The sequence below is a fragment of the Corythoichthys intestinalis genome, chromosome 13 (genome assembly GCF_030265065.1).
Source record: "Corythoichthys intestinalis isolate RoL2023-P3 chromosome 13, ASM3026506v1, whole genome shotgun sequence".
Classification (NCBI taxonomy): Eukaryota; Metazoa; Chordata; class Actinopteri; order Syngnathiformes; family Syngnathidae; genus Corythoichthys; species Corythoichthys intestinalis.
This window is the reverse complement of record NC_080407.1, coordinates 16062230-16134318: the sequence shown is the minus strand read 5'-3', so window position 1 is coordinate 16134318 and position 72089 is coordinate 16062230. Positions and strand designations below refer to the sequence as shown.

Below are 72089 nucleotides of genomic sequence, written 5' to 3'. Positions count from 1 at the left end.
GATAAATAAACTTTTGCGAATCGAAATTTGAATGCCTCAGCCATGAATCACGCAATTTCTCGCTTCGCCTCGACACTTTTCTCTCAGCAGGATTTCATGATGGCTTTGTCTCCTCGTAAGGTGCCTCGCCTGCCAGTAATCTCGGTGATAAATTCTCGTCTGTCACAACAATAAACCGGCGGTCCTCGTCGGAGAGATAAAAACGCCGGCGATCGTCTCAATCAGGAAGGGGATTGTATTCGATGCGAGAACGGTCGTCACATCTCCTGGCTGTCTGGCTGTGTTGTTATGTGTGAGATGACTAATTCATATCTCGGTTAGAACAACATATTCTGTTTAATCCCTGACAAGTTGTTTTAGAATTTTTAAAGCAGCCAGCGAGGGACTGATCTTATTTTGTTCTTGTCAAGTGTCCTTCATTTCCTTGACATTTAAGCATTCTGTATTTTCTGAGTCACATTGAATCTGACTTTTGAGTGGGTGATCTAGAGAAATGCAAATGACCTCTGATATAGTAAAAGGATTTTGACTGATTTACATTTCTGTAGAAACTGGTTAAAAAATGTGATGTGAATAAACTCAGATCAGAAACTTTCACTTCAAATTTTGCATCTTAAAACTGTGATTGTTTTTTATAAGCAGATCAAATTGCCAGACCTAAGTTGCTCATTTTTGATAAGCTTGATGATCATAATTGAATTTTCTGTTTTACCAGCAGCATCCAAAGCTTAAAACCGCAAGCTATTTTGGCCGTGATCACGTAGTAAAACACACACAGACATATTTCTCCGCACTTTTAGTTTACTCTCCATTCCTAGTGACAGATACTGAGCCACAAAGGGAAATGAAACATGTATAGCAGCTCATATCTGCATACGGGAAAATAAGGCCAGTGGTTCGTTACACAGCTCATTAGGCTGCGATGATACACGCGGAAACTCACTGGAGCTTTTAAAGACTAACAAGCAGCAGTGTCTGTAACAACAACATAACACATTCCTACATTGCAAAATGATGAGAGCATGACTTCTTGTCAAAACATAAAGAAACTAAAGAAAACGTGCTGTAATAGTCTATAAGTAGAACCTTTGCTGACCCTGCTGTACTGCTGCTGTTACCATGGTAACTGTGCTGCTAAGCTGACGGACATAACTGCTCTGAATGTGCAGGAGAGATGATAAACAACACTTCTCATTAGAGTTACAGTGACGGAACAAGAACAGCGGCATTGCTTTATCACATAAGGAAGTACTCTCTTACTTTGCAGTATAGTTATGTTTTATTTAGGGCTTTAAAAATGATCGGGTTAACGGGCGGTAATTAATTTTTTAAATTAATCACGTTAAAATATTTGACGCAATTACTGCACATGCCCCGCTCAAACAGATTAAAATGACAGCACAGTGCAATGTCCACTTGTTACTTGTGTTTTTTGGAGTTTTTTCGCCCTCTGCTGGCGCTTGGGTGCGACTGATTTTATAGGCTTAAGCACCCATGAGCATTGTGTAATTATTGACATCAGGAATGGTGGGCTACTCGTTTATTTTTTGATTGAAAATTTTACAAATTAAAACGAAAGGATTAAGAGGGGTTTTAATATAAAATTTCTATAACTTGTACTAACATTTATCTTTTAAGAACTACAAGTCATTCTATCCATGGATCGCTTTAACAGAATCTTAATAATGTTAATGCCATCTTGTTGATTTATTGTTAAAATAAACAAATACAGTACTTATGTACCGTATGTTGAATGTATATATCCATCTTGTGTCTTATCTTTCCATTCCAACCATAATTTACAGAAAAATATGGCATATTTTATAGATGGTTTGAATTGCGATCAATTACGATTAATTACGATTAATTAATTTTTAAGCTGTATTTAACTCAATTAAAAATTTTAATCGTTTGACAGCCCTAGTTTTATTATGCGAATACGTTAGCCGAAAGCTGAGCGTTAAAATAAGATGAGTAGATGACGCATCCAATTTTACTGATGCAATGTGGTCTTCTTATCTTTATTCTTTTTAAGTAGTTTCTAAATGATGAATGAATAAACTCACCTCAGAAACTTTCACTTTAAGGTTTGCATCTTGTTCATGACCATCCGTGGAATTATGACATTGTAAATTTGACTAAAAAAGAAGAGTGAAAACAATAATTACGTGCTGTTAAGTGGAACCAGAAACTATTGTACAGCCTAAAACTAAAAATACCGTAATTTTTGCACTATAAGGCACACCTGACTATAGGCCGCCACCCAACAAATTTGACAAGAAAACAGCATTTGTCTATAATCAAGCAGCACTGGACTATAAGACGCAACTGTCCTTACTGTATTATGGGATATTTACACCAAAAGATATTAACCGGTAACACTTTATTAGACAGCGGCATCATATGACATTCATAAGACCAAATGAACCACCATTGGTTCCTTCATTGCTTCAAGAAGGTTCATTTGGTCATCACTGCTCACTGGGGGGAGACAGTCAACTTCTGCTGCCACCTGCTGTCAACAATGTTGTTGTCCAAAATGCCCCCTAGCATGCATTGCAGTGCTACAGATGTGAATAACAATCAAAATTCGTGTTCTGTGCTAATTATTTCTTCACTTACTCTTCCAGTGCTTTCATTAATTGCTAGTTATGGTATTTGGTAACACTTTATTTCACAGCAGCGGCAAAAGACTGTCATTAGACAATCATAATTATGACATTACACTGTCATGAGCATTAATAAATGGCTATCACTGATGTCATATGCCTTACAGAGTAAATATTGAAGTGAAAAACACAAAATGATGCTTTCTAACATCCTGACTCATCAGACATTGATGTTTCTTCAGTGACAGAGCACAACTGAGCTTCTGCTTCAAGTCTCTATGACAACAGCTCTTGACAAATCAGCATGCATAAAAGCCCGATGAGACGCCTCTCACCGGTAGCGACCCGCCACAGAAAGGTGGCGGTGATCGGGAGCTATTATAAATAACAAGCTCATTGCACATCCCTTTACAATGGGTGTCAGTGTCAATGGGATGCACTGTCACTTCCCTTCATCTATTAACCTCTGGACAGGTGGTCTACAACCTGAGCCCCCACTCCCTGAGTTTTGATGCTCTCTAATTAGTCTTTAGCTTCACTTTGATCCCCCATCTTGTTATTCACCGCTTTGACTTCTTTGCCCTTTGCAAATAGCAAAATCATTCCTTCCCATGCTGTGATTTACAGTTATTGCCGGCAAAGTAATTCACAGATGAAAATGAGCAGGGACAGGAAAGAGAGTTCTGGTCTGTAACTCATTTCACCTCCCACACATGAAAGTCATAACTCAGTTCTTTGTGTCCACAGCTGACGATGTATGAGAGCCTTAAATACGGCGTCGAACTAGAAATTTGATCCCCCGAATGGATGGATGGTTGTTGGATAACAGTTAAAAGTCTTGACCAAGATGAATGAACACATGAAAACTAACTTTTACGTCATTATATCATTGTATGTCTCGATAAAACGAAATTACCGTTCAGTTTGTAATCTTATTTTGTACGTGATGGACCTTTAAATTGTTTCGGGTTTGCTCTTGCTTGCTTTTAACTGTGCACATCACTCCTAGGTACCGCCATGTAATTTTAAAGTAATGTTTCTAATATGAAACAGAAGAGATCAAATTTTAGGGGTCATGAGGTCAAAGGTCACCGTGGTCAGAAAATGTTTTGCAATACCTTGACAACAACTTAGCTTATTTAACTCAAATTTGCAACGATAAGAAGAGAAAGAGTCAAAGGTCACAGAGGTCATCAGATTTTAGGGGTCATGAGGTCAAAGGTCAACGAGGTCAGAAAATAGATTTTGCAATAGCTTGACAACAGATTAGCCTATTTAACTCAAATTTGCAACGGTGAGAAGAGAAAGGGTCAAAGGTCACAGAGTTCATTAATATGCCAATGCTTTGAATTTGGCTGCTGAATTTTTCAAACACTAGCTTGCTGGTGCCTCATCAAATTATTTTATCGAAAAGCCCCTCTGTATTTGTTCATTGATTTTCCTTTTAAGTACATGTTTTAAGAGCTTCAATAAATTTTTGCACCCTGACTATTGAGATTCTGTGTGTATCCACAAAAGTGATTAAGCGCTGATGTTCAGGGGCGCTCTGGCTCCAGGTGCGGGCGTATCGCCAGCTCTCATCCACACACAAAATCTAATACAGATGACTTCATCATTTTTTCCTCGTGACCTTTCTGCGTTCCTGTTTCCGCTCCTGCAGAACCCCCCCCCTCCCCAAGGGCGTTGCCGGTACAAGCGATCAAGGTTAAGTGGCGCGTGCAGTGCAAAACTCTGCTGAGTCGCGTCCGGGTTCGCTGTGATCGCATCTCATCCCCAAACCGGTAGGCCGCCCCCCGCCAACCTGCGTCGGTAGGCGATCAATAAGATCCAATATGGCTCTGCTTGTGACTGTCAGCCAAACTCAATTTTATTTTGCAAGATGTGTGCATTTATTAGATGAACACATATTGATGGCTGTATTGGCAAGCTGCTCGTCTGGATCACACACACGCGAGGATTTCATTCAACAGAATAGGCTGTAATTCAACTATAGTGACTGTTAAAAGGATATTAGCACGCTACTTGATTGAGGTTTTTTCAGTTTGTTAGGTTTTATTGTCATGAAGGCATTAGCTTCTGTAAAAATATGACTCGGTTCTTTGAGCACTTTTTTAAAATTTACCAACCAACACTCAGACATACTGTATTTTCAGACGATAAGTCACATCACTACACCAAAAGAATTATGATTTCTATATAACAACAACTATTTCGGCCATGATCATGTCTTGTGGTCAACATGTCTTGGTCAGACAGAGCTTCTTTGCGTTTAAAAAAAGCCGGTAATCGTTGGCACAAAGTGCTGAGTCTGACGCTTCCTCGAGGGCTTTGCATCCACTAAAGCACTGATGCAACAAATAGGCAATGTACTCCCCGACGGCTCTTGGACATCTCTAGCAGTCTCTACAGGGATGCACTTTTTAGAAGCAAAATGTAAGACAAGTATGCAGCACTCATCAGAACATCAATAGCAAGAGTGGTGCAAAAACGTAAGGCACTCGAGTGGATTCTTCTACAGTTTAAGCGTTTTAACAATAGATTGGCAATATTTAAGACCTCTACACACACCCGGGACGATTCCACGGATGAACAAGCTTTTACAAAAAGCTCAGTTGCAGTGCTGTTAATCACATCTTTACAACCCCATTGATGACTGGTAAGGTGGCTCGGAGCGTGAGCATAGCCTTCGCGTTCTCGTTAGTATTAGCATTTAGCGTGGTGAGAGTCATCTTAAACTCTTTTACACACAGTTCGTGGCGTCCAGGTGAGTACAATTCATTGAAAATAAACGCTTTTCCTGCTGAGTGTGCATTATCATCACCAAGTTGAGGTTGTCCTTGTAGACGCTATAATATCATAACATTTTTTTTTTTTTTAATTACCAAAAATAGTCAATTGCCCTAACCTTTTCTTGAATGACATATCCATGAACCTTATAATTTTTTAAAAATCAAAACAATGAAGGCAAATACAGGAGAGCCAGGAGATTAAGAGCCTTACCTGCATATTGAAAAATATATGTATATACACTCGCTGGCCACTTTATTAGGTACACCTGTCCAACTGCTCGTTAACACTTAATTTCTAATCAGCCAATCACATGGCGGCAACTCAGTGCATTTAGGCATGTAGACATGGTTTAAGACAATCTCCTGCAGTTCAAACTGAGCATCAGTATGGGAAAGAAAGGTGATTTGAGTGACTTTGAACGTGGCATGGTTGTTGGTGCCAGATGGGCTGGTCTGAGTATTTCAGAAACTGCTGATCTACTGGGATTTTCACGCACAACCTTCTCTAGGGTTTACAGAGAATGGTCCGAAAACCGAAAAATATCCAGTGAGCAGCAGTTCTGTGGGCGGAAATGCCTTGTTGATGCCAGAGGTCAGAGGAGAATAGCCAGACTGGTTTGAGCTGATAGAAAGGCAACAGTGACTCAAATAAACACCCGTTACAACCAAGGTAGGCAGAAGAGCATCTCTGAACACACAATACGTCGAACTTTGAGGCAGATGGGCTACAGCAGCAGAAGACCACTCGGGGTGCCACTCCTTTCAGCTAAGAACAGGAAACTGAGGCTACAATTTGCACAAGCTCATCGAAATTGAACAATAGAAGATTGGAAGAACTTTGCCTGGTCTGATGAGTCTCGATTTCTGCTGCGACATTTGGATGGTAGGGTCAGATTTTGGCGTCAACAACATGAAAGCATGGATCCATCCTGCCTTGTATCAACGGTTCAGGCTGCTGGTGGTGGTGTAATGGTGTGGGGAATATTTTCTTGGCACTCTTTGGGCCCCTTGATACCAATTGGGCATCACTGGAATGCCACAGCCTACCTGAGTATTGTTGCTGACCAATGTACCCAACTTCTGATGGCTACTTTCAGCAGGATAATGCGCCATGTCATAAAGCTATATTGTATGTATGTTTTATTAATTTCTCAACAATGTTGAGTGGTCTTAAGACAAATGTTTATTTTTTGCATTCCTGGATCATTAAGAGATGATTAACAAGTTTGTATTTATTGTGTATTTTAACATAATTTGAGTTATGTTCAAATATTGAATTATAAATTTGATAATTAAATCCCGATATTTATTCTGGAAGTGATTCTTTTGCAGTTTTTGAAAACAAAGGTTTGAATGGAACAGTGTATCACCTGAACCAATACATATGAAAGTTAGTATAACTCAATAAAGATGAATTTTGCATTGTTTATTTAGCCTATCAATTAATTAGGTTTATATTCGTGAGAAATGTAGCCCTGACCCCATTCACCCGATCTGTTTGGTTTTATCAATGTCCCTTTCCCCAGCAAAGGGTGTACATGCAGGTTATGCTGTTATATCGTCCCTACCAATGATGAGACCAAACCTACGCCCTTGCGTCATAAGACTGTCATAATGATGACATGAGACCATCATGGGCATTAACGAATGCTTATGACGGATGTCATTAAATGTCATCTGGAAAATTAACTAACTCCATTCATGGCCAGGTTGGATCTTTCACATCCATTCAAAAGTGAGATAATTTGCATTCATTAATGCTCATGACAGTGTAATTTCATAATTATGACTGTCTAATGGCAGTCTTAAGGCGCCACTGTCAAATAAAGTGTTACTAAATACCATAACTAGCAATTAATGAAATAACTGGAACAGTAACTGAATAAATAATTAGCACAGAACATGAATTTTGATTGTTATTTACATCTGTAGCGCTGCAATGCATGCTCAGAGGCATGTTGGACAACAACTGTGTTGACAGCGGGTGGGAGAAGAGGTTGACTGTCTCCCCTAAGGGAGCAGTGATGGCCAAATGAAGCTTCTTGAAGCAATCATGCTTTGAAGCCAATTGGTTCAAAGCTACATGGTGGTTCATTTGGTCTTATAACTGAGTTACGAACTTAATTACATTTTGGGAGGAGTAATTTGTAACTGTAAATAATTAGTTTTTTAAAGCAAGATTAACAACAATGCTCAGTTCACAAGCAAGGGTGAGGCAAGGTTCACTATTTTGTGAACAACTGTGTGAGCAAATGAAGTTGAATGGTTTAAAGACTTTCCCGAGATCGTTCTTGTTCTGCTGTTTTGCCTAAAAGAACAGATTTTGTTCAAATATCTGAAATATTTCAGCAACAAATTGTCAATAACATCAACATTGCTTTGATATTTCAATCCTTTATGTTAAATGAGCGTACATTGGATCGTTCAAAGCCGTCAAATAAGTATGCAGCAATTTGGAAGTAACATTTAGTGATTAACTAATCGAACCTAAGAAAAAATAATTAGCGGTTCTCTTTGGGAATGTAAGCTTGGTCTCATGGCAACAAGAAGTGAGTTTAAAAAAAAAACTCAAACGAGAAGCAACTCGGTCATGCTGTCATAAGCATCCATTACAAGGACCGCCTGGCACGTCCACACATATAAATCACCTGGCTAATATGGAAGAATGGTGGTTGACCACAGGGTCTCTTACATAGAAACACCTTCCGCCGTCCTGTGGTCCAGTTGACCGCAAAGCAATTTCAGCCCCCGCATTTGTGAGTACTAGCATTATTCCAAGGCGTGTTGGAAATGAACGTGTGATGGGGTAATACTTCACTTTGCTACAACTATTTTCTGGGTCAGGTGTTTGCCAGTCTCCCAGTGCTCGGATGTAATACACGCATGCCAGTTTGTTTTAAACGTCTTCCAAGCGCATAAATACGACTATTATTGTTTCGCTCAAAATTTTTTAACGTGTGCGACTTATACTCCAGAGTGACTAACAAGTCTGGAAAATGCAACACTGCTCCATACACATGATACTAATTACATTCTCCGTCATCATTGTAGATCTATACTTCCTTTTATTCATGTAAACATACAGTGGGGCAAATAAGTATTTAGTCAAACACAAATTTTGCAAGTTCTCCCACTTGAAAATATTAGAAAGGCCTGTAATTGTCAACATGGGTAAACCGCAACCATGAGAGACAGAATGTGGAAAAAAAAAAACAGAAAATCACTTTGATTGATTTTTAAAGAATTTATTTTCAAATCATGGTGGAAAATAAGTATTTGGTCAATACCAAAAGTTCATCTCAGTACTTTGTTATGTACCCTTTGTTGGCAATAACGGAGGCCAAACGTTTTCTGTAACTATTCACACACTGTTGCTGGTATTTTGGCCCATTGCTCCATGCAGATCTCCTCTAGAGCAGTGATTTTTTGGGGGCTGTCGTTGGGCAACACAGAGTTACAATTCCCTTCACAGATTTTCTATGGGGTTGAGATCTGGAGACTGGTTAGGCCACTCCAGGACCTTGAAATGCTTCTTAGAAAGCCACTCCTTTGTTGCCCTGGCTGTGTGTTTGGGATCAATGTCATGCTGAAAGACCCAGCCACGTCTCATCTTCAATGCCCTTGCTGATGGAAGGAGATTTTCACTCAAAATCTCTCGATACATGGCCCCATTCATTCTTTCCTGTACACAGATCAGTCGTCCTGGTCCCTTTGCAGAAAAACAACCCCAAAGCCTGATTTTTCCACCACCATGCGTCACAGTGGGTATGGTGTTCTTCGGATGCAATTCAGTGTTCTTTCTCCTCCAAACACGAGAACCTGTGTTTCTACTAAAAAGTTCAATTTTGGTTTCATCTGACCATAACACATTCTCCCAGTCCTCTTCTGGATCATCCAAATGCTCTCGAGCGAACCGCAGACGGGCCTGGACGTGTACTTTCTTCTGCAGGGGGACACGTCTGGCAGTGCAGGATTGGAGTCCCTGGCGGCGCATTGTGTTAATCATATTAACCTTGCGTTCTGTGCTCCCAGCTCTCTGTAGGTCATTCACTAGGTCCCCCCGTGTGGTTCTGGGATTTTTGCTCACCGTTCTTGTTATCATTTTGACGCCACAGGGTGAGATCTTGCATGGAGCCCCAGATCGAGGGAGATTATCAGTGGTCTTGTATGTCTTCCATTTTCTAATCATTGCTCCCACAGTGGATTTCTTTACACCAAGCGTTTTACCTATTGCTGATTCAGTCTTCCCAGCCTGGTGCAGGTCTACAATTTTGTCTCTGGTGTCCTTCAATAGCTCTTTGGTTGTGGCCATAGTGGAGTGGACAGGTGTCTTTTATACCGATAATGAGTTAAAACAGGTGCCATTAATACAGGTATTGAGGGGAGCCTCGTTAGACCTCATTAGAAAAAGTTAGGCCTCTTTGAAAGACAGAAATGTTGCTGGTTTGTAGGTGACCAAATACTTATTTTCCACTCTAATTTGAAAATAAATTCTTTAAAAATCTAACAATGTGATTTTCTGTTTTTTTCCCCCCATATTCTGTCTCTCATAGTTTAGGTTTACCCATGTTGACAATTACAGGCCTCTCTAATCTTTTCAAGTAGGAGAACAATTGGTGGTTGACTAAATACTTATTTGCCCCACTGTATGTTCATTTCACATAGTCACATCACCATCTCACATGATCATTCATTGTTCTCATAATAGTGTGTTTATTTCCTTTATGAACATCTGGGAACGTAACTGCTTTGTGTACCAGGACTTTTTTTCCACTGTTTTTATCTCGAGGCTGGCGCTCGGCTGCCGCTTGATAGGACAAATATAAACTGGATGAACTTGAAGGTCGGGGCAGATCTTCTGGGGAGCGCCTCGAAGGTTCTCTGGGACATTTGTCCTGGCCGGCCAGCTTTTAATTACTCTTTTTCATAAATGCATATGGTGGAAAACACCGACAAGACTGAAAAAACAGTTTCTGCTCTTGCACTCCTCTTAAAAAGAAACTGCTGTATTCAAAGCCAAAAGAATTGTTGTGTTTGATAGAACAATATGTCTATATGTTGCCATTGCAGATTCGTGGCGCATTAAGCCCCCGAACTATTTTTAATTAGTCCGTTTTACCCTGGAAACCCCCGTTTACAGACGTCGCACAACCGCTTTTGTTTCAACCCAGCCATAAAACAAAGGTAATTAATTATTTTTAGGTAAAATGTCATTTTTAGCTTTTGATCATTAATTGATGTCTGATATTTCGTTGAAAAAAAAAAACACTTTAAAAAATTATTCACTCTCATAGTTTAAACTTTTAAACAATTAACGTCACATTGAAAAAAAATGGTGTCTGTAAAAAAGCCACGCACATCTACCTCATAACTATTGCTGAATTGTATTTTTTTTTTTTTTTTGGTTTCTGTCGCATTTTTTCCGATATATTAGTTGATAAATAATCGATCTAAACAAAGAAAAACTAAAAAGAAAAAAAAAAAAGTTTAAAAGGGTAGATATATGAAAAAGAAAATCTCGACCACTCAAGTTACTTGAGTGTTTTCTGCCATATATGTAGGCATAGGCAGAGTTAAAATTTTGTAGCAGAGGAGGCAAAACATGTTGATAACACCGAAATGCAGTGTCAGCAATGAATTTAACTTACAAGATATATGCTCAGTTAGTAGCTTAGCTCGTTCGTAAATACAGGCACCACAGTTATGTGCGTGTGTGAGCTCTTGCATTTTTCTGTGGAGAAATAAATGCCGATTTTTGCGTTCCGCGGAGACATCCATTTTATTGCTAAGTTTTTCCAGTCACTCACACCCTTGAATATGGTCCCCCAGTTGTGGCTCTGTTGTACAATTAGCGTCTTTAGTGAACAAACTTAAACTCCGCTCACCATTTTGGTAGTGCGCTCCAGTGTTTCATGGTCTTCAATCCCTGGTTCTCGCTCAGTAGTTGTTGTCGCTTTTGAAAGCTTAGGTTAGAAAAAAACTATGTATATGGCAGAAAACACTCAGGTGACTTGAAGTTCCGCGCTGAGACCCTCAATTTGGCCAACTTTCAAAATTGTCCGAAATGCATGTGTGATACATCATTGGAAAGCTTAAAATCTCAATTTTCTGGGGAAACAAAAATTTTGAACAGGAAGGCATTTTTGGGGGAAAAAATTTTAAACAGCAAAACCCTAATTGGAGGCGAGAGCATGCGAGAGCAGAATTAAAGACGCCATGATTTTAACGAGATATTATCGCGTACTTACCTTGTTTCGATCCAAAAATTCCATGTAGCATGTATCAATGAGTGTCAAGACACAGCTGTGAATGGCCACAGCAGGATTTTTTTTTTTTTTTTTTTATGGGTGAAACATGGTGACATAACAGGGGTCGCGATGCAGAAATCGCAGACAACAAGGAGTGGTTGAGATTTTCTTTTTCTTATAGTTACCCTTTTAAACATTATTTTTCAGTTTTTTTTGTTTGGATCGATTATTTATCATCTAACATATCAGGGAAAATGCGACAGTAAAAAAATTTTACAATTAAGCGATAGTTATGAGGTAGATATACGTGACTTTTTTTTACAGACGCCAAATTTTTCATTGTGATGTAATTCATTTAAAAGTTTAAAATATGCAAGTAAATAATTTTTTTTTTTTTTTTAACTAAAATTTAGACATCAATTAATGATTCTAAGCTAAAAATGACCGACATTTTGAATAACAAATATAATTACTTACCTTCTTTTTTTGGCTAGGTTGAAACAAAATTGGTTGCGCGACGTCTGGAAACGGGGGTTTTCAGAGTAAAACGGACAAATTAAAAATAGTTTGGAGGCTTAGTGTGCCATGAATCTGCTATGGCAGCATATAGACATATTGTTCTATCAAACACAGCAATTATTTTGGCTTAAAATACAGCAGTTTATTTTAAAGAGGGGTGCAAGAGCAGAAACTGCTTTTTCAGTTTTGTCTGTGTTTTCCGCCATATCCATCTTGTTTGCTCTGTCCTCAGGTGGTTTTGGCTCAGCAAAGCAAATGACCGTCTTTAAGGTGCTAGTCACATGAGCTGTTCGAAAAAAAAAAAAATTGTTCAATTCATTCATTTTTGTTGTTATATTGCTTAACAACTTTTATAGATAATATTTTACCCGCAAAGTCTTAATTTTAAATTCGTGCATTGGAAAGTCAATTCCATGTAATGACAATTTCATCACTTTTGTTTTGTGATGCGTGCTTTGATTTTGGCGCAGGAAGCGTAGAACAGGTAGCGAACGCATGGACAGACGCGCCTTCCCACCGCGCACAAGCACACAAACAGCAGCCGAATGGCAGCGGTGACAGCCTGCGCTCACATTTGTTGCTTCAGAAGCGTCCACCGAGGCAACACCTGTATATAACACCTTTTGTACTGTTTATTGTGCGTTTTCAATTGTGGTCCAATACTTGGGGCGAGTTATATGATTGTTTTTAATGACGTGCGGATGCTAACTGATGCATGCTAATCGTTTGTTATTGCTGTATCAGCAGATAGTTATGAACACAGATTTGAATTGCTGTTATTATCTGGTCTTTGCCTTTTTGGCAAAGCCAGATAATGTTGTTCTGCGACTTTATTATTAGCGCCGCGCAGCCCGTACTGCTGCACCGATCGGCACCGTTCAGGTATCGACACGTCCGGAATTTTCGTGTGACTGTGGCTTTTTGTCAAACGGCCCCGAAAAATTTTCCGTTTTCACATAAACGCCGATTTTCCGATTTAAAAACTTTTTTCAAAGCGCTACTTGTCCTACAATTTTTGACCAAATCACATAATTTGGACATCACAAATTCTGGGACGGTGAGGGGCATAAAGATTGTACACAGAATTTGGAAAAAAACTTACGGTTCCCCGGGAATTTGCCAAAAACTTTCCCATTCATTTTTAATGGAAAATGTCCCATTCACTTTCCATGGGATTTCCAATAGAATCTACATTGCATTGTTGCCATTGACGGCCATGTATGTCAAATCTATTGATGCTAATGGAATTGAATTCTATCAACGCCTATGTAACTCAATGACATTGACGGCCATGGACGTCCAAAATTTTTCCCATTCATTTTCAAAAACAAAAAATTCCCCAAATCAACAGGAAATGACCAGATATCAATAGGACGTGTCCCCCAAAACTTCGCAGATTCCATTGACGCTTTTGAAGGGTGCTGCCATTGACGGCCATAGACGCCCAAATTCCCCATTCATTTGTAATTGTATTTACTTTGTTTAATGCCATTGACGGGCATGTTTGTCCATTCTATTGATAGCCCTGGGCAGGGGTAAGATCTGTATCCCCACACGGCAAAGACCAGATGTAATTTCTCCAGAAATTGCAGTTTCTAGTTGAAGATGAAACTGATTTAATTTCATTTTTATTTTAGTTTCATTCTGCAAGTGTTGATGTCATGAGCAACTGAATAGATCAGCAAACCACTCGGACGTCTGACATCGTCATTTCGAAGCTTAGCTCGCTGTCTAGCTAGGACTTAGCTCCAGTGTCTCCAATGTATACGACATGTTTTTGGATATTTATGTTTTTTATAGAGGGTGTTTTGAGGTTTTAAAGGGTTAATTCCGACTTACGTGGAAATCCGGGTTACATCACCAGCGCAGGAACGGAGCTCTTTCGTAAACCGGGGACTACCTGTATTCCAACGTGGAATAATCGCTGGTGAACAAATCCTACAGGTACAGCACATGCATGGGCGACCCGGATGGGTTGAATTGTCTCCATTCATTATCGACTGTTAATGGGGTTCCTGGCAGTGATGCCGTGCTGGCAACTGTCATGCATGGGAATATGACGCAAGTTTTGGATGAGGCAACCGCACATGGCGGGGCGGGGAAGTGAGGTTGAATCAGGGAAAACTGTCAGTGACCAGCAGAGGAGAACGATAAACACTTTGCCTGTGGTGGTATTGACAGGGCAATGTGATAATTTAGGCGTAGTTCTATGTTAATTAATCACAGCGTTTTAAGACTGGAACCTTAGGCAACATGGGCTCTTTTGACATGGGCAGTGTACGCGTGCAAAATAGGCAAATTAATTACAGTCCAGAAGTGGTGGGGGCTATGTCTGTGAGTGCAAGCTGTTTTAATTAGCACAGAGAGGGTTGCTCGGTCACTGTGTGCGTTTGTGTGTGCGTGTGTACATTCGGGAAAGGCCAGAGCTACACACTGCCGCAATGAATAAACAAGAATGGCAACATAAAATGTCGTTTTTAAGTCATTTCGCCACTGATGCACTCTGCAGAGAATGCAATCACTGCTACGTCTAACTCTGCTCGGAAACAATCAATAAAAAGCTTTTATTTCACATCGCGACTAGCCGCAAGCGCAAAGTAGTAGGGAACCACCCTCCCTTCCGCCTCCACCAAGGGGTGATAAAAGTCAGTCCCTGATGTCGCACTTCCCAGTTTCTAGGCTTAAACATCATTGATGAGTGAATAAAGAAAACATGAAGGATGGAGGACCCGGCGGACAAACACTTGTCTCGCCGGGTTCAAATTCCAATTTCATTCATCTTGGGCTGATTAGAAAATAAATAACAATAAAAAGATGTCAGCCAGGGTGACATTGAATGGAGGTCGTGTCTTACAATTTTGTGGCCGTGCCAAAGTGGCAAAAAATTGCCTCGATATTAGAAACATAAACTGTCTATTTGTGTCATGTGCAGGAGGCTTTTATTGTCTTTTCGAAATAAAAAAAAAAAAAAAGCAATATTTCGCTCGCATACACTAAGGGTGCATATTACAAAAGAATATTAGGGCCTAAAATTGTGAAAAGTTGCAATATCATATGGAACAAATCATACATTTGAAAATATCGGCTTCGATGAAACTCGGCCTGTTCAGACTGTCATGAATCTCACTGGAGTCGGATAAAGCCAGAAGATAACAGTCTGTTTCTATACTATGACTCATATCACTAGAAAATTGTAGCAAGGGTCACTTGCTGAAAATGGCATTGACATATATTCGCGTCAATGGCATAGAATTACATGGGCATCATCATTGGTATTGATGTATTTAACCATTATTTGCGTGGCCTAACCCGAACACAATTCATTTCTGTAATCTTAACCCCGAACGCAACCAGCTCCAATTAGAAGATACCATGGACAGCTCTGAATCCGAAGTGGCAATGTGAAACTAATCTCAGTGTATTGATTGTATTAACTCAGCGTACCATGGACAGCTCCCTTATCCAGAGAAACAGGATTAATTAGAAAGTCCTAAAAAGACACTAAGGATGGTGTCATTCAGCTGCAACTAACTAAATTTAAAAGAGAGCCACCATGGACAACTCTCAATTAACATAGCTCCCAACTGGTCGATACCCTGGACAGCTCAGAACCTGAAGGGGCAACGTGAAACTAATCTCAGGGTATTGTTTGATTGCTGGGTATAATCTTTTTTTTTTTTTCAAATTTACTTATACTGTACAGTACAGTACAGTACAGGCCAAAGGTTTGGACACACCTTCTCATTTGTGTGTGTGTTCTTTATTTTCATGACTATTTACATTGTGGACTCTGATTCAAGGTATCACAACTATGAACAGGTGGAATTATGAATTTAGAAACAGGTGAAATAACTGAAAACATGTTTTATACACAGACACATACAGTGGGGCATATAAGTATTTAGTCAACCACCAATTGAGCAAGTTCTCCTACTTGAAAAGATTAGAGAGGCCTGTAATTGTCAACATGGGTGTACCTCAACCATGAGGGACAGAATGTGGAAAAAAACAAAAACAAAACAGAAAATCACATTGTTTGATTTTTAAAGAATTTATTTCCAAATTAGAGTGGAAAAATCAGTATTTGGTCACCTACAAACAAGCAAGATTTCTCGCTGTCAAAGAGGTCTAACTTCTTCTAACGAGGCTCCACTCGTTACCTGTATTAATGGCCTCTGTTTTAACTCATTATCGGTATAAAAGACACCTGTCCACAATCTCAGTCAGTCACACTCCAAACTCCACTATGGCCAAGACCAAAGAGCTGTCGAAGGACACCAGAGACAAAATTGTAGACCTGCACCAGGCTGGGAAGACTGAATCTGCAATAGGTAAAACGCTTGGTGTAAAGAAATCAACTGTGGGAGCAATGATTAGAAAATGGAAGACATACAAGACCACTGATAATCTCCCTCGATCTGGGGCTCCATGCAAGATCACACCCCGTGGCGTACAAATGATAACAAGAACGGTGAGCAAAAATCCCAGAACCACATGGGGGGACCTAGTGAATGACCTACAGAGAGCTGGGACCACAGTAAGCAAGGCTACTATCAGTAACACAATGCGCCGCCAGGGACTCAAATCATGCACTGCCAGACGTGTCCCCCTGCTGAACCCAGTACACGTCCAGGCCCCTCTACAGTTTGCTAGAGCGCATTTGGATGACCCAGAAGAGGACTGGGAGAATGTGTTATGGTCAGATGAAACCAAAATAGAACTTTTTGGTAGAAACACAGGTTCTCGTGTTTGGAGGAGAAAGAATACTGAATTGCATCCGAAGAACACCATACCCTGTGAAGCATGGGGGTGGAAACATCATGCTTTGGGGCTGTTTTTCTGCAAAGGGACCAGGACGACTGATCTGTGTAAAGGAAAGAATGAATGGGACCATGTATCGAGAGACTTTGAGTGAACATTTCCTTCCATCAGCAAGGGCATTGAAGATGAGATGTGGCTGGGTCTTTCAGCATGACAATGATCCCAAACACACAGCAAGGGCAACAAAGGAGTGGCTTCATGAGAAGCATTTCAAGGTACTGGAGTGGCCTAGCCAGTCTCCAGATCTCAAACCCATAGACAATCTGAGGCGGAGTTGAAAGTCCGTGTTGCCCAACGACAGCCCCAAAACATCACTGCTCTAGAGGACATCTGCATGGAGGAATGGGCCAAAATACCAGCAACAGTGTGTGAAAAGCTTGTGAAGAGTTACAGAAAACGTTTGTCCTCTGTTATTGCCAACAAAGGGTACATAACAAAGTATTGAGATGACCTTTTGGTATTGACAAAATACTTATTTTCCACCATGATTTGCAAATAAATTCTTTAAAGATCAAACAATGTTATTTTCTGTTGTTGTTTTTTCCTTATTTTGTCTCTCGTGGTTGAGGTTTACCCATGTTGACAATTACAGGCTTCTCTAACATTTTCAAGGGGAGAACTTGCACAATTAGTGGTTGACTAAATACTTATTTGCCCCACTGTATGTCCTATATGCATGTGTGATACATAATTAGAAAGCTTAAAACCTCAATTTGAACAGGAGGGCATTTTTAACAAATTTTTTTTTTTTTTTTTTTTTAACCACGAAACCCTAACTCGAGGTGAGAGCATGAGAGAGCATAATTAAAGACACCATGATTTTAACGAGATATTATCGCGCATTTACCTTGTTTCGATCTGAGGTTGTGGACAGGTGTCTTTTATACCGATAATGAGTTAAAACAGGTGCCATTAATACAAGTAACTAGTGGAGCCTTGTTAGGCCTCTTTGACAGGCAGAAATATTGCTTGTTTGTCGTTGACTAAATACTTATTTTCCACTCTAATTTGGAAATAAATTCTTTAAAAATCAAACAATGTGATTTTCTGGTTTTTTTTCCACATTGTTTCTCACGGTTGAGGTTTACCCATGTTGACAATTACAGGCCTCTCTAATCTTTTTAAGTAGGAGAACTTGCACAATTGGTGGTTGACTAAATACTTAGTTGCTCCACTGTATAGGACATACATACACTCACACTCATACATACATATACTGTATATTATAACCGACAAACCAAAACAGACGAAGAAGTTATCATTGATCATTATTACTAACACTTTTTGAAGTGTATTTATTCTATATTTTCAAATCAGGAAATGTTTCTTTTATTTTTAGTCATTGAAACACTGAGTTAGTATTTATTTGTGCACTGTTTCAAGAGATGCTTTTTCAATCGTCTCACTATTTTCACATTTTATTTTAGCCAAAATATATATATAATGTAATGGGAGTGTATGTTCAATGGTATTGGTTTACAGTTAACTGTGTGTAATGCAACATTGAAAATGGTAGTATCTGAGACTGGCGAGCGCTCCCTGACTTTAACTGTGACCACTGTCGATCCCCATAAAAAAGGTTGTTTTGTCTATTTTTGCACATAAAATTGTGAATTAAACAATGTCGAACAATAAAAATACAAATTGACAAGTTCGATGTTTTCTTCTTTTCCCGTACTGAACCGTGACTTGTGTGTATCGCCCCACTCCTACTATATATACTGTTCTATTGCATGGCCTAATTTAAACCCAACTCCAAATGAGTCATCCTCACTTGGTGTGGAATTCACATGTTTTTAATTCCATTTCATTCCTCTAAATTCTGCCGTGTTTGCGCCTTTTCCCTAGTCGGAGCCAGCTTCAAGGCTGCAATCAAACAAGCTCCTGATGGACCCCCGGGGTCCTTCTGACAGAGAAACGAGAGGAATATGAACTACACATACGGCTGAAATCAGGCGGAATAAATCAAATCACAGCATACGTTTGGTCCCTGTCAAGTCAACCTCTCTTAATACTGAAGCTTGCTTGTTTTCCAGGAAGTAAACATATAAAAGTCCCTGCTAGTCGCTGCCTGAGTGCTTTGTTGTGTCACGGTTGAGAAGACACCCCCGTTTCTACTGTGTAGCTGTCTGACAGGCTACAGATAGGTCGGGTAGTGCTGGTATATATGTGAGTCATGCATAGCGTTGCGTTAGATGCAAGGAGCGCTTGGAGACTGTGAGAGCTGACAGGCTCATGGATTCACGTGGGGAAAAAAAACGACTGAAATGCTGTTTTTTGATTGTGCTGTGGCTAAACATTGTTGGACATGTATAAGAAAGGTTTCGGTGAAAATGCATTTTCTAGAAAAATTCCCCATGGTTCCGAGTTGCTTTTAGGGTGTTTTCGGCAGCCAATGCGTGAGTTTTAAAGACTAAAATAAAACTAAAATAGCATTTTTATCATTTTTGGGGGGTATTTTTTTTGGTGTTTTTCAGATTTTGGTAGGATTTTTTGTTTATTTTTTGGTGGGGTTTTTGCAGCTTATCGCGGTTTTTGTTTGTCGAGGGATTTTCCATCTGTTTTTTTTTTAGCTGTCGAGATTTTTTGTGGCTTTGAATTTGCTTTGTGATTTCTTTTCTGGTTTTGGTGGGGAGTTTTGTGTGTTTTTGTATTTGTTTTTGAGCACAACAAACTTTTCGATATACAAAAAATATGGCAAGAAAAAGACGTAATGCTATGCTAATTCTCAGGAAAGAATAGTAGCACTCGAAGCCTTTATTTTCCCCGTTAATCTGCGTCAATCTATTGATTGACCTCTAGCGCCCCCCGCTGATGGAAGAGGACTTTAACCCTTGCCGACTATGAGGTCGTTTGCCAGTTTAATTTGACAAATTCATTTGTTGCACATTGAATGCATTTTAATTTTTTCTGCCATTGCCTTCACGTGACTTAGTCGGTCCTGGACCATGGTCTTCAACTTTTACAATGAAAAAAAAAAATCTTACCACACCATCTTGAGGCTTACAGAATAGCAAAGCAAGCCAGATTTCTTTCTAACTCATCTTCAACTCCAGATGCAGAAACACACTGGGAATCTCGCCTCAACCCGACTGTGACGCCGCCGCTAATTGCCAAGCACTCGGATCCCGCCGAGCGCCATGTCTTGTTAGTTTTCCATTTACACTTTTAATACCATCAGGCAAGCTCTTTCCTTGTCTGCCTTCATCCAAAGCGTACTTACAATATCTTTGATTAAGGACGACTAATCTATTGGTTGACACCTGGAAGACGACATTTACAGCACTTATTAACGAGATAACGCGTCCCCTTTCGGAACGAATTCCAACTTAATTGAATAGTGTCCGTGTTCTTTCCACTTCTTTAAGAGGACTCAGATTTAATGGTTGAAGAGACCCAATAATTCCGTTATCTTTCAGTAAGTTTGACCTTCACTTGGCTTGATCTGTGACATGGTGTGTGCGACCCTGAACACGGACAACTAAAAGCCAAATAGTCAGATGTCTGAGGAGATCAGAAAGAAAATTACAACCCTTCATGTTAAAGGTCAAGGCTATTTCCAAGCAGCCGGGTGAGGATTCGACTAAAGGTAAACAATGAAGGGAATAGCATTTTTTCTCGTACTAACAGTTTGACTGTTTGTATTACGCTAACACACCCAATATAAAATAAATAGCATTTATATCATAGTTTAAGAAAAACAAGCAGACTATATTTGATATGATAAACAGTTGGACTTGAAATGATTAGAATTTACAGTGCCAAGACAACGGGTAGATAAGGGCAGAACAGATACAGGACGCCTTACGACCACAGAGGCCAAACGCGGGCGTCATGCAGCTGACTGAGCAAGATTGATGCTGACAAGCAGGTGAAAGAGGAGTTCCGAATAATCGATTATTACATGCATCGCATCTGACACGTGAAAATTCGATTACAATAATGGTTCAAAAACGATGATTTTCACTCATAACTTTATGACAGCCGCTCGTAGCGGAACGAAATTCAAGACATGTCTGCTGCCCGGACAACGTTATGATGGATGTTCCCAATTACTGGGACGGAGACTTACTCCTTTTTAAAAGACAGGAAAATAAATTTGTGTATAAGACAGGCAGATCCAGAAGCGGTCGCACTTTTGTGCGCAAGTTATTTTTTAGAGCGAGAAGTCAAGAGAGATAGTTCGTTGGTCCTTGTCTTTCAGATGTTCAGCAGTAGTTTTAAGGCATTTCAATTGAAAAATGTCCTGAGTGTGTTGCTAAGACCTGTGTGCGTCTATAAGAGGTGAGTACACGCACCCTCTTGAACTGTTTAGCCTTTATGGTTGCTGTTTTTGAGATGTTAATCGTTAGCACCGAGCGCTAAGCTAATTAGCTAATTCGCTAACGTGTATTTCATATGCAGAACGTGTAAAACCATGATTAAGTACAGCGGCAACTAGCGGTGGGAATCTTTTGGCACCTAACGTTTCGATTACGATTACCATTCAGAGGCTCCGAGTCGATTACAAATCGATTATTGATGTACGTTCTACCGGCGCCGTCGTCTGTCATTTTGCATCTAGTTCTACATATATGTGATATCTACAATAGCCGTATGTGGCCGTATGTTTGTAGCAACTAGACACTGGGCGTTGTTTGAAGCAGCTGTCGGCCGCAGTCAGGTATTATTGTTTTTTTTTTTTTATCTAGCGGCATGAGTTGAACATGACATTTACTCTCGGTCCATTCCTCATTGCATCCGGAAGACTGCGCTGACTGTGTTTTAGGTCTGCTTTACCTGGTATAATTCAATAATCGGAATTTGGATTTTGTGAATCGTTCTCGAATCTTCCACGGCCGAATTGCGAATAACCTCAGAATCAGAAATTTCGCACGCCTCTAGCGGTAACACTACAAGCATGCAAAATAGTAAAGAAATCTGTTGTTGCAAGTGCTGCCTGGGAGCCGACAGGCATGCGTGGGCGTGGGCGGGCAGGGAGAGAAGAAAGTGCGCGTGATGTAATGAGTGTGTGTGTGGCGGTGTTGTTTTTTAATGTGCTCGGCAGTAAACGCCATAGGTTAAAAGTGATGAAGAGCAGTTGTGAGTTCCCCCTGTCACTCCAAGAGTTACACAAGAGAGGTAACACTGTAAAAACAAAGTATATTGGTTAAAAGGAGTCTTATTTCTAAAGACACTTTGTTTGTGTCCAGAAAATGTAGAATTCATTCCACCAGTGAAAATTTTATTGTATTGTTGAGAGAAATAAGTACTCGCTTTAAAATGGTGACTGTTTTTTGCACTTTCTTGTAAAAAAATAAATGAATTAAAAAGCAGCTTAAGGGCAGCTTTTTGTTGTATGGACATCTTTCCAACGTTCCTGTTGAATCATAAGAGTATTTTAAATAAATAATGGACATAAATTTGTTTGGCTACTTTATTAATCAGTAATGTACGATGAATCGATAATCGTGATAATCGTGGTAACAGCGATAATCGTCAATACCGTGATCATCGTTCAAAAATCGAATTGTAGCACCCTGAATCGTAATCTAATCGAATCTTCGGGTGCCTAAGATGGCACACCCCTAGCAGGTGATACGCAATACATCTACAAGCCCACGTCTGCACCACCACGTCCCGCGACCAGCTCTTCTGGACAGTGTAGAACAAATGGCGGGACATCTTGTCCTGCCACAAGGAACATCTGATACGGAGGAACCCGCAACCGAGAAGTGAACACTCAGCACTCACGTGGCGCTGAGGATGGTAAAATCCTTAACTTGCCCTGACAACAGGAACGCCCGAATTCTCCAGTCAAACATACAATAATGCCAGACAACGCCCAAACACACCCTTCTTCCAGACCACATCCCGCCTCACCGAAGCCTTTAAAAGACTGAATGATTCACGAACCGTTGTCATTTATCTCGGAAATCCTTTGTTGACTTGTGATATGGTGACCCTGGATCCAGTTTGCCTCCTTGCCTGGGTCTCTCTTGCTGTATGATTGCTGCCGATTTGGAATGAATTGTCAAATTGTGTTTCAAAGCCTTTTTCCAGCTTATATAATGGAGTCAGGGGTGAAGACTAAGGCGGGCACGTGGAGTTTGGCCTTTTGGACGGGTTGTCGGGGTTCAGCTGGCCCGGGTCGTTGGAATTGTGCGAGCGCGATTCCATCAGTCTGGCTAAAAAGTCAGATTCCTTCAATTAATAGCCTGAAGACCTTGAAAGAAATGGAAAAAAAACAACTCTTTTGGTTGTGTTTTCATGACAGGTCATGAATCTACTAAAATGTAAATAGACATCCTAATCATTTTTACAGTCGATTCTATTGAACATCCTAGTTTTTTTTTCGTGGCAGTCTTACTGCCCTGAAAATATGCCCCAAAAATACTATATTTTGCCATAATTTAAACTGTTTTGTATCGGCGTTAGAGGCTATTGATTTTATAATCACCGCAGTTTTCCATGCATTTCTGTCAATATCCTATTAAATTCTAAAGATAGCGACTGTAGCTCTCATCCATCCATCCATTAGTGATTTAATTTAATAGCTTTAATATTTAACTCCGGGAAAGTAAATGCGTACTGAAACCGGCGGGACGCGACAGTAATCGCTTCCTTCTGGTATGAAATAGAATAAGAAAATTCAGCATTTATCTTTATGTTCATTTCTAGTACATTTAGCTTAGCTCATGTGTGAAAGAAGGGACAAAGAGATTAAAACACAAAAAAGCCAGCTGGGCTCACTCCAGGTTCATTCATCGGCATTAAAAGGCAATTATCAGCATAGAACTGAATCTTCCTTTACCGAGTTCATGCACCCATTGCAATTTTAATGAATGGACCTTGCGGTAATGCACCAAATTACTGGAGCAAAACTTGCAAGCGAGAATTGCGTTAAAGGGCATAAAATTGCCCTCCACCCTCGCTTTGCCTTGCGAGAATTGTTGGCTGTCAGATAAAAAAAAACTAAAGCCCATAAAAGCACATTTATTTCCTCAAACAACCGCAGTGAAGCGTTGCGTCACTTTGCCGGTATTGGAAGCTAACGCTGCGTGACAAGTGATTAGCCACAGACGACGTGTGCTGGGGTTTGTGTTTACATGCTTGGAGAATGTCTATGTGTGGATGTGACCGGCCGCCTCTGACTCAGCACATCCTCATTGGGCCTCAAGAGGGGGGTCGGCTCTTTTTATTACCTAATCCAGTTTGGGAAATGAATCTGGCCCGTAATCTAATATTGTGCTGAATGATTGTTGGTGACTGTACTGTGTGTATCGCCAGCTTTCGCTGAGTCGGCAAGCTTGCAAGAGAGCAAATGGAAAAAAGCTAATTGTCGACGGCCAAGTACCGTATTGTACAGGTGATAAACAGGAGGCCCCTGGGCCAAATCCGGCCCGCTACATGATTTTGTTTGGTCCACAAAACTACAGTAATGGCCAAAAGTATTGGCACCCCTGCAATTATGTCAGATAATGCTCAATTTTCCCCAGAAAATTCTTGAAACAACAAATGCTTTGGTAGTAATATCTTTATTTATTTTGCTTGCAATAAAAAACACAAAAGAGAATGAAAAAAAAAAAAAAAATCATTTTCATTTTACACAAAACTCCAAAAATGGGCCGGACAAAAGTATTGCAACCGTTTGAAAATCATGTGATGCTTCTATAATTTGTGTAATTAACAGCACCTGTTACTTACCTGTGGCACATAACAGGTGGTGGCAAGAACTAAATCACACGTGCAGCCAGTTAAAATGGATTAAAGTTGACTCAACCTCCATCCTGTGTCCTTGTGCGTACCACATTGAGCATGGAGAAAAGAAAGAAGACCAAAGAACTGTCTAAGGACTTGAGAAGCAAAATTGTGAGGAAGCACGGGCAATCTCAAGGCTCCAAGTCCATCTCCAAAGACCTGAATGTTCCTGTGTCTACCGTCCGCAGTGTCATCAATAAGTGTATATACAGAGTATGTACATATAGAGTTAAGTATTTTTTACAACAATCTTTGGGGTGACTTCCTTCAAAACTGGAGCATCAGCTGTGTTTCTCACTTTACGCATAGATGAGTACAGGAGCTGAGCTGATTCCCGAACAGTACAGGCCAAAAGTTTGGAAATACCTCATTCAACGCAACACAAATGAAGGTCCCTACCCCAAATGGTGACAGTGTGCAAAAAAGTAATCAGAAGTCCATCTCCAAAGACCTAAATCAGGGTTCACTAAATCTGGATCTCGGTGCCACTTTTCCTGTCATGTTGTCCACGTCTCTCTCCCCTAACACACCTGAATCAAATGATTATGTCATCAGCAACCTCTCCAGAAGCCTGATAATGATCCTGATTATTTTGATTCAGGTGTGTTGGAGGAGGGGGACATAGAAAACATGACAGGAAAAGTGGCACCGAGGTCCGGATTTAGTGAACCCTGACCTAAATGTTACTGTGTCAACCGTGCACAGTGTCATCAATAAGTGTAAAGCCCATGGCACTGTGGCTAACCTCCCTAGATGTGGACAGAAAAGAAAAATTGACGAGAGATTTCAACAACAGATTGTGCGGGTGGTGGATAAAGAACTTAGACTAACATCCAAACAAGTTCAAGCTGTCCTGCAGTCCGAGAGTACAACAGCGTCAACCCGTACTATCAGTCGGCGTATGAATGAAAAGGGACTCTATGGTAGGATACCCAGGAAGAGCTAACTTCTGACCCAGAGACATAAAAAAGTCAGGCTGGAGTTTGCCAAAACTTACCTGAGAAAGCCAAAAACGTTTTGGAACAATTTTCTCTGGTCAAATGAGATAAAAGTAGAGATTTTTGGGAAAAGGCATCAACATAGAATTTACAGGAAAAAACAAGGCCTTCAAAGAAAGGAACACGGTCCCTACAGTCAAACATGGCGGAGGTTCCCTGATATTTTGGGGTTGCTTTGCTTCCTCTGGCACTGGACTGCGTGACCCATAATAAAGTCTGAAGACTACCAACAAATTTTGCAGCATAATGTGGGGCCCAGTGTGAGATAAGCTGGGTCTCCCTCAGAGGTCATGGGTCTTCCAGCAGGACAATGACCCATAAAGCACAAGAAAATAGTTTGAGAGAAAGCATTGGAGACTTCTAAAGGGGACAGCAATGAGTCCAGACCTGAATCCCAAAGAACACCTGTGGAGATATATGAAAATGGCAGTTTGGAGAAGCCACCCTTCAAATCTCAGAGACCTGGAGTCGTTGGCCAAAGAAGAATGGTCTAAAATTCCAGCTGAGCATTCTAAGAATCTCATTGATGGATACCGGAAACGGTTGTTCGCAGTTATTTTGTCTAAAGCAGGGGTTCCCAACCTATTCCACTAAGGCACACTGTGGGTGCAGGATTTCATTCTTACCAAACAAGATGACAACACTTTTTCCCCAATCTGGTGTTTTACAAGTGCAATCAGTTGATTGCAGTCAGGTGTGGCTTGTTTTAGCAGAAGCCTCATTGGTTCAACTGTCTCTGCTGGATCGGCTGGAACAAAAACCAGGACCCACAGTGTGCCTTGAGGACTGGGTTGAAAACCCCTGGAGTCTAAAGGTTGTGCTACCAAGTATTAGGCTGAGGGTGCCAATACCTTTGTCCGGCCCATTTTTGGAGTTTAGTGTAAAATTAAAATGATTTAATTTTTTTTTTTCATGATCTTTTGTGTTTTTTCATTGCAAGCAAAATGAATGAATATATTACTACTGAATCACTTGTAATTGCAATCATTTTCTGGAAGAAATTAAGCATTATCCAACAGAATTGCAGGCGTGCCAATACTTTTGGCCAGCACTGTAAATTATGTGCATTGACTTCATGTTTCTTGCTCAATTGAAATTGTTCTTTCATCAAGTACTACAGAAGTCAGAGAATATTTACCATTTTTTCCCTTTCGAATAAACAAACATGTTTTTAAAGAAATACAAGCTGAGTTTACGTCTCACAAATACAGACAATGTATGCATGAAACTCCAAATTGGAACCACAATCAATATGAACGTGAACGTAACTTTATTGAGTTTTGTTCTGGCATAACTTCAGTGAAAAAGATGAGGTGATTTGTATTATGGAAGACACAAACCGTTGAAGAAGTACACATCGTGGTGAAATCAAGGCAGCAAAAATCAACATTATATACATTATTTACACCAACATTTGGGTTAATTAAAGCAGCAGAATAGAAAGAACTGAAAGTCCATTGATCATATTACACTTACAAGTATTTTAAACTTTAATTATTATTAGAATTAGCGTTAAAAGGTATTTTCTCGACTATAAGTCGCACTTTTCTTCAGTTCGGCATGGCCTGCGACTTATACTCAGGTGCGACTTATTGTCGGAAAAATACGGTTCTAAAAAAAAACTTTCAATTTCACTTACTATCAATCTTGTCTCACTTCCTGCGTTTTTCCATTCTTCAAAGTCACAATGACGACAAGAAAATGAACATCTCAGCGTTTTGGATTGAAAGTGACAGCAAAGGACCTCTTGCACAGCACAGAGCGCGGACTACGCTAAGTGGTTACATTACCTATTTCAAAGCACGCGTCATTTTGTGCATTAGAGGCCACGCCTATCACCATAAATTTGCATAAATGAGGCTGTAGTTTGAAAGGCAAAACTAATATAGAAACGTACTGTATAATGTAGGATCGAATTCAACTGGAAAAGGCGAAATACTTTGGTAAGGCACTGCGAGCAAAATGATTTGGCGAAAAAATGATCAACGCATCTACGACTTCACCAATTTAAGACCTAACCCAGTGTCCAAAACAGCTGGCGGGAACCAAGCAAGTTTGCACCTCTGAAAGCAGCGCAAACACACGCTGCAAAACCAAAACAGGTTGAGGCCGCAGCACCAGTTGGACAAGTGCACCATGGGATACGTCGCCTTGGGAAAATGGGTCTTCCAATGCTTGGCCACGTCGCTACCCGTCGGAAGGTGAAGTGTGTAGTCGCTCCAGCGTTTGGACACGCCGTAGACCGCCGCCATGCCGCGTCCCTTGTCTGACCACTGAGTGTCGCTGTTCGGGTTGCAGTTGAACTCAACCCATTCGGAAGTGAAGTCTCCGAGTGCGGGCGATTCGCCCATTTCCGGGTCGGGTGCGACGACGGATAGGTCGGTTGTTTGCACGGCTATGTAGACCCCGTCTATCCTACGTACCTCTTTGACCCATTGTAGGGAGTTTTCGGTGTCCAGGACCAGGATGAGACGCGAGCAGTGGCCTGCGTTCTTCTCCTTCCATAACTCCAAAAGCTGGGCCAGATGAAGACTCTCACCTCCTATGGAAATAATTAGGGGTGTAAATAACCACTTTCGTGATGATATGCAGGGTACGCAGTGGCCCGGTAGCTCTATATAAAGTAAGTATATTAGATATCGCTAGCACTAGCTTGCGCACTCTTTACCCTGTCACATTCTAGTCTGACCTATCTTCCCATCCTGTTATTTCACATGGTGTTTCATAGGTAAAAATAGTTGCAATAATAATTCAAATGCAGCATATACTAGTCCTAAAAAAAATTAGCGTATTGTGATAAAGTTAATTATTTTTTGTAATTTACTGATACATACATTAGACTTTCATATATTTTAGATTCATTACACACAACTGAGTAGTTCAAGCCTTTTATTGTTTTAATATTGATGATTTTGGCAAAAAAGTCAAGAAAAAACAAAAATCCCAATCTTAAAAAATTAGCATATTTCATCCGACCAATACAAAAAAGTGTTCTTTAATACAAAAAAAGTCAAACTTCAATTAATTATATCAGCTATGCACTCAATACTTGGTCGGGAATCCTTTTGCAGAAAGACTGCTTCAAAGCAGCATGGCATAGAGGCAATAAGCCTGCGGCACTAATGAGGTGTTATGCTCGGCCCAGGATGCTTCGATAGCGGCTTTAAGATTCTCCACAGTGTTGGGTCTGGAGTCTCTCAACTTCCTTTTCACAATATCCCACAGATCTCTATGGGGTCCAGGTCAGGAGAGTTGGCAGGCCAATTGAGCACAGTAACGCCATCGTCCGTAAACCATTTACCAATGGTTTTGGCACTATGAGCAGGTGCCAGGTCGTGCTGAAAAATGAAATCTTCATCTCCATGAAGCATTTCAGCAGATGGAAGCATAAAATGCTCCAAAATCTCCTGATAGCTAGCTGCATTGACCCTGCCCTTGATAAAACAGTAGACCAACACCAGCAGCTGACATGGCACCCAAGGCCATCACTGACTGTAGGTACTTGACAGTGGACTTCAGACATTTTGGCATTTCCTTCTCCACAGTCTTCCTCCAAACTCTGGTACCTTGATTTCCGAATGACATGCAAAATTTGCTTTCATCTGAAAAAAGTACTTTGGACCTCTGCGCAACAGTCCAGTGCTGCTTCTCTGTAGCCCAGGTCAGGCGCTTCTGCTGCTGTTTCAGGTTCAAAAGTGGCTTGACCTGGGGAATGCGGCGCCTGTAGCCCATTTCCAGCATACGCCTGTGAACGACTCCAGACTCAGTCCACTGTTTCTGCAGGTCCCCCAAGGTCTGGAATCGAGTCACAATCTTTCTCAGGGTGGGGTCACCTCTTCTGGTTGTGCGTTTCTAGTTTTTCCTTCCCACAGACTTCCCACTGAGGTGCCATGATACAGCAGTCTGGGAGCAGCCTATTCGCTCAGAAATTTCTTTCTGTGTCTTAGCCTCTTGCTTGAGGGTGTCAATGATGGCCTTCTGGACAGCAGTCAGGTCGGTGGTTTTGCCCATGATTGCGGTTTTCAGTAATGAACCAGGCTGCGAGTTTTTAAAAGCCTCGGGAATCTTTCGCAGGGGTTTTGAGTTCATTCTTTGATTCAGATGATTAGGTTAATAGCTTCTTTAGAGTACCTTTTCATGATATGCTAATTTCTGAGATTGTGAGATTGAGATTTTTGTTTTTTCTTGACTTTTTTGCCAAAATCATCAATATTAAAACAATAAAAGGCTTGAACTACTTCAGTTGTGTGTTATGAATCGAAAATATATGAAAGCCTAATGTTTATCAGTACATTACAGAAAATGATGAACTTTATCACAATTTTTCATATCTAATGTTTTCAAATCATGATTCTCTCTATTCTGTTCTTTCTCCGAACCAGTTCTCAGGAAATTAGTGATTTACGAACTCATGAATGTTAAGTTTATGAGTTCTACATTTAACGAATCTTTTGAGAGCGCTGTCTCTATCCCCCACGACTTCATGTCGTGATGTTAGTGGTTCAAGGACATTTCAGCATGACACTCTTGATAGACAGAATGTCACTGCGTGGCTCAAACCTGTCAACTTCCACTTGCCCAACTGTCTGTCTAACCACGGCAACCCACAAACTACACAAAGATTGCTAGCTTTAACAGAATGATGGATTAAAAGCACATAGTTCTTTTGCCATGCAGGGAAATAAGACTTGTGTTATTTAAGATGCTGGCATAAAGATGCCTCCAGTGTGTCAAGTCATTATAAGTCTCTCAACATTCCCAGAATCCCCAGCTTGGTTTCTGTCCTTCACAGCAATTTTAACTCCTTTGGCTCGCTAGTCTGGTCTGTGACAAATCAGCCTGTGAGGCAAAGTGAAGAAGGATGCAAATGTTGCTTGCGGTGTGTGTATCCAATCTCTAAATAGAAGGTCCATTTACCGGTATGTCCAGCTTGGATCCTTTACATCCATTTAAAAGTGAGATAATTTGCCGGATGACACAAAATTTGTCATAAGCATTCATTAATGCTCATGGCAGTGTCATGTCATAATTATGATGGTCTTGTGACAGTTCTATGGCACCATTGTGTGATAAAGTGTCACCAAATAACATAACGAGCAACAAATGAAACAACTGGAACAGTAACTGAAGAAATAATTAGCACAGAACATGAATTTTTATTATTGTTTACATCTGTAGCGCTGCAATGCATGTTAGGAGGCATGTTGGACATGAAGGAATAGTATCTTTTCTCGTATTTACTGTTTGACTGTTTGTATTACTCCAACGTAGCCAATATAGAATAAATAGCATTTATATCATAGTTTAAGGAAAATATAGAATATATTTGACATAGAGCATAAGAGATACATGACGCCTTCTGACCACAGTAACCCATCGCGTGCGCCATGCAGCTGACTGAGCAAGATTGCTGCTGACAACCAGGTGATAGGTGAGACATCTACAAGCCTACGTCTGCAACACCAAATCCCGCAATCAGCTCTTCAGGACAGTCCAGAACAAATGGTGGGACGTCCTGTGCCACCACAACACCCGATAACAAAAATAACTCAAAGTTTGATAGCTCAGCGCCTCTCGGACGGTGAGGCGCGCCCAACCTTCCACCTCAGTTGCCTCATTAACCATGACCCAGTAACGGTGACACACAAACTTGACCGCCCAAAACTGCAACGGAGGAAGACCCAAACACACCCCTCTTCCGGCCCACTAGAGCCTTCAAAAAGACTGAATGTTTAACTAATAGTGGTCATTTTTCTCGGGAATCTTTTGTTGACTCGTGATATGGTGACCCGGGAACCAGTCTCCCTCCTCGCCTGGGTCTGTTGCTGTTTTGCCTTGCCGTTTGATCGCTGTCAACCTGAATAAATTGTCAACTTGTGTTTCGAAGCCTTTTTTCAGCTTTCTAAATGGAGTCAGTACAAGGGGTCAAAACTAAGGTGAACGCGCGGAGTTTGGCCTCTTGGCCGGGTCGTTGAAGCTGCGCCAGCGCGGGTCCCGCGGTTCGGCTGGCGTGATTCCGGCAATCTGGTTAAAAGGTCAGATTCCTTCAGACGACAACAGTTTTGGCAGCAGGTGGCAGCAGAGGTTGACTGTCTCCCCCAAGGGAGCACTGATGGCCAAATGAAGCTTCTTGAAGCAATGATGTTTGCAACTAATTGTTTCAAAGCTTCATGGTGGTTCATTTGCTCTTATGGCAGTCTTACGGTGCCACTGTCAAATAAAGTGCTACCAGTTAATATCTTTTGGTGTGAATATCCCATATTACAGTGAGGAAGGCTGCGACTTGTGGCTTATTTTTGAACAAATGCCGTTTTCGTGTCAAATTTTGTGGGTGGCAGCTGATAGTCGGGTACGCTTTATAGTCCGAAAATTATGGTAATATCTAATACACCAAATAAATTGACAAAATATTCAAGTGAAAGTTTCTGAGGTGAGAGTATCACCTGCTAGAGCCCAGGCTCCGCTTCCCTTGTCCGTGTGTCCGCTGTAGAAGATTAGGTAAGTGTCATGGCGCGGGCCGTCCACTGTCCGCAGTTCCAGGAAGTTGCGCAGCTTCGCGTGCAACGTCTCTAATGTAACGCCGCTAGCCGAGTAGTCGCAACCGAAGGTTTGGATCATGTGGTGCGAGAAGAGACGCTGCACGTTGTTCAGCATGCTCGTGGAGCGAAGGTTCAACTGCTGGGCCTGCTCCGGGGGCAGCAGGGTGGCCTGGCCATCAGCGCTGCATCAGGGAATAGAGAAAGGAGAGTTGATAGCTTCAAAACACTGAATTGCCTTTGGGGGAGAGTGGCTCACAGAGTTGGGAATGAAAACAAAGACTGAGGCGAGCAGGTTGACGACAAGCGAGATTGAAAAGCAAAAGGATTTTATGGAAAAGGGTGTGCGGTTGTGCGTGGATGAGACGCAATCTCATACACACAAAGTCAAGGCTGCCTGCAAATCACACGGACATACATTTCCCTTCAATCTGCGGGCTTGATGTTATTCACGGCCAAGCGGATGGAAGTCATCCCTCACGCCTTCACTCCCGTCATCTGCATAACGGGGGTCGTTATATTACTCCGCCTGTCTTTATCACCTTCACCATCACCTTTTCAAGGACAGGTGAGAGTTGGGTTTGCAGTACATGGGACAAGTTGAATTCTTTTACGTATATTTGTACAAATACAATGTTATTAAGTGCTATTTAGTCATTTTATTGTTTGTTTTTTAGGGGAAAAGCTAGCATGGACTGATCGCATTACCATCATACGCAGTTACTAGGGATGACCCCGATCCAATCATTCATTTTTAGAACATCAGAATCAGGTGAAAAAGACAAAGATATTTTTTGTTTGAAAGGCTATAAAACAACAAAATAATCAAGATCTACAATTACATCTTCAAAAGAACCAAAGAAACGTATGTTTGAACCAGTGTTGTTTCCATCAACGATGACGAAACGAAAGAATTTCGTCAAATGACACTTTTTTCATGACGATGACGAGACCGTAACGAGCTAAAATGTCTTTTCGGAGACGAAAACGTAACAAGACGAATGCCAGTTTTCGTCTGACGAGACTAGAACGGGACAAAAATGCACAATAGTTTCAGTCATGTTCAGATGTGGGATATTTTATGTGTAGTTAGCCTGCATCGTAGCAGTGTCTGGTTGTGTCACTCATGTCGTGCTGCACCCCCCGAGTCACCAGTGTCGTCTCCAGTCACTCCAGCTTGCACACTCGGTAAGATTTGTTTTCTTATCTTGGCCAGAGAGAATATACAATGTTGCTTTAGCCTTAAAAGGTCTTTGCTGAGTGACCATCACACACTAAATGTAACTAGTAGCCTTAGCATAGCATTGGCGTTAGCATTAGGCTAATGCGTAGATTTCATTATGATATTGACGGGACACATTCCCCAGACACTGCGCCACGCCTTCAAGTCAGGGGCCGTCCCACACACCGCTTCAGTCGGTCGCAGTTTTTCTCAAACACATGCAGCGATCCAATGCCGGATTTAGGTTGAAAAAGTACGAAAGCTTCTTAGTTAAAAGCAAGAACAAAAAAACGTGCAGTTACCATTTATTTTACGTAAATATGTCAAAGTGCAATGCTAGTCTGTTCGTGAGTGGAGCTAGCGGCTGCCTGATGTAAACAGAATATTTCCGATGAAAATTCTTGTGAATAGATGCTTAAATCCCCGAATTCTTTATAGATATGGACGTAAAACAGTCTCGATTCTCGCTTGAAAGCAAAAAAAAAAAAATCAAATAAAACATGCAGTTAGCATTTATTTTACGTAAATATGTCAGAGTACAATGCTAGTCTGTTAGTGAATGTGGCTAGCGGCTTCCTGATGTAAACAGAGCCTTTCCAGTGAAAATTCTTGTGAATAAATGCTCAAATCCTCAAATTCTTAATAGATATGGACATAAAAGTCTCGATTCTTGGTTAAAAGCAAAAAAAAAAAACATGCAGTTAGCATTTATTTTACGTAAATATTCCAAAATATGATGCCAATGCCGTCGCGGCTAATTTCTCCCATTGATTATTTTCAAGTTTCAAAATGCATGCATGGTACAAAAAAAAATAATTACCTTGAATCCTCGAACAAATCACTCCTGAGACAATCCTTCTTGTTTGTATGCGGTACAGCTTTTCTACTTTTTCAACAGAAATCCGGCGTTAGATCGCTGCGTGCGTGTTTGTGAATAGCTCCTCTTGATGTGGGCGGCCACCTACTTGATTGCGAGGCGCAGTGCCTGACCGATCTGACCCGTCAATACACTATGAAGTCTAAGAGGGCACAATGCATTATAAGGCGCAGTAGTAGTAGTAGTGGTTGGCGTTGTGTTATGCATCTACAAGATGGTGCTACGCTAAATGGAATGTCATGCCATGATTAACTAATATTGATCCATATATATTAGGCACATCAGATAATAAGGCACACTGTCGGCTTTTGAGAAAATTGAAGGCTTTCAGGTGCGCCTTATAGGGCGGGAAATACGGTAATCATGAAGACTCATTCTGTATTGTAAATCAACTTCGTCATTTTGATAGTAGGCTAATATAGCTAAAATAGATACATACAGCTAATATAAGGGTGTTAATTTAATTGAAGCTCCACACATATTTGTTTTTTGCTCCAATATGGCTCTTTCAACATTTTGGGTTGCCGACCCCTGGTCTAAAATATGAAAATATTTTATATTTGGATGTCAAAATTTGTACTACCAGCAGTGTAGTTTTGTCGACACAGGACTTAAGACTAACATCTGCGCTGCTATTTACTGTAGATGCAATGATAGAGCCTTGAACACACACTCCCATTGGTTTTAATAAGAAAAATGACATGCATCATCCTCCGCGTGGCTTTGGTAAGCTCATCTAATCTTTTCAGATCTCATGGCACCCAGGGGAGGAACAGCTCGTTGTTTGAGATTCACGCCACATCTTTCCATCTCTCTCTTTCATCCTGCCTTCGAACCCCTCCCTTCTGTCAAAATGCTGTCCCTCTTCACTTCTCCCTCACTTGCTTTACAGCCTCTCCTTGCGTTTCCTCCACGCAGTCACACCCTCCTGCGTTTATTTTTTGGGGGGCCTCCCCTTCTCACCTCTATTGCTGTAATCTCCCTGTGGGGCTCTTGTCATTGTGGGAACATGATCCGCAGCCATCAAAAAGCCTATTACACACCGCTGCATTCTCATCATGCCCTCAGTAGTCCCCGCGGGGCCCAACGTCCGAGTCCAGCCTCGAATACAGAGAGGCGACGGGATCGGGGTTGGATTCCACGTAAAGCAAACACGCTACATGAGTGAACATCTCTGACTTCTTCGGCGATGCACGCGTTCGGCGAGGGAGGAAATCACGGAAACTAAATGGCCTATTAAAAAAAGATGCTAAGCCAACTGAGAGAAAACTGGGGGAGGCGTTGGGAGTGGCGGCAGCTAATGGCTAACCGCTGCATGGCTTAGTATGCTGCACAGGGAGCAACAGAATGATCCCTTCAGGGGCCGAACATTAGCGGCATGTTTATGCATCGTTATTGGCCTATTTATCCAGTTGGTTTTGTGTTAACTGAGAGGGGAGTTAAGATGGGAGATCATATTTACAAAAGCAGTTCTGTTCACCGCAAGGCTAATACAAGTTCGCGTAGGTACACGCATGCTTAGGTATCACGAAACACCAACTGGAACATAACTGTTGGTACCAGGATAAGCATTATACAGTTAAAGTAGGATGTCCACTACGCAACTAAACATCACTAACACTTCTTGTGCCCTGTCGCACCCTAATCTGACCTATCTTCCCATTGTCTTGGTTCAGGTGTATTCTAGGGTGGCCATACGTCCTGATTTATGCATCACAGTCTTTTATTTACTCTGCAGCTGCAAGCAGAACACTAATCTGTCTTCCTTTTTGAAGGACAATGCAACACACTCCAGTGTGTTTGCTAGTGCTTGCTGCATTAAAAGCAGCTACAGGTACAGTGGGGCAAATAAGTATTTAGTCAAGTTCTCCCACTTGAAAATATTAGAGAGGCCTGTAATTGTCAACATGGGTAAACCTCAACCATGAGAGACAGAATGTGGGGGGAAAAAAATCACATTGTTTGATTTTTAAAGAATTTCTTTGCAAATCATGGTGGAATATAAGTATTTGGTCAATACCAAAAGTTCATCTCAATACTTTGTTATGTCCCTTTGTTGGCAATAACGGAGGCCAAAATTTTCTGTAACTCATCACAAGCCTTTCACACAATGTTGCTGGTATTTTGGCCCATTCCTCCATACAGATCTCCTCTAGAGCAGTGATGTTTTGGGGCTGTCGTTGGGCAACACGCCCTCCACAGATTTTCTATGGGGTTGAGATCTGGAGACTGGCTAGGCCACTCCAGGACCTTGAAATGCTTCTTACGAAGCCACTCCTTTGTTGCCCTGGCTGTGTGTTTGGGATCATTGTCATGCTGAAAGACCCAGCCACGACTCATCTTCAAAGCCCATGCTGATGGAAGGAGAGTTTCACTCAAAATCTCTCGATACATGGCCCCATTCATTCTTTCCTTTACACAGATCAGTCGTCCTGGTCCCTTTGCAGAAAAACAGCCCCAAAGCATGATGTTTCCACTCCCATGCTTCACAGTGGGTATGGTGTTCTTCGGATACAGTTCAGTATTCTTTTTCCTCCAAACACGAGAACCTGTGTTTCTACCAAAAAGTTGTATTTTGATTTCATCTGACCATAAAACATTCTCCCAGTCCTCTTCTGGATCATCCAAATGCTCTCCAGCGAACCCCAGACGGGCCTGGACGTGTACTGGCTTCAGCGAGGGGACACATCTGGCAGTGCAGGATTTGAGTCCCTGGCGGCGCATTGTGTTACTGATAGTAGCCTTTGTTACTGTGGTCCCAGCTCTCTGTAGGTCATTCACTCGGTCCCCCCGTGTGGTTCTGGGATTTTTGCTCACCGTTCTTGCTATCATTTTGACGCCACGGGTGAGATCTTGCATGGAGCCCCAGATCGAGGGAGATTATCAGTGGTCTTGTATGTCTTCCATTTTTTAATAATTGCTCCCACAGTTGATTTCTTTACACCAAGCGTTTTACCTATTGCAGATTCAGTCTTCCCAGCCTGGTGCAGGTCTACAATTTTGTCTCTGTTGTCCTTCGACAGCTCTTTGGTCTTGGCCATAGTGGAGTTTGGAGTGTGACTGACTGACCGAGATTGTGGACAGGTGTCTTTTATACCGATAATGAATTAGAACAGTTGCCATTAATACAGGTAACGAGTGGAGCCTCGTTAGAACTCGTTAGAAGAAGTTAGACCTCTTTGACAGCCAGAAATCTTGTTTGTAGGTGACCAAATACTTATTTTCCACTCTAATTTGGAAATAATTTATTTAAAATCAAACAATGTGATTTTCTATTTTTTCCCACACATTCTGTCTCTCATGGTTGAGGTTTACCCATGTTGACAATTACAGGCCTCTCTAATCTTTTTAAGTAGGAGAACCTGAACAATTGTGGGTTGACTAAATCTTTATTTGCCCCACAGTACACTTCAGTGAAATCTTCTCAATTCCTTCCCTGACATATTCTATAATACATTACAGTTCCAACTCATTTCTTCCATTCTATACATCGCCCATCCGTCTTTCAATTTCTGTCATTCTTCATTTCATTTGGAGTTGTCGCCTGCACATTTCAAACAGGAGTATTTGCACAATTGGTGGTTGACTAAATACTTATTTTCCCCACTGTAAATTAATGGTTAGGGAAGTGCTTTTTTACCTCAACACTGCCACAGATGACATTTTTGTTGTTCGAGTTGTTAAAAAGAGGGAAATGATTTGTTTCATGCAAATGTTATTGTTTGTGTTAGCATGCTATCAGTTAGCCACTTACCATTTCAGACTTGGTACTACTGAACTCTTTTGTTTTTTGAAAATTATGGAACATTTCAAAATAAATTGGGACATATAAACAACATTATAAAAAGAATCGCAAAATGAGTATACTAAACTCCCATGTGGCATATAAAAACAACTCCAGACTTTATACACACTTAAATTAACTATTCAGTGTTCCCTTGAAACATAGTCCGAAATAGTACATCAGGGTGTCAATATTGTTTTTCTAAAGATCCTACCAGCAGAATGTCGTGGGGATGACCAAAGCGTATCCGACGCAGGTGCCTCCAAGACAGCTGCCCAGTTCGTGGAACAGCCCGTGCGCCAACGACTCCAAAGGCAGCACAATCAGCAGAGCGCTTAGGAAGAGACCGTTGGCCGGCTGCACAACGGAGAGCAGAGAAACCGCAAAGTCACTTCCTTCCATTTGTCACTTGCGCTTTGTGCAGAAGCAATCACAGGCCCCTAATTGGCGTTGACACTCGGCGAGAACGTTACGCAACATGGGAGCGACGGCGGGATCATGCTAGAAGAGGCGCAATACACTGTTGAGACTCTTAACATCCAAAAGAGATTACTTATAGAATGAAAACTATGACGTAAAAGACAAAAACCTGGGCGTTGTCGGACTAAGTAAAATCAATTTCACGCCTGCTGCTACTTGAGAAAATGCTCATCAATTCTTAAAAGTGAAAAGCGACTTGTATTATTTGTTTTTAGTCTCCTACCTGCCAGGATACAGCACCCAATATGACTGTGGAGAGCAAACTGAAGAACACCAGGCGCTCGGAAATGAGGCAAAAGTGTCGGATTCCCCTGGAGGCCATGACCTGATCTAGGCTGCGGCTGCTAGAGCGCTGTGCCCGCCAGGCCTTCTGGCACTCGCTCAGCTTGGTATGGAAGCCCCATATTGTGATGAGAAGAATGACGTGACAGATGGACCAGAAGAGGCCGAAGAGGCAAAAGCCTGGGATCACCAAATACCAAAGATCCAAGTGGCTGAGCTGCGTAAGGGAAAAGTCATTAAATGCACATGTCTATGTTTCAAAGCTATTGGATACGTTGTAAGACATGACAGGGTGACAGGATATGTTACTCGGATATGTTGTTATAGTATAGGTGTTTATAGAAGATACATATACATTTTTAAATCATTATCATTTTACACAAAACTCCCAAAATGGACCGGACAAAAGTATTAGCACCCTCAGCCTAATACTTGGTAGCACAACCTTTCGACAAAATAACGGCGAACATCCGCTTCGGGTATTCATCAATGAGTTTTTTACATTGCTCTGCTGGAAATTTAGACCATTCTTTTTGGCCAACTGCTCCAGGTCTCTGAGATTTGAGGGGTGCCATTTTCAGATCTCTCCACAGGTTTTCTATGGGATTCAGGTCTGGACTCATTGCGGGCTGCTTTAGAAGACTCCAGTGCTTTCTCTCAAACCACTTTCTAGTGGTTTTTGAAGTGTGTTTTGGGTCATTGTCCTGCTGGAAGACCCATAACCTCTGAGGGAGACCCAGCTTTCTCACACTGGGCCCTACATTATGCTGCAAAATTTGTTGGTAGTCTTCAGACTTTATAATGCCATGCACACGGTCAACAGTCCAGTGCCAGAGGCAGCAAAGCAACCCCAAAACATCAGGGAACCCGAAATTCAATTCAATTCAATTTTATTTGTATAGCCCTCAATCACAACAGAAGTCTCAAAGGGCTTTACCCCCGTCATGTTTGACTGTGGGGACCGTGTTTTCTTTGAATGCCTCGTTTATTTTTCCCTGTAAACTCTGTGTTGATGCCTTTTCCCAAAAATCTCTACTATTGTCTCATCTGACCAGAGAACATTCTTCCAAAACATGTTTGGCTTTCTCAGGTAAGGTTTGGCAAACTTCAGCCAGGCTTTTTCATGTCTCTGGGTCAGAAGTGGAGTCTTCCTGGGGATCCTACCATAGAGTCTAGACGTGTGCGAAATTTCCGATTTTTTGATTATTCGCGATTCGGCTGTGGAAGATTCGAGAACGATTCACAAACATCCAAATTCCGATTATTGAAATATGTCAAGTAAAGCGGAAGTAAAACACACTCAGCGCGCCGCGCGGTCTTCGGGACGCAATGAGGAACGGAGCGAGAGTAGCTAAACATCATGCTTGTCATTACCCGGTGTTCTGACAAAAAACACCGGGCCCTCGGGTAATGCCAATGCTCAACTCACGGCTCCAGCTCAACTCATGCCACGAGATGAAAAAAAAAAACAACAACATACCTGACTGCTGCCACAAAGTACGTCCAAATAATGGTACGGTAGATATCATATTTATTTAGGACTAGATGCAAAATAGACTCGGTGGCGTTAGCAGCACATGTACAGAAAGCTAGATGCGGGCATTAGTAAACGGCCGCCATTTTAAAGCAGTAGACTTCCCCTGCAAGGCTGTTGTAGTGAACCTTCCAAGCGAACCTAATTAACTTTTTATCTAAAATACTCCTAAATCGGTAAAATATTGACTTGAATCTATCTTTAAAATTGTTTAAAACTTTCACATGTCGAAAGTAGACAAAAGGGAAATTATGGAATAACAGGAGCAATTTTAACAACTTTAACGGTTGATTCACAACATTAAATTAATTGAATGTAGTTTAAAGCTGCTGATACAGAATGGGGATTTGAGTATATTATTTATTGTTTTTAATTGTTTATTTGATACTGAAATAGTCGTTTATTTAAGCCTGCGAGGCTTTTTTTTTTTTTTTTTTTTTTACAGTTTTTGCAACTAATGTACAAAACATTAAAAGCAGGTAATAGTGGGGGGGTCATCAATAATAATCGATTTATGATCGAATCGTAGCCTCTGAATCGTAATCGTAATCGAATCAAAGACCCAAAGATTCCCACCTCTCATAGAGTCCCTTTTCATTCAGATGCTGACGGATAGTAAGGGTTGACACTGTTGTATTCTCGGACCGGAGGACAGCTTGAACTTGTTTGGACGTTAGTCGAGCTTCTTTTTCTTCGTACGATCTTTCGTTGAAAGCCACAGTGCCATGGGCTTTGCACTTATTGATGACACTGCCCATCGTAGACACAGGAACATTCAGGTCTTCGGACTTGGACTTGTAACCTTGAGATTGCCCGTGCTTCCTCACAATTTTGCTTCTCAAGTCCTCAGACAGTTCTTTGGTCTTCTTTCTATCTCCATGCTCAATGTAGTACACACAAGGACACAGGACCAAGGATGAGTCAACTTTAATCCATTTTACCTGGCTGCAAGTGTGATTTAGTTATTGCCATTGTCATGTGCCACAGGTAGGTAACAGGTGCTGTTAATTACACAAATTAGAGAAGCATCACATGATTTTTCAAAGGGTGGCAATACTTTTGTCCAGCTCATTTTTGGAGTTTTGTGTAAAATGATAATGATTTAATTTTTTCCCCCATTCTCTTTTGTGATTTTTTTCATTGCAAGCAAAATAAATGAAGATATTACTACCAAAGCATTTATGATTGCAATCATTTTCTGGGAGAAATTGAGCATTATCTGACAGAATTGCAAAGGTGCCAATACTTTTGGCCAGCACTGTAAGTGATTAAAAAACCTAGCAGGTGAGGTGCACTAAAATACGTTTATTGTTCTTAATGCTAATACAATGATAGACGCCATTGTATAAACTTTTTTCTGATCTTTGACCAGGCCTTTTTTACACTCATTAAATTCCTCCAAGCATAAATTGTACCTTAAAAGCCGCCAGGACAATGAAGGTCAGCTCCAGAAGGCTCAACGGCGGGAGGGACAACCGCCTCCACATATTGCTCAAAGTGAGCACAGGTGTCCAGCGGTCGGTGGCGCCAAGTGGGCTGAAGTACACGTCCAAAACCGGCTCGCTCAACAGCCTGCCGAGGTAGCACCCTAAGGCGAAGGGGTTGGCGGCGATGCCCAAGGCTTGAAAAAACACCAGGGAGGTCACAAGCGCAAAGCTGACCAGGTTGGGCAAAGCGAATAGTGACTTCATCCTCAAGTCCACGACAAGCGCGCCCAGAGCCACCATGAGTCCAACAATGGCGACTGACTTGTTCAGCAGCATAGTGGTGCTAGCGATAGCAAACCCGAGCAGTTCCAGGAACTCTGTGGACTTCAGCAAACAGGCTTTATAGCGAATGGACTGGCATATACGCTCAGTCACAGCCCATACTGCTTTCATGACCACACTAGCCAACAGGAGATAGTTGGCAACCACTTCCTTGACATTGGAATCCAAAGCAGGACTGTTGAGGAAGCACAGGAGCCCGAGCAGGAAGCCAAACCACAAATGGAACAGGCTCAAGCTGACTTGCTCCATCCCAAAGTAGTAGTGAAGGATGCTCGCGATTCCCAGGACGAAAAGACCCAGGATGAAGATGACAAGGATCATCGGTTCGCTCGTCACCTCCCATCGGACATACATTCCGACGCATACAGCCACCAGGAGATTAAGGCTCGACAGGTAACCAAGGCAACGGATTGATGTGATCATGTCCACTTCCTTGGGTTTCCCAACTGTCAACTCTTCTTCGTCAGGAGCCATAGCTGAAAAATGCGGCTGAATTTCTTGCAAAACTGTCGAAAAAATACGGAATCACCCCCTGAGAAGAAAAGGTATTTTCTACACAGATTAGTCATATAAATGACGCCCATTCAACTTTTTTCACAGAACACACCGTCAAACTCGATTATTTGCCAAAATTGCCGAAATAAAAACATTATTACAACTGGATAAAAACGTAAAACAGTTGCGAAAACGTTCAACGTTTATTTTCAAGGCAGTAATGTTGACAGTTTTCTGGCTATGTGGCATTTAGGGAGGGAAGCTAAAGGCTAACTAGCATTAGCATCACGTTCGTGTTGGGGCGAAATTACTGCTTTCTATGCTCATATAACGAGGAAATGTGTCTGACTCACGAAGGAATAAACTCGTTAAAGTGTCGGGGCTGATTTTTTTTTCAAGAATATACGTTCAAATGAAACTTACATGTTGTTGTGGAGCGAATAAACGCTGTTGTACTTCCTGATTCAAAAGTATAGCAATTCGCGAGGGTCAAAAATGCTAAAAGTCGCTTTACAGTTGGCTAAAAGTAAAAGAAAATGTTCAATTTAGTCGTTAAGAAGGTATATTAATGAGTTGGTGTTGAATAAATGTCCATTGATAACACGGAGTAATAATTTCTTATAGTAACTAGAAATAAATGGAAAATTCCAAATCTTCATACACAATTTGATTCAAATCACACCCTTCACATATCAAACAAAGATAAAAGTATTATTATTTTTTTTAATTTTTATTTTATTAAAAAATAAATAAATAAATAAATAAATAAATTTACGAATCTGCCAGTTGTGACAAAGCATTTCCCATTCATTTCCAATGGCCCATATTCCCCATTCATTTCTATGGGGACAATAATAACCATCGGGTTGGGATTAGTGTTGCACAGATACATCGGTATAAATATCGATACGGCACTAAAATTATATCGTCTGTACCATGACGTCAAGGGCGTAGATTTGGTCTCAATATTGGAAGGGAAGACATAACAGCATAACCTGCATGTACACTTTTTGCAGGGGACGGGACATTAATAAAACCAAAATGATTGGGTGAACAGGGTTCAGGGTTAAATTTCTCACCAATAAGAACTGATAGGCTAAATAATTAATGCAAAAATAAATCAAGCAATCAAGTCATCAGCCAACTAAACCTGTTTTTGACAGGGGAAAAAAATGAACTGGCACATTCAGCAAGTGATAAGGGGTCAATCTAAGTCTGAACATAGTGAAAGTAGTGTAATTCACCTAATAATGGTAGGGTCATTTCTGTCCTTACAACATTTGGGAAGACAATCTAAATTACCAATACAACTGAAGTCATTCTATAGTGCAAATAAGGTTGCTTAAAAGTTAGTGGGGACAATTTGAGCAACCTGAAAAGTTGTTAGTGTTATGTCCCTACCATCTCAAGGAATCGGACGTTTTAGCTAGACAGCCGGAATCGCGCCAACCGAACCGCTGGACCCGCGCTGGCGCAGCTCCAACGACCCGGGCCGGCGGGACCCTAACATCCCGGCCAAAAGGCCAAACTCCGCGCGTTCATCTTTATCTTAACCCTTTGCACTGACTCCATTTTGAAAGGTCTAAAGAAGGCTCAGCAACAACAAGTTGACAATTTATTCAGGTCGACAGCGATCAAACAGGTGAAACAGAAACAGACTCAGCCAGGGAGGCAAGATCACCCTATCACACGTCAACAAAAGGTTCCCAAGAAAAATGACATTGATTAGTTAAACATTCAGTAATGCATGTGCCGGTATGAGATTTTGGCGGTATGATAACCTTAAGCAAAAATACCGTGGTTTCACGGTATCGCGGTATTGCAATTTTAGCTATAAAATGTGTGATTTTGCGACAAAAAAAGGACTGTTTTTCACTGAAGACCATTTTGGTTTTATTTTTCACAACATATTTGCAAATTGGCAGATGTTTACAAAGGCGGAGGAATTTACAAAAGTTGGCTAATGGTAGAGAGGAAACTAGTTAGCCGTCTTGGCATGGTAAGTAGCCAAGTTATCTGCCTTGTTAACAAGCTTACGTTGTAGTGTTTGTTTTACCATCGCGAGACACACTAAACCAGCTTGGGTGAACTCTGGTAGCTGGTGGAAAACGTTCATGACAGCGTTTATTTACCTTAAATTTTGTGTAAAGTGACAGATGATGATCACGTAAATGTGAAATCGTGTTGGAGTTGTCGCCTGCACGACAGCTGTCCTTCCCCCTCTAAGCCGCGGCCGTCTGTTTCTTTTCAGTAGGTGAAGTACTCCCATACCAGCAACTTTGTCTATCTTTGAGTGAGGAAAAAGCTTAGGTGTAGTGTCACTGACAGACACAGGACAGAGCAACAACTGGAAGGGGGATGGCAGATCTCCGCTGTTCCAAGCCACAGATTTCTCGCTACATTTTTGGGACCTCAAAAATAGCTAATACCGTACCTACAGTATGACGGAAAATTTTAGTGGTTTTGAAACTGTGACGTTTTCATACCACGTATACCTTGAAGACGGTAACAGGCACATGCCTACATTCAGTCTTTTGAAGGCTCTCGCGGGGTGGGCTGCGGGTAGGAAGAAGGATGTGTTTAGGAATATTGTCTGTTTGTGGATTGGACAGGAGGATTCGTGAGTTACTGTTGTCCGGGCAACGAGTGTTGTGGATTTTGCCACCTTAGCGTCAAAGGGGCTCTTGGAGTCTTGTCAGTTGTATTAGCAGATGGATATCGGGCATTCTCCGGTGTTCCTTGTGTTGGGACACAGCTTCCCGCCTTTTGTTCTGGACTGTCCGGGAGAACTGATTGTGAGAGTTAGTGGTATAGACGTGGGCTTGTCAGCGTCAATCTTGCTCAGTCAGTTGCATGACGCACACGTTGGGCTTCCGTGATAAGAAGCCGTCATGTCTCTTTATGCTCTATATTCTGCTTGTTTTCCTTAAACTATGGTATAAGTTATATTTATTTTATATTAAGTGTGTTAGAGTAATATAAACAGTCAAACAGTAAATACAAGAAACGATACTATTCCCTGATTGATTGTATTAAGTGTGTTGGAATAATGCAAACAGTTAAACGGTGCCTACGAAAAAAGGTACTATCTCCTTCACTTCCCTATGAAAACCTACGACCTTGCAGGAAGTAGATGATCGTCCATTCACCGCCAACTCTAAAAGCAGCTGTCTCCGTGGCATACCCAGCATAATAAAAAAAAAAAGAAAAAAAAAAAAAATCAGGTACACTTTCTCAAGGAAAAAAAAATGTCATTAAGGCTCTCATTTCTCCTAATTCATCATCTCCATTCAGATCTGGATGAGTAACAAGATCTCTAACACAATGAAGGAGTCATCACATTTATCCAATTAGACCCTTAATGTGACATCTCTGAATAATTAACCCATGTGGTGATGAAATCATTTTCTAGTGAGTGTGTGTTGTGCGTGGAAGCGATTCATCGTGGCACCAGCTTTTAAAAACGATATGTTACTTTTTCCTCTGAAGGTTAAAGTGCTGAAAGATCTCAGTGGGAGAGAGATTTGAGAGATTTTGGAAAGGTTGCATGAGGATACACAAGTGAAAGCGCGAGTGAGAGGGAAAGAAAGATGGGGGATGTGGTGGGAAATAAGAGACAAATCCATTTGAATTATGCAGAAGGTACCTTCATTCTGATGTCAGACATAGCATCACCACTCCTTGCGTGTGCTTTACTACACAAACAATTGGTAGAGACACAAACACGGGCTAACGCTCTGACTTAAACGATATTTTTCCATTTTTAAATACGCTCGCCAAAAATAACCAAAAACATTCCGGTTTGGGTGACTTGATCCATCACACTGTGTAAATGTGCAAGACGTAAAGCCATTAAGCGCTTGTCATGGCCACGCAGAGTTTGGTTCAGGGGAAGCGAGATAGAACAAATTATACATGAAAGAGTCATTTGTAGGCAGCTGATGGAAAAAGCGAAGCTTCGCCGGCCGACTGCGAAAATCTCACATCATCTGGCAGGTGATCGGCCGCCTCGGGTGGCCTTATTCACGTGCCGTTGACAATACGGCAGACATCAGCCAGCCTGGAGAGGCCTATCCAACATCCTCTCAGACTGCTGTCTGAGTGGATGTTACAAGGAGAAGATGATGAAGTCAGAATCAAAAGAGAAAATCCTTTTGGTATCAGTGGGGGGGAAAATCACAGGGTAAGACTCTTGACTTTTATTTGTCTCTCTCTCGGAAAGAGAATAAAAGAAATGCTAGGAGCAAAAACATAAAGAAACAGGTTCAGAAGCATGTACTAATGTTAGCTTTTTAGCGTGCTGTTTAGCTAGTTGTTACTGCTGCGCAAGATGACAAGCTCACTTATTTAAGTAAGTTTTATTCAAAGCAGAGGCGTCACTAGCTTTTAAGAATTAGGGGGGGCTTAGTCCCCAGGAGATGACTAGGATGTAAGTGAACGTAGCGTTTCATATACAGTGCCCTCCATAAATATTGGCACCCCTGAAAAAGATGTGATTTTTAGCTTCTAATATTTTTTTTTAATTCAAATAATATGGGACCTTAATGGAAAAAAATAGAAAAATCCAACCTTCAATACAAATGCATTCATTCAGTGGGGAAAAAAATCCTACATATAGAAAAAATTATTTGACATCAAATAATGTGTCACAATGGCCTACCGCACGCAGGCTTTTTTTACGTGACATCGCATCGTAAAGCGGAAGTAAAGCCGAAGTGGGACATTATAGACCCACCCTTGCATAGACACAACGTAATTTGTCCTACTTTTCTCCGGTAATCTTTCAAAAACGAACATGCCGATCACGCATTGCTTTTTTGGAACTTGTAGAAACGACTCTAGACATTACGACACATGAAGGATGTTTTCTTCATACATTTCCAGAAACCAAAAACTCGGGAGGAAAAAATGTGAAGATCGAATCAACACCAGCTCGGTGAATCCATTCACATTTCATATCAAGTAAACATTATGTTGGGTTGGCATGGTCTTTCAGAGGACAAAGAGGTAAGTATTTTTTATATTTTTAACTTATTTTTTTAGCGTAACGTTTTGCCGTACTGCTTCTGTCTGACAATGAATTACCTGAAAAGAATTACAATGGTATCTGACTGCCACTGTTACCGTTTCTGTTATATATATAAAAAAAAACTTTAGTAAGGAGGAAGTGTAAATAAATTATAGAATTAAGATGTGTCATCAATGAAAAAATTAAAAGTGTTCGTTGGCTGTCACTGAGTAGCATTTGCGATCGCTACACAAAGTTAACTAAATTACCCCCAATAACGGTAAGAGACATAGGACAACCGGAGGATATACAAGAAAGACAGGGCTGATGGTAAAGGATAGCTTGTTGAAATAGGGAGAATGTAATTGTCAGTCGCGTCGATAAAAAAAGCTAAGGCTATGCCTAGCTTGGTTCGTTTTTTTTTTATCTTTTTCAGCCTTCGACACTCAAGCCATCTCTTTAACTGAACATTTTTATGTTCTTCCACATCTTTGCCAGTCAATTTGGCACCAGGTACATCATTTTTGGAGAGAATTGGTAGGTTTAGCTCTGTAAACATCTCCTTCGTACACGATTTCCATTCATTTCCTACTAGGGACAAACGGTTGCTTTTCCCTACTTGGCAACAGTAGCTAATGTCATGAATATTAGTGAGCGGAAGTGACGTGTTGCTTGCGGTACGCCATTATTAGCACCCCTGGTGTTAATACTTTGTACAACCCCCTTTTGCCAACAAAACAAGGTCTGCGGACTGAGATGGCCGTGGGAGGAGCTTGATTTTGTGTCTGGTGAACCATTTCTGTGTAGATTTGGCCATATGTTTAGGGTCATTGTCTTGCTGAAAGACCCAGTGATGACCCATCTTCAGCTTTTGGGCAGAGGGCAACAGATTTTGATTTAAAATGTCTTGGTATTTCAAAGCATTCATGATGCCATGCACCCTAACAAGGTTCCCAGGGCCTTTGGAAGCGAAACAGCCCCACAGCATCACTGACCCACCCCCATACTTCACAGTGGGTATGAGGTGCTTTTCAGCATGCGCATCTTTCATGGCACGCCAGACCCACTAAGAGTGTTTATTGCCAAAAAGCTCAATCTTGGTCTCATCTGACCAAAGCACACGGTCCTAGTTGAAGCCTGGGACTGTGTGTATTTTTGTGTGAGATAATTATGGAGGGCACTGTATATACACTGTTGGCCAAAAGTATTTGCACCCCTGCAGTTCTGTCAGATAATGCTCAATTTCTCGCAGAATATGATTGCAATTACAAATGCTTTGTCATTAATATCTTCATTTATTTGGCTTGCAATGAAAAAACACAAAAGATTGAGGAAAAAATAGTCATTATCATTTTATACAAAACTAGTAAAATGGGCTGGACAAAGTTTTGGCACCGTCAGCCTAATACTTGGTAGCACAAACTTCAGACGAAATAACTGCAAACAACCACTTCCAGTAGCCATCAATGAGTTTCTTACAATGCTCTGCTGGAATTTTAGACTATTCTTCTTTGGCCAACTGCTCCAGGTCTCTGAGATTTGAAGGGGGCCTTCTCCAAACTTTCAGATCTCTCCACAGGCGTTCTATGGGATTCAGGTCTGGACTCATTGCTGGCCACTTTAGAAGTCTCCAGTGCTTTCTCTCAAACCACTTTCTAGTGATTTTGAAGTGTGTTTTGGTTCATTCTCCTGCTGAAAGACCCATGACCTCTGAGGCAGACCCCGCTTTCTAACACTGGGCCCTACATTATGCTGCAAAATTAGTTGGTAGTCTTCCGATTTCATAATTCCATGCACATGGTCAAGCAGTCCAGTGCCAGAGGCAGCAAAGCAACCCCAAAACATCAGGGAACCTCTGCCATGTTTGACTGTGGGGACCGTGTTCTTTTCTTTGAAGGACTCGTTTATTTTTCCCTGTAAACTCTGTGTTGATGCCTTTTCCCAAAAATCTCTTCTTTTGTCTCATCTGACCAGAGAACATTCTTCCCAAAAAACCTTTGGCTTTCTATGGTAAGTTTTGGCAAACTCGAGCCTGGCTTTTTTATGTCTCTGGGTCAGGAGTGGGGTCTTCCTGGGTATCCTACCATAGAGTCCCTTTTCATTCAGACGCCGACGGATAGTCCGGGTTGACACTGTTGTACCCTCGGACTGTAGGACAGCTTGAACTTGTTTGGATGTTAGTCGAGGTTTTATCTATCCACTAGCCGCACAATCTTTCGTTGAAATCTCTCGTCTATTTTTCTTTTCCGTCCACATCTATGGAGGTTAGCCACAGTGCCATGGGCTTTGCACTTATTGATGACACTGCGCACTTATTGATGACACAGGAACATTTAGGTCAGGGTTCACTAAATCCGGACCTCGGTGCCCTCCTGGATGACCGAGGTTTTACCATATCTCCAAGAGAGAGCCCGGACACTTGTTTTGGCCACTTGTATCCAGGATCTTGTTCTTTCGGTCACGACCCACTGCTCATGACCGTAGGTGAGGGCAGGAACGTAGATCGACTCAATCAGGATCATTATCAGGCTTCTAGAGAGGTTGCTGATGACATAATCATTTGATTCAGATGTGTTAGGGGAGAGAGACGTGGAAAACACGACAGGAAAAGTGGCACCGAGGTCCGGATTTAGTGAACCCTGATTTAGGTCTTTGGAGATGAACTTCTGATTACTTGTTTGCACACTTTCACCATTTGGGGTTGGGACCTTCATTTGTGTTGAGTTGAATGAGGTGTGTCCAAACTTTTGGCCTGTACTGTTCGTGAATCAGCTCAGCTCCTGTACTCATCTACAGTATGAGTAAAGTGAGAAACACAGCTGATGCTCCAGTTTTGAAGGGAGTCACCCCAAAGATAGTTGTAAAAATACTTAACTCTATTAGCAACCTGGACCTTCACAATGCATTTCAGACTAACTAGCTAGCAGTAGCTAAGTAGCAGCGTTATTTTAGCGCTGGGATCTAACTTTTGACTGTAGTGTGGAAGCCAAGTTTTTATATGCCAAACACGGAGCATTTGGTTTATTAATTACATGAGACTTTTGTTAGCTGTGGGTTGGAGCTAACTGTTACTCCCAGCAGTAATAAATACGAAATTTCTTGAAAATCGTCTTTTGTCCATCCTTTATCCATCTATTCACGCTCTATTCGAGACTGTGGGCGTCAGAGGTACACACGCACACAGTGCTGGTACGAGCAGGTCACAGGGAAAACGCGGACTGGATTTTTATGGATGTGGGCATTCTCTATTTCAGCCCCCCAAAATAGGCGCCAGTGATTCTAAGGATTCCGAGAGTAAGACATTCAATAATGACTGACTACTGTTAGTTTTTGACTGTGCTAAACAAGGTAAACATCATATTGATTAATTGTGCAAAAAAAAAAGCTTTTCGATGGACAATTGAATTAGCTTTTCCGTAACCTTGAATTTATGAACTACACCAACTTCAATACTGCTGACAAGATAGAACTTTCCCATCCAAACAATTAATTTGTTTGCGCCCCCGCGTGAAATGCCGTACACCTCTTAAAGCCAACGGTGCGACTCCACCTAATGGACCTTCGTACTGTGATGGAGCACGCCGACGATGACAGCATTGTTCATTAAGCACACCGTTTCACAAGCGAACGATTTGATTTTCATCTATCGGAACTTCAAGGCGCTCATCTCGTAATTGGCCCGGATTAGTCAGCGTTTTGTCAAAGTGCGAACGCCGCCTGGTTGCGTTCAGCCTCCCCTCGCCAGATGGATGGGAGATCAAGATTTGGCCACTTGATTCCCAGCCGCTCTGTTCTGCGGCGCTATACATACGTCAGCTCATGGAGGGAAAATATGGATCCTCGCTGTGCTTTCTCAGGTTTGACAAATCAGCATCTGTTGGCCTGTCTGCAAGCCAAAACCCCCCCACTGAGTCCAACATCGATAATAGAGAGCGGACACGTTGAAGTGCTGAGATGCTCTTTAATTGGGAGTTCTCAGGTGTAGAATTAAAATGGGTGAGATGGAAATGAGGCTGACAGTCACTCAAAATGAAAAACTAGCTTTGGCTTTGGAAATAGCTGTCCTCATTAGTTTTCTTCAACTCAGTCTTAATCAGCAGTCTCGAACAATTCGTTTTTGTGGAGTCTGTTGCTCCTGTCGCGCTGGATGGCGGCCATATTTGTGGCATGCGTCGCTACTAAGACTAGCGTGTTGGCTAGTTGTCAACAATTTCACTAGATACTTGGATGAAACATCGCAAATGAGATATTTAAAATCTGATTAGAATTGCTGAGTAATCTGGTCAGCAATTCAAAATTTGAATCGCCATACCAAAATCTGTCCTTACTGCCCTTTTCATTTCCAGTTGGTTGTTAGGTGTATCATAATGAGCTAGTCATTCTACTTATAGCTAAATAGCATATATTGTAGTAACACAGTAGTAGTATAAATGTAAGTACTTCACTCTGAGTGAGCCAACTTAGATGGATAGCTATCTAGGTATTACAGCTGGATAGAGCTAGGTAGCTAAAATGCAAACCTTGTCATGAACGTTTTTGGGGTGAGAGTTTGTTCATGAATTATGTCAAGTTCAAAAATAGACCCTTAGGTAGACATTTGTAAAATTACCCAAAAATAAGGAGAGAACACACTCAGTTTTCTTGGCCAAGGAGAGCAAAGAGGGACTAGACAGAAGAATGCTAGATTACGTTGTATAGTCACCAAAATTGATCTAAGGAAAAAACCCTCTTTGCTCTTTTTATTAGGGGTTTGTCCTAACACAGAAGGGTGCCGCCCTGAAGGGAGGGGGAAAGCAAGCTGGAGACACCCATGTGATTTTGGTTGGCTATGTATGAGCATTTAGGTAGAACTAACTAAATACACGTGTGTAAGCAAGGGCACAGGTAAAAAAAATGGTCAGAATGACCCAGACACTTCAGTTATGCAACGCTGCAGCCATGGAAGATGTCCTTGAATGGAAAATTGTCCTCGAAGGTCTAGACGAAAGTCCAGACGCCAGGTGCTGAAGGTCTAGTTACGCAATGATGGCCATGAAGCAAGGCAGTTGTCATCCCGACCCTCTTTACTCTTTGTAACACTTAAACATTATACTACAACCTAGTACAGCAAGCAATAATCATTTACTGGTTATATCAATAAGAAAAAAATATGGCAATATGTATTATGTATGGTATATATGTGCACAAGCAAATATTCAATCAATCAAGCAAATATTCAATCAATCAACCCTCGATAATTACCTCAACAAATTATTATTGGGTGTAGAGTTCAACTCCAAAAATCTGATACCGATGTATGCGGTCGTGCACTTAACGGGCTATTGCTAATTGTACTGCGATGCCCCACTGGATGCTTTAATAATGATAAATGTAACAACTTCAAAGTTTTCCCCCAAAAATAAACATTCTCTGAAAAATAAGAGAACAACCTCAACTCAAGCTATAGAAAATCAATGTCCCATATAAATAATATGAATTGAAATAAACCAAAATATCCATAATTAAATAAAAGGAATCATTCACAAATAAATCACGTTTACAGTAGTTACCCGCGAAGAGCCACTAGTGGGCAACCAAAGCATTACATAGGAAATGCCAAGTCAAAGATAATTCCCAAGATGTATTTTGCACAGGTTTTTGAATTTTACTACTTTTCTAGTTTCTTAGTGACTATTTCTTTCTGGTAACACAGTAGATATATGTAATGAGTTTATAATTCATTATTTTTCAATCATTTATTGTTCATTTAATTTTTCCACCATTATTGCAAATGGTCTGCTCACATAACAAATCCCAAGCATCTTACTTTGGAGATCTCTAATGGTCAAGAAGGAAAACTGCCGCGCTAAGCTAAAAGCAGAAGGCTATTATATTCGCATTGAAAACAACATACATATTGATCCAAAACCTATTGCGAAAATCAGACATAAATATTATCTGATATCATATTATTGGACACCCAATAATATTGGACAACTCAAATTAGCTGGTTCCTCTCCCTATGTGGTGTGCCTTCAGTAAATAAGGTCATAATGAGCTTGTACAGCTACTTGTAGCGAGGTAGCATATATAGTACTAGGTACGCTAGTAGTATGTACAGGTAGCACACTCTGAGTGAGCCTATTTACAGATAGCGAGGTACTGTAGATAACTTTGATAGACAGAGTTTTACATTTTTAACTGTTTTCTCAATGATCATGACAGGTCTGCTCTAAAAAAACAAAACAGAAAACACTGAAACGCAAGTCTGGGACTGTGGAGTGAGAGTTTCCGAGGTGAGCGTTTATTCATGAATTGTTTCTTAAAAAGTCTTGATGAAATCCACATTGTGTTTCATGTTCAATTTCATTCAAACCTCAACAGGAAACACTGTTTAGCTAATGGTCCAATGTGTGAGGAACAAGAAGCTGGTGACTCAAGATCAGATGCCGAGAACTGAGTAAGTGTGGGATCCATGTCGGTGTGAAGGCGTTGAATTGAAAGTAAGCCACAGTAACATTTTATATTCTTAAAACAAATGATTAAAAGAATAATTGATCTAGACTCAAGCCGTCTTTCTGAGTGAGCCATCCACAATTCAGACAGATTTAACTTGCGTGCACCTCCTGCGCGCAAGCTGATGATTCACCATATGAGATCTTCATCACCGTCACACTCTCCCAATGTGTCAATCACTCCATCTCCCACCTGCAAATCATTTTTGCACACTTCTACTTAACTCTTCTCTGTGCAGTATACCAACGCAATGTCAAGCTAGGTGACTTTAGTCAGCAGTTTCATGCATCATTAGAGCACAGATAAAAGCACAGACATAAAGGAAGAAACGCCTGATTGAGCAGAGTGTCTTTTACAATACAATTACTTCAATATCATTTTACTGGGGAAAATATTATATGGTTGTATTTGTGAGTTTGCTGCAGTGTATGATTTGAGAAGCTGTGAATTTTGTTGTCCATAAAAACAAGACGTGTAGCCCTAATAAAAAGGTTTTAATAGAATTTCATGCATTTTATCAGCTCATTTTCTGGGCACGTAAACATGTTATTTCTTAGATGAGAGGGGAATGTCTAATTTGGAAGGTAAATATCCATGTACCCTAAAACATTTTATGTTGGACCGCATTAGTTCTATTGAATGATACAGTGGGGCAAATAAGTATTTAGTCAACCACTAATTTTGCAAGTTCTCCAACCTGAAAATATTAGAGAGGCCTGTAATTGTCAACATGGCTAAACCTCAACCATGAGAGACAGAATGTGGAAAAACACCCAGAAAATCACATTGTTTGATTTTTAAATAATTTATTTGCAAATCATGGTGGAAAATAAGTATTTGGTCAATACCAAAAGTTAATCTCAAAACTTTGTTATGTACCCTTTGTTGGCAATAACGGAGGCCAAACGTTTTCTGTAACTCTTCTCAAGCTTTTCACACACTGTTGCTGGTATTTTGGCCCATTCCTCCATGCAGATCTCCTCTAGAGCAGTGATGTTTTGGGGCTGTCGTTGGGCAACACGGATTTTCACTCAAAATCTCTCAATACATGGCCCCATTCATTCTTTCCTTTACACAGATCAGTCTTCCTGCTCCCTTTGCAGATGAACAGCCCCAAAGCATGATGTTTCCACCCCGATGCTTCACAGTGGGTATGGTGCAAATCAGTATTCTTTTTCCTCCAAACAAGAGAACCTGTGTTTCTACCAAAAAGTTCTATTCTGGTTTCATCTGACCATAACACATTCTCCCAGTCCTCTTTTGGATCATGCAAATGCTCTCTAGCGAACCGCAGACGGACCTGGACGTGTACTTTCTTCAGCAAGGGGACACGTCTGGCAGTGCAGGATTTGAGTCCCTGGCGGCGCATTGTGTTACTGATAGTAGCCTTTGTTACTGTGGTCCCAGCTCTCTGTAGGTCATTCACTAGGTCCCCCCCATGTGGTTCTGGGATTTTTGCTCGCCGTTTTTGTTATCATTTTGACGCTACTGGGTGAGGAGGGAGTTGAAAGTCCGTGTTGCCCAACGACAGCCCCAAAACATCACTGCTTTAGAGGAGATCTGCATGGAGGAATGGGCCAAAATACCAGCAACAGTGTGTGAAAAGCTTGTAAAGAGTTAGAGAAAACGTTTGGCCTCCGTTATTGCCAACAAAGGGTACATAACAAAGTATTGAGATGAACTTTTGGTATAGACCAAATACTCATTTTCCACCATGATTTGCAAATAAATTCTTTAAAAATCAAACATTGTGATTTTCAGTTTTTTTTCCTCCACATTCTGTCTCTCATGGTTGAGGTTTACCCATGTTGACAATTACAGACCTCTCTAATATTTTCAAGTGGGAGAACTTGCACAATTAGTGGTTGACAAAATGCTTATTTGCCCCACTGTACGTATTTACTGTAATTTTCAGACTATAAGTGGCACTGAAGGAAACCATCCATCCATCCATCCATCCATCCATCCATCCATCCATCCATCCATCCATCCATCCATCCATCCATCCATCCATCCATCCATCCATCCATCCATCCATCCATCCATCCATCCATCCATCCATCCTGTCCCGTTGGGTCGCAGGGTCCACACTTCCCTCTCCCAAGCTACTTCAACCCACTCCTCTGGTGGAATCCCAAGGCGTTCCTTGGCCAGCCGAGAAACATAGTCCCTCCAGCGTGTCCTGAGTCGTCCCCAGGGTCTCCCGTTTGTGGGACATGCCCGGAACACCACTCCAGTGAGGCGTCCAGGAGGCACCCGAACCAGATGTCCAAGCCACCTCAGCTTGCTCCTCTCAACGTGGAGGAGTACCTGCTTGACCCTGAGTCCCTCCTGGATGACTGAGCTTCTCATCCTATCTCTGAGGGAGAGCCCGGACACCCTGTGGGGGAAAGTCATTCAGGCCGCTTGGATCCAGGATCTTGTTCTTTCGGTCACAGGGCAGTCCAGACTTTCCTCTCCCCACCTACTTCAACCAACTCCTCCAGCAGGATCCCAAGGCGTTCCCAGGCCAGCCGAGAAACATAGTCTCTCCAGCATGTCCTGGGTCATCCATACGGCCTCCCATTTGTGGGACATACCTGGAGCACCACTCCAGAGAGGCGTCCAGGTGGCACCCAAACCAGATGTCCGAGCCACCTCAGCTGGCTCCTCTCAATGAGGAGGAGTAGCTGCTCGACCCTGAGTCCCTCCTGGATGACCGAGCTTTTCACCATATCTCCAAGAGAGAGGCTGGACACTTATTTTGGCCACTTTTATCCAGGATTTTGTTCTTTCGGTCACTCCCCACTACTCATGACCGTAGGTGGGGGCAGGAACATAGATCGACTGGTAAATCGAGAGCTTCACCTTTAGCTCCTTCTTCACCACAACGAACCGTTGCAGAGTCTGCACCACTGCAGACGCTGCATCAAACTCCCGCTCCCTCCTGCCCTCACTCGTGAACAAATCCCAAATATACTTGAACTCCTCCACTTGGAGCAGGATCTCATCCCCGACCCGGAGAGGGCACACAACCCTTTTCTGACTGAGGACCATGGTCTCGGATTTGGACTTGCTGATCTTCATCCCAACTGCTTCACACTCGGCTGAGAACCGCTCCAGTGAGAGTTGGACATCGCGGCTTGACAAAGCCAACAGCAACACATTCATCTGCAAAACCAGAGATGCAATGCTGATGCCACCAAACCGGAACCCCTCAACGCTTCAGCTGCGTCTAGAAATTCTGTCCATAAAAGTTATGAACAGACTCGGTGACATTGAGCAACCTTGGCCAAGTCCAACCCTCAATGGCAACTGATTCGACTTACTGCCGGCAATGTGGACCAAACTCTGACACCGGTCGTACAGAGACCAAACAGCCCTTACCTAGGGGCTCGGTACTTGGACTCCCTAAGGGACACGGTCGAATGCCTTCTCCAAATCTACGAAACACATGTAGTGTTGGGTGAACTCCCATTCACCCATGTGGACCCTGCTGAGGGTGCAGAGGTGGACAGCTGGTCCACTGTACCACGGACAAAAATGAAGGAAACTAATTCTTGTTTTTTAAAGTGTGATTTATGATCTGTTTAATATGATACATGTAAGTATTACCGGAACAGCCCAAATTTTCAACCAGTTTGTTCAGTTAATGCAGGTCGGCAATAACAACAAACACAGAGGGAAGTAATATCGAGGAATATCAAGTCAGCATTTGTGAAACTCTGCAAATAATAATAAAAAGGCTGAACTGTTCTCTTCCCGAGAGAAAAAGAGTATAGATTAATGCAATTTTCTCCATTGAAAATGTGCCCGACCAGCGAAAATTGCGCTTGAAGATGTTTTGACTCTCATTGAAGAAGATTGTTGGGAGGAATTGGAGCTATTTGGCTTATATATGCGCTCATTATGTTAGTCGTTGATACCACTTGGCTGAATTGTTGAAGCTATTGGATATGTTTGTGAAGCAATAAGACACTGCGGCGTAAACGACATTTTCCAATTAACTTCATCCAAGAGGCAGCATTTGGAACAAGCAATTAAGACAAGTGTTCTGGTTTTTGCAGTATGTACTGTACACTATTAATATGCTAATTTGGTACCCATTTTGATAATTATACTTTGTTAAAATGGAGTATGCAGTCAGAAAACACAATGTGTTACTGATAGATACTGATTTTTCAACAACTTCTCAAGTTAAAAAAAACTGACTGAGAATGATTTAAATGTCAACTTGGTACAAATGCATGGCAGCAGATTGAACAGGTGGCCATACTTACATTAAGGACAAGTGAAAGGTACACATTTTCTGTGCCTGTTTTGTCTGAAATGAACGATTTAGTTTTTTATGGAGCATGTTGAATTCATTGAATTTGTTTTCCATCATGCGGAGTACCCCAAGGTTCCATTTTTAGCCCACTGTTAATGAGGGTAACACTTTATTTAAACACGGTGTCATAAGACAATAAGACGATAATTATGACATGATTGATTTCCTCTGTTGTCGTGTCTTTCACAAGTACATTTGCCTAATCTTTGTTACATTACATCTTTTCAAATAACCGTTCAAGCAGTTGAATCATTTCGGTATTCGTCTAAAAACCTGTTTTTAATTCATTTAATTCTGTTTTCAGTCATGCGGAGTACCCCAAAGCTCCATTTTTAGCCCACTGTTACTCTAAAAAAATCTGGGTAATAGACAATGCAAATTTTGGACTTAGCTTCAGGCAATTCACCAAAACAACAGATTTTTTATTCCTTTTTTTTTGTTTAGGACTTTAGGAATGAGATTGATTTCCTCTGTTGCTGTGTCATTTCTTTCTCTGCAAAAAAAGATCTTTCACAAATACATTTGTCTGCTCTTTGTTAAATTACACTATTTCAACTAACCTTTCAAGCAAGTAGAGTTGAATCATTTCAGTATTAGTGGAAAAACCCATACACTGTACGGCTCATTTATCATAAATGTCAGAACACCTGCATCACTTCTTAAAAACATTTTTCCTCTGTCCTCAACATCCAGGTTGAGCTAGCATGCCGCTGTTTGATAATGCCGTTTCCATCTGTAATACACTCACTCACAGATAAATTGGCCAAACGCACTTTTTCTTCCCCTGCAGTGCCCCACTTCCCCGTAAAGAGCTGTCCGAAGCTGTTAAACTATGCTCTTTCTTGTGGTACAATATTGAAATGAGATCATTTAGATGCCGGGGAGCAGGGCAGACGCTGGCAAGACTCACTCATAATTTACGACGCGAGAGTTTGCATATGTGGTGATTAAAAGCGGCGGACAAAATATGAAGGCGCATGTGGACATTCGCAACGTGGATCTGCTTTTATGACAATACCCAGAGTTGTGCTGTTCCAGTGTAGATATGCCATAAACAACCAAGAATGTGTGCAGCGTGAATGGCAAATGCTGCAAGTCAGCTACAATGCAGAAGCAACGTCAAGCTGGCGACCGCTCATCAATCAATATGGAGTCGAGGCTATTATAAAGTCCCGGCCACGGTTAGCTGTGTATATTGAGTGTTCCATTTCACAATGAAGAAAAACAGGGGGGTGAATTGATGGATGAGGCCTAAATGGATCCAAATAATGCAACGCCAGGCAATTAGCAGTTATATTTAATATGCGGGTTGTAGGGTTGTAACAGTATCGAAAAGTATCAACACTGAAATGTTGTATCCGGATACGATATTTGAATGTAAAAGTATCGATACTCAATTATTTGGGTTTGTGCGAAGCTTCCCAGAATTTTGTTGTCATGGGGGAAATTTGAATTTTATACTACATTTGGTAGTAACAGAGGATATTTAGGGCCCGAGCACCAATTGGCGCCCCCAACATAGCAAAATGGAGCAGTGGCGCCCCCTTGAATTTTTCAAAAAGGCCTCTTCTATTAGATTTTTTTCAATATAGAGCGATGAAATATAGGGAGTCAATACCTTAGCTTAAAAATGCCCCTTGTACATATATTCCCAAACCCAACAGGAAATCTGAGACATTGGCACCTCGGGAGTAAGTCTGATCCTCCTCAAAATTGGTAAGACTGTTCATGAGACATGTGAGATCTTAAGTTTTCAAAATGGTGAGTTGTCATTCACGTGTCTGACCTTGGTGGGTTGCCGAAGTCGGCCATTTTTTTGGCAACACACCATATCCAGTAAATGACTAAAAACTCCCTGTTACAAAGTTAAATCTTTTTCATATTCACCGTGTGTGAGGTATCCCAGCCTGAACATGACTGCACTGAAATATTACCCATTAGGCCTGGCGCCCGCTGCTGGCAACAGGAAACTGCCTTTTTCAAGAGACAGGTGCCTCCTCCAAGGGAAAAAAATATCATTTGACCTCAAACCTGTTTCAGGAGAGCCTGAAGGCATGTGTTCAAATGCCTGATGAAAAAATATTGTGGTTTGGTTGAAGCAGAGGAGTCCAAACAGGAAAGTGAAAATGACCGTCGTCATTTTGTCTTGTCACAAATTTTGAACAGTCGTAACTTGGCAGACATACAACATATCTGCGGCAAACTTCCCGTGCTTGGTGAGAGTCGTACCCTGAAGGGTCCTGTAGGGGTCATTTGCATCACAGTGCCAACAAGTGGCAACAGAAAGTCACTCATTTTACCCGTACATGTCCAGTTCTTTTCAGGTTGATCATTGTAGTTTCAAGACCTTTTGTAATACTGCATTTTAAGGCCTATGACCACATGTGTCCTTCTGTTGCCGTGACGACCCTTTGTTCGCCAATAAAAGGCAGCTTAAAAAGCCATGGAATTTGGCACACTTGACCAAATTGGCCCAATTAGAAGATTCATTTTGGTTTTGAATAAGGGCGGGGCTGCATAGCTCATAAGTGCCTCCTTTTTTGTTGCACTCTCTCCAATAGGGTTTTTTTCTCCTAGTTGTGTGAATGTATTTGTAACCCAAGAAAAAAGGGATTAGGTTCTCGTGAGATTCCTAGAGGACCACCACCCTGACCTGCATACCGTCCAAGTAGCGCCAAACTGCGAGGGCCCGTTCAGTCCTGCTTGTAGGCCAAGTTTTACATGTTCCTTGTGAAGGGAATAGGTACCGTTCTCGCACACACCATATAATTGTTTGCATTAGTCTAACACATTAATCTAACTATAGTTTAGGCAGACTTCACTCCATGCCCTTGACACAGAAAGTGAATCACCTTATCGGAGCTCATGAGGGAGAAATGCAAAAATGGTACCGTTTCTCGTAGGCACCGTCTGACTGTTTGCATTATTCGAACACATGTAATATAATCAATCAGGGAATAGTAACATTTTTCATATTTACTGTAGGACTGCACTACTCTAACACACCTAATGTAAAATAAATAGCACACCATAGTTTAAAAAAACAGAATAGATACACAACGCCATCTTATCACAGAAGCCCAACATGTGCGTCACGAGCAAGATTGACGCACCAACTCTGGCAATCAGTTCTCCCGACAACAAACAAGGACAAAGACCAGCGCGCTTTGTCCTAAAACAAGTAGCGCCAGCCTGGATAACAAAGTTGATAGCGGGCGCTTGTGACGTCAAGACCAGCGTCGGTCGCTGTGGCAACCACGTCCCATCCACACACGAACCTAAACCGGCCAAAGCCGGCCACAGAGGGAAGGTCCCAAAAGAAATGCCTGGACACACCTTCGGCCCGGCCTCCTACACCACGGACTTAAAAAACACTGGACACCGAGATGACACAGATTTGCTGCTCGGAAACATTTTCTATGTAGCCTTGTTTTGGATCCAGAATTGTCCCTCCGTCATCTGTTTTTGCCTTGTTTTTTGACCATTGTCGACGAATAAATTGTCAACCTGCTTTCGGTGAGTCTTCTTCAAACTTTTGGAACATGGAGTCAGTACAAAGGGTTAACACAGGAACGCGCGGAGTTTTGCTTCCTCCCGGTTCGGCTCGCGGGGGCGGTAAACAGCGGAGCACCATTTCCGTTCGACTGCCGCCATTTCCGTGCAGCTTTGGCCGGGGGGACTAAATTCCAACACTTGTTAACTCATCGGCTGCCATTGACGGTCATAGATGTCTAATCAACAGGGAGTGACCCAAAATTAACAGGAAGTGACCTGCAGGACATTTTTATTTAGTTTCTATCAACTTATTGGCTGTGATTGACTGCAAAATTTTCCTTTGCTACCAACCCTCCCACTATAAATTCAGAAATGATAGAATACTCAGTATCCATATCGAATTGAAAATGTTGACAACTGTAGTGGGTAGTCAAACAACAGCCCTCGAAGACGGTATATCCGACTAAAAATGTTAAATAATGGTCAAAAACTACTGTGACTGTATAGCAAAAACACAAAACATTCTAGCTGTCCCCGGCCCACGCAATAAAAAGCAATCAAAACATAGCCTTACGCAATTTACCTGATGCCGTTGTAATACTGACTTTGTATCTTCACTCAGATTTGTGCAATTGAAGTCTCCAACTCACCAATGTGGGAGCATTGTGGGATGCAATGTCACGGTAAAGCCTTACATACGCCGGAAGGCAATTCCTTCTTGCCACTTGGACAAAGCGCTTACCGTATATCTCGTAGCAAACAGCAGACACAGCTGGATAGCGTGCAACAGTCGTTCCGTTGCGGGAACATGCGTGGTAATGGAACCGAAAGCAGCGTAAGATATGCTTTGAGACAAAAGCAATGTGTCACAGCCTGTTGACTCCGATAAGCATGTTTAGGTGGACACCTTTTGAGCCAGTTGAAAGGCTCCCGAACATAATGGATGCATGGATTGTGTTGTGGAAACGTAAATACTGAAACAACTCAAGTATCAGTATGAGATTTTTCAATTTCAACCAAATAAAAGCTAAAGAATCCAGGAAAACGTTCCCTATTGTTCCCCGTTTTATGGCACTTCCTAGCACAAAACATCACCACTGTAACTAATTCATCCTCTTCATTTGTCTGATGGCTTTTAAAACTGCTCGAATGTTGTTGTTGCAGTGCGTATGGATGGTTGCGTAGGTGTCTGTGTAACGTGTGTAGCATTCACTTTGTGAGCAGTAAGCAATCAGTCTGTTGCTGTAAACATTTATTTCCCTTCAGTGTCATTAGGGAACTGCGGTGGTAGAGTTTTGCCGGGATGCAAATGAAGACAAAGAAAGAGGAACATTTGGGGAATTTATTCATCAGCATTGGGCGTTTGATGTTTTTCTGGTACATGCCCGTTGGGCAAAGGTCCTGATTCTTCGCCTGATCTTTTAAACATTATCTGCAATATGTTGAAATAATACTTTATGGTTGTACATGAAGTAAATTACTAATAGGAAAGACTAATTTGTTTTAAAAATCCGTCAATTTGAATCCAACTAAGAGTGCTAGCGACACTGGACATGGAGAAAATTGCGGCGCACTGTGAATCTGACAGTTTAAAGTAAAGATGTCCGATCACGTCGTTTTCAAAGTATCGGAATCAGCAAAAAAATATCGGACATGCCTTTTTTTAATATATATATATTTTTAATTAAATCGTTTTCTAATTGTATTTAACGTCACAGACAAAATGTCTTACACTCATCCAGAGTCTTTAGTTTTGGCTTAAAGTAGGGCTATCAAATTTATCGCGTTAACGGCGGTAATTAATTTTTAAAAAAATTAATCACGTTAAAATATTTACCGCATGCGCTGCACGACCTACTCACGCATTGTCACGTTCAATCTGTAATGGCGCCGTTTTACCTATATATGGAGCTAAAAGGCAGCGTACAATGAGTAGAGTGAATTTTGGCAGGCTTTGGAGCCTTTTTTTAATTGGCTAAAGCCTTACAATTCCTCTCTCAACAATTAGAAATATCGTGGGAAGCAATGTGGGGAAGCAAGGTAATAGTTGATCTTTTTCTTAACACCCTATGTTATTTCCCAACGCAGAGAAGATATATCAATTGGTGTCCTACGCATAGTCATGGTTGCACTTCCCATCATGCATTTGGGCAGAAGTTAAATGGCTACAGTATCATTTACTGAAAGCTCAACAAATACACTAGATGGCAATATTTAGTCACAATATACAAAGTCGCATTTATCCGTTAAGAATTACTAGTCTTAATATCCGTGGATCCCTCTCAAAGAAAGAATGTTAATAATGTAAATGCCATCTTGAGGATTTATTGTCATAATAAACATATACAGTACTTATGTACTGTATGTTGAATGTATATATTCGTCCGAGTTTTATTCATTTTTTTCTTAATGCATTGCCAAAATGTGTATGATCAGGAAAAATTATCGGGAATGATTGGAATGGAATCGGGAGCAAAAAAAAAAGCAATCGGATTGGGAAATATCAGGATCGGCAGATACTCAAACTAAAACGATCGGGATCGGATCGGGAGCAAAAAAACATGATCGGAACAACCCTAATTTTGATTGTTATTTACATCTGTAATGCTGCATTGCATGCTAGGAGGCATGTTGGATGACAACAGTGTTCACAGCAGGTGGCAGCAGAGGTTGACTGTCTCCCCCAAGGAAGCAATGATGGCCAAATGAAGCTTCTTGAAGCAATTCATGGTGGTTCATTTGGTCTTATGACAGTCATATGATTCCACTGTCAAATAAAGTGTTACCGGTTAATATATTTTGGTGTAAATATCCCATAAAAGAATGTTAATAATGTAAATGCCATCTTGAGGATTTATTGCCATAATAAACAAATACAGTACTTATTTACTGTATGTTGAATGTATTGTTAGGTTTTGTGTTGGTTTTCTCCTCGTGTGACTTGTCCCTGTGATTGCCCATTGATTTCACCTGTTTTGCCTTCTAGTGTATCCTCCAAACTGCATCCTCCTGTGCTCACCTGTTCCTCGTTGTGTCGTTACCCCTCATCTCTGTGTGTATATAAGCTCCCAGTTTCTGTTCACTCCTTGTTGCGTCATTGTCTATGTCTGTGTCAGAGTCAAGACCTGTCCAAGCCTTCGTGTTCCAGTCCCTCCGTTTAAGTAAGATTTGGTTTGAACATTGCCTTTTTGATCCCCAGTCCTTTTGGTTGTACTTTGTGCTTTTGGTTAGTTGTTATTAAAACGTGTTTTGAGTTCACCGCCACCTGCCTTGCTGCTTTTTGTTTCCCTGCAATTGGGTCCACACCACCTGCCTTCCCGCGTTTCCCTGACATGTATATATCCGTCCGAGTTTTATTCATTTTTTTCTTAATGCATTGCCAAAATGTATATGAACGGGAAAAATTATCGGGAATGATTGGAATTGAATCGGAAGCAAAAAAAAGTATCGGATCGGGAAATATCAGGATCGGCAGATACTCAAACTAAAACGATTGGGATCGGATCGGGAGCAAAAAAAACATGATCGGAACAACCCTAGTTTAAAGGCATATTGTCAAACCAGCCCAATTTTAAAGAATCTGTGATCAAAATGATGGCCTTCATTATATATTAGCATTAAACTAGCAGGTATTCGAAAAACGAGTCCATTAATATAATATTAGTCAACTAATCACCTAGATCGAATGACTATACCAAGAACATTGCACCTGTTTGTGTGCCTTCTTTCATTTTTGACCTCATTTAAAATGCTCCGATTGAAATTGGCTTAGTTCCTAAGCAAATACGCAGTAATTACGCCGATGATTTATGTGTCAAACAAAGCCCGGAGCACCTGTGTGACACAGTACCTGCGGGAAGGCACAAAAAAGAATCGCTTTGTGACAATTTATCCATGAATCAACGTCCCCAGTCTTGCTGCACCTGTCACAGCAGAGAAGCAGTGCTACCTCCCACCGGGCTCTGGGGAGGGAGAGTCGCAGCAGATGGGTAGGCCGATACAGGAGGGAACTGCTTTGCTGGATTGCTTTCTATATGCAGGCAGAGAATATAGGTCAGTAACACATTTGCTCTCTTTCATAATGTGGTGCGTTTGTGCCAAATGAGCGACTCCCACTCGGCTGTCACGAGCGCTTTGTTGCCCCTGTGATGAATCAGAGACAGATTAGAACAGGATTGTTGCCTTGACATAGCATGTCTCCATCTTTCAGTGAGAAGGAGCAGAAGAAGGAAGTGATGGAGGAGAAAATGTTGGCCGTTGTATTCTTGCTCAAGTCCAAGGGCAGTGTTGCTATAAACAATCACATGTCACCTAAATGCCACATCTTCCTTAGCTTGTGTTGGTCAGCTAAGACCCTTTCAGACAAGCCCTCAAGTCCGGGAATGTTCCAGTAATGTTCAGTCTGGTCCTTTACAAATGAATGGATAAGATCAGTGCATGTCTGAATGTTGAAAGCTGCGATCTAGCAAGATTGCAGTTCACATCACAAAGTGATGTCTGAAAGAGACTCTAGTTTGCCATTCAGACATCCAAGAATTACCTTCTAATGTGTCTCATCCTCTGCCAAGGCTACCCTTTGTCACCAATTCTGTTCATAATTTTCATGGATAAAATTTCGAGGCGAAGTCGAATCGTTGAGGGGGTCCGATTTGGTGGCCTCAGCATTGCATCTCTGCTTTTTGCAGATGATGTGGTACTGTTGTTTTCATCAAGCCGTTACCTCCAACTATCACTGGAGTGGTTCGGAGTAGAGTGTGAAGGTGTTGAGATCAAGATTAGCACCTCCAAATGCGAGACCATGGTCCTCAGTAAGCATGCCCTCTTTGGGTCGGGGATGAGATCTTACCCTAAGTCAGTGCTTCTCAATTATTTTCTGTTACGCCCCCCCAAGGAAGACGTAAATGTTTCGCGCCCCCCCCCCCCCCCCAACTCTCTGCCGCCACTGTAAATAGTATCATTCGTCTATATTACTATTATAAGTACGCCTCAGCCTAACATTGGGTCCTTTTTTTTTCTATTAAAGAAAAAAAGTAACATAGATCAACTTATAATAAAGTATAACTTTTTAAACATTGTGTTGCTTGTAACAGAAAAGACTTAACGCGCATCAATTTGCCTGAAGTTAAAAAAAAAAATTAAAAAAAAAAAAAGTCACATCCAAACTGTAAAAATACACTCAAGGTACATTTTTGACCATTTGATACTGAAAAATAAAATGTAATAAAATCAGTAAATAATAACAAATTCAAATTGATTAGAAACATTTACTCTTCAGGACAACATGCCAAAAAATTTGACCGAAAAAAAAACAAAACTGAATAGAAGGGGGGGGGGGGGGGGGGGGGGTCTTTGGACAGAAGGAAAGTTTTTATTTTCGCTGATTCACCACAGTGCTCACTGGTTTACAGTGCTCACTGGTTTACTGATATAACACTGACAAAGCGGGACGATTGTGACAATTGGCAATATTCGGCACATTTTCGCTGAAAAACAATCAAGCGGCATATCAATGAGATTGAGGTCTAATGTCTTTAAGTGGCGTCTTAACTGATTTGGCTTCTCCGCTATAATCATTTTTAGACTCAGTAAACAGTGGTCTTTCCTCATTTCCCACTATATTAAAAGTCAAAGGCAAACGGCCCGAAAAAAGCGCATTCTCGGCGGCCGAGGGAGAACCGTAGGTGAGGGCGGTGGTCGTGACGATCCCAAGCCGAAAACGGCACTTCTCGGCCGGACACGTGAGAACCGAAAAAGACAGTGGGTCGCTGCGTGAGTCCAGCTCTGCATGAGTCTCTTCCGTGTGCTCTTGCTTACTTCAAAAATACTGCACGCACTTTGAAAATGAGAGCGCCACTGCCACCCACGGAGTGGATGTGCAAGTACACTTTATTCTAGTACGGCAAAAAAAAAAAAAAAAAGCATGTTCCCCGAGGTCACTCGCGCCCCCCCTGGCATCGCTCTGCGCCCCCCTGGGGGGGCGCGCCCCACCATTTGAGAAGTACTGCCCTAAGTGGATGAGTTTAAGTCTCTTGGGGTCTTGTTCACGAGTGAGGGTAGGAGGGAGCGGGAGAGCGACAGGCGGATCGGTGCAGTGTCCACACAGATGCAGACTCTGCACCGGTCTGTCGTGGTGAAGAAGGAGCTGAGCCAAAAGGCGAAGCTCTCGATTTACTAGTCGATCAACGTTCCTACCCTCACCTATGGTCACGAGCTGTGGGTGAACAAGATCCCAGATACAAGTGGCCGAAATGAGTTTCCTCCGCAGGGTGTCCGGGCTCGCCCGTACAGATAGGGTGAGAAGCTCAGTCATCCGGGAGGGACTCGGCATCAAGCCGCTACTCCTCCACGTTGAGAGGAGCCAGCTGAGGTGGCTGGGGCATCTGGTTCGAATGCCTCCTGGACACCTCCCTGGAGAGGTGTTCTGGGCATGTCTCACCGGCGGGAGGCCCTGGGGACGACCCAGGACATGCTGGAGAGACAATGTCTCTTGGCTGGCCTCGGAACGCCTTGAGATCCTGCCGAAGGAGCTGATTGAAGTGGCTGGGCAGGGGGAAGTCTGGGCGTCCCTGCTAAAGCTGCTGTCCCCGCGACCCGAAATATTAAGCGGTAGATGATGGATGGATGGATGAATGGATGGATGGGTCTCATCGCTGGCCTGGTAACAAGAAAAAAATGTCAACCACGGCAGTCTTGTGGTTGCACTGTATGTGCAATCAACTTAGAAATGCAATCAGTAACTACCACGTAACAATAAAAAAATAATGAATTAAAATGAAGTGCAGCAGCATCTTAGCAGCCATAACAATCTGTTTCAACATGAGGAAATATCAGTTTTTTGCAATCGAGAGAGCAGAGAGATAGTAGAGGTTAGATCAGGCCTAAAAAATCCAGCCCGACCCGACCCGACCCGACCCGGCCCGAGCCCGATCAATTAACTAGATTTGCAGGCCCAGCCCGAAAAACCGGATTTTTTTTTTTAATTGTTGGAGTGACGCGAAAAAGAAAAAAAACGCAGCAGCAATTTATTTTCATTTCTTCGAGTTGGCAGAAAAAAACGCAAGTTTTCTGAATGTTTAAATAATCTACATATTTTTAAGATCATTATAAAAGCATTTACACAACGAAATAACTCTGGGAAAGTTTAATATAAAAAAAAAAAAACGTTGGGTTTTGCAGACACACAGATGAGAAGATTCAAAAGGATCACATTTGTGTTGCCTTTGTGTGCATAAAAAAGTGTCTTTCGTAACGAATTCTCAGTTAGCAAAAAAAAAAAACGCAAGTTTTCTTAATGTTTAAATAGTCTACATATTTTTATGATCATTATAAAAGCATTTACACAACGAAATAACGCTGGGAAAGTTTAATATTGTTGAAATTCGCCTCCCCAGACAAGCCGCACGGAAACAGCGACAGTTGAACAAAGTGCCGCTCTGCCGATGCTGCCTCCGTGCGCGCCAACCGGGAAGGCGGAACTTCGCACGTTCATCTCTGATATTAACCCTTTGTACTGACTCCATGTTCCAAAAGTTTGAAAAAGACTCGCCGAAAGCAGGTTGACAATTTATTCGTCGACAATGGTCAAAAACAAGGCAAAAACAGACGACGGAGGGACAATTCTGGATCCAAAACAAGGCTACATGTTTCCGAGCAGCAAAATCTGTCTTATATCAGTGTCCAGTGTTTTTTAAGTCCGTGGGCCGGCCGAAGGTGTGTCTGGGCGTTGCTTTGGGATCACCCCTCTCTGGCCGGTTTCAGGCTGTTTAGGTTCGTGCGTGGATGTGATGTGGTTGCCACAGCGACCGACGCTGGTCTTGACGTAACAAGTGCCTGCTATCAACTTTGTTATCCGGGCTGGCACTACTTGTTTTAGGACAAAGCGCGCTGGTCTTTGTCCTTGTTCGTTTGTCGGGAGGACTGATTGCCAGAGTCGGTGCGTCAATCTTGCTCGTGGCGCACACGTTTTGGGCTTTTGTGATAAGATGGCGTTGCTTATCTATTCTGTTTCTTTAAACTATGGTGTGCTATTTATTTTACATTAGGTGTGTTAGAGTAGTGCAGTCCCGTGAATATGAGAAATGATACTATTCACTGATTGATTATATTACGTGTGTTCGAGTAATGCAAACAGTTAGACGGTGCCAACGAGAAACGGTACCATTTTTCCTTTCCCCCCTCATGAGCGCCGATAAGGTGATTCACTTTACTGTGTTCAAGGCCACTGAGTGGAGTCTGCCCAAACTATAGTTAAATGAATGTGTTATACTAATGCAAACAATTATATGGTGTGTGCGAGAACGGTACCTTTTCCCTTCAATATAAAAAAAAAAAAACATGCGATTTTGCAGACACACAGAGTAGAAGATTCAAAAGGATCACATTTGTGTTGCCTTTGTGTGCATAAATAAAAGCGTCTTTCGTAACGAATCGCAAACGCCACAGCGGGAGGAGAAGAAGAAAAAGCAGGCAGCGCCACTGCGTTCACGTGCGTGCACAAGCAAATGCACAATACAGAGAGCCTGCTCTCGGTTTTAGCCCTTTATTTTTAAAATTTTTTTTATTTTTTATAATTTATTAGTCCAGCGCGGCGGCCCGACCCAACCCAACCCAAACAAGAATGCTTAACATTTTGGGCCCGACCCGACCCGTTCGGGTTCGGGCAGAAGATCTAACCTCTAAGAGATAGGACGTAACATAACAATGGCTGAAGCGGAGAAAGAGAGCGCGAGAAAGATTATTGATGCACCTAAGACATTAAAGCAGACATCTGGAGACATTTTTGCTTGTACGAGGTTGGTGGGAAACTTTAGCAGAGTTATGCAGTGTGTAAAAAATGAAACATGAGAATAATAATATAAATGGGGAAAACAAATTTGTTGCATCATTGGAATTGCACAGGGAAGATTTTTGAACGTACTAACAGTTGTGGTCAAAAGTTTACATACACTTGTAAAGAACATAATGTAATGGCTCTCTTGAGTTTCCAGTTATTTCTACAACTGATTTTTCTCCGATAGAGTGATTGGAACAGATACTTTGTCACAAAAAACATTCATGAAGTTTGGTTCTTTTATGACTTTGTTATGGGTTAACAGAAAAAGTGATCAAATCTGCTGGGTCAAAAATATACATACATGGATCTGAAAAAGCGAATCATTGACTTGAACAAGTCAGGAAAGTCACTTGGAGCCATTTCAAAGTAGCTGCAGGTCCCAAGAGCAACAGTGCAAACAGTTGTTTGTAAGTATAAAGTGCATGGCACTGTTTTGTCACTGCCATGATCAGGAAGAAAACACTGCTGCTGAGAGAAAATTGGTCAGGAGGGTGAAGATTCAACCGAGAATCACCAAAAAGCAGATCTGCCAAGAATTAGAAGCTGCTGGAACACAGGTGTCAGTGTCCACAGTCAAGCGTGTTTTGCATCTCCATGGACTGAGAGGCTGCCGTGCAAGAAGGAAGCCCTTGCTCCAAAAGCGGCACCTTAAGGCTCGACTGAAGTTTGCTGCTGATCACATGGACAAGGATAAGACCTTCTGGAGGAAAGTTCTGTGGTCAGACGAAACAAAAATCGAGCTGTTTGGCCACAATGCCCAGCAATATGTTTGGAGGAGAAAAGGTGAGGCCTTTAACCCCAAGTGCACCATGCCTACCATCGAGCACGGTGGTGTTAGTATTAAGCTGTGGGGCTGTTTTGCTGCCAATTAAACTGGTGCTTTAGAGAGAGTAAATGGGATAATGAAGAAGGAGGATTACCTTCAAATTCTTCAAGATAACCGAACGTCATCAGCCCGAAGATTGGGTCTTGGGCGCAGTTAGGTGTTCCAACAGGACAATGACCCCAAACACACATCAAAAGTGGTAATGGAATGGCTAAATCAGGCGAGAATTAAGGTTTTCGAATTGCCTTCCCAAAGTCCTGATTTAAACCCCATTGAGAACTTGTGGACAATGCTAAAGAAACAAGTCCATGTCAGAAAGCCATCAAATTTAACTGAACTGCACCAATTCTGTCAAGAGGAGTGGTCAAAGATTCAACCACAAGCTTGCCAGAAGCTTGTGGATGGCTACCAAAAGCACCT

General features: G+C 41.6%; 1 protein-coding gene and 1 long non-coding RNA gene across 2 annotated transcripts; one reads left to right on the top strand and one right to left on the bottom strand.

Moving 5' to 3' along the window:
* Positions 1-26665: 26665 nt before the first annotated feature.
* On the bottom strand, positions 26666-43270 carry tmem168a (transmembrane protein 168a). The gene is made up of 6 exons (XM_057856241.1): positions 43127-43270; positions 41855-42740; positions 38847-39122; positions 38358-38500; positions 32168-32445; positions 26666-28266 (listed from the first exon to the last, which is right to left on the bottom strand). Exons 2-6 carry the CDS (start codon positions 42680-42682, stop codon positions 27716-27718), a joined length of 2076 nt encoding a protein of 691 aa, XP_057712224.1. The 5' UTR covers positions 42683-42740; positions 43127-43270; the 3' UTR covers positions 26666-27715.
* Positions 43271-47591: 4321 nt separating this feature from the next.
* Positions 47592-54615, top strand: LOC130928868 (uncharacterized). The gene is made up of 3 exons (XR_009066747.1): positions 47592-47710; positions 53916-53986; positions 54075-54615. It is a non-coding gene; the product is annotated as an uncharacterized LOC130928868 (long non-coding RNA).
* Positions 54616-72089: the final 17474 nt, after the last annotated feature.

What these genes read in the sequence shown, in the direction of transcription:
- tmem168a (XM_057856241.1), bottom strand. Translation starts at nt 42,682, where the DNA reads ATGGCTCCTGACGAAGAAGAGTTGACAGTTGGGAAACCCAAGGAAGTG. An exon ending in TGGGTGCTGTATCCTGGCAG is followed by an intron (nt 38,501 to 38,846) that starts GTAGGAGACTAA and finishes TCCGTTGTGCAG; the next exon opens with CCGGCCAACGGTCTCTTCCT. An exon ending in CGGAGCCTGGGCTCTAGCAG is followed by an intron (nt 28,267 to 32,167) that starts GTGATACTCTCA and finishes TTATTTCCATAG; the next exon opens with GAGGTGAGAGTCTTCATCTG.